The sequence below is a fragment of the Nelumbo nucifera genome, chromosome 3, assembly GCF_055504915.1.
Source record: "Nelumbo nucifera cultivar China Antique chromosome 3, China Antique-T2T, whole genome shotgun sequence".
Lineage (NCBI taxonomy): Eukaryota > Viridiplantae > Streptophyta > Magnoliopsida > Proteales > Nelumbonaceae > Nelumbo > Nelumbo nucifera.
In genome coordinates this window covers 27979588-28040535 of record NC_142651.1, presented here as the reverse complement: position 1 = coordinate 28040535, position 60948 = coordinate 27979588, and the positions used below count along the sequence as shown (strand labels likewise).

The 60948-nt window shown below is 36.6% G+C and overlaps 2 protein-coding genes, 1 long non-coding RNA gene and 1 pseudogene across 3 annotated transcripts; 2 read left to right on the top strand and 2 right to left on the bottom strand.

The window, feature by feature from the left end:
- The first annotated feature begins 5814 nt into the window (after positions 1 to 5814).
- Positions 5815 to 9105, top strand: LOC148801069 (uncharacterized). The gene is made up of 3 exons (XR_016083769.1): positions 5815 to 6497; positions 6689 to 6934; positions 8531 to 9105. It is a non-coding gene; the product is annotated as an uncharacterized LOC148801069 (long non-coding RNA).
- A 5361-nt stretch (positions 9106 to 14466) lies between these two features.
- Positions 14467 to 33822, bottom strand: LOC104603722 (phosphoglucomutase, cytoplasmic). Its single transcript, XM_010267858.3, has 19 exons — positions 33391 to 33822; positions 33175 to 33267; positions 31499 to 31580; positions 29154 to 29209; positions 26358 to 26471; positions 26163 to 26225; positions 22315 to 22434; positions 22118 to 22218; positions 18959 to 19018; positions 18749 to 18848; positions 18474 to 18631; positions 18309 to 18404; positions 17974 to 18037; positions 17783 to 17864; positions 17506 to 17681; positions 17340 to 17416; positions 15493 to 15625; positions 14814 to 14930; positions 14467 to 14722 (listed from the first exon to the last, which is right to left on the bottom strand). Exons 2-19 carry the CDS (start codon positions 33250 to 33252, stop codon positions 14651 to 14653), a joined length of 1749 nt encoding a protein of 582 aa, XP_010266160.1. The 5' UTR covers positions 33253 to 33267; positions 33391 to 33822; the 3' UTR covers positions 14467 to 14650.
- A 2984-nt stretch (positions 33823 to 36806) lies between these two features.
- On the top strand, positions 36807 to 38801 carry LOC148801068 (calmodulin-binding protein 25-like; annotated as a pseudogene).
- An 18349-nt stretch (positions 38802 to 57150) lies between these two features.
- LOC104603639 (HMG-Y-related protein A-like) lies at positions 57151 to 58178 on the bottom strand. Its single transcript, XM_010267746.3, has 2 exons — positions 57999 to 58178; positions 57151 to 57846 (listed from the first exon to the last, which is right to left on the bottom strand). Exons 1-2 carry the CDS (start codon positions 58047 to 58049, stop codon positions 57373 to 57375), a joined length of 525 nt encoding a protein of 174 aa, XP_010266048.1. The 5' UTR covers positions 58050 to 58178; the 3' UTR covers positions 57151 to 57372.
- Between the last annotated feature and the right edge of the window lie 2770 nt (positions 58179 to 60948).

The window sequence follows — 60948 nt, the reverse complement described above, 5'->3', positions numbered from 1 at the left end:
TGAACTACACACAGAATCAAGACCAGATGGGCTGGAGAAAGTATCTGGGCTACCGATATCATGCATGAATGAACAGGCCAGTGTTTCTTACCCATAGGGCCCATCCATTATGGTCCCACTTTATGCACAGGGATGGTATATTCACTTGTTATAGTTAGGTTTGCCTAGCCTGTGTATCATTTTGTCTCTAGCCTATTTGAACTCCACAAAGTCGTGCACACCGGGCAAAAGGACCAAATCAAGAGTGAATATATATGCCAGTGTTTTGTACACATCACACTATATGGACAGAAACATAGAACGTTGATGTGTTTATTCTTGATAGGTGGTATAGCTGGGTGCGCACGACTTTGTGTGTAGTCCATCTGGATTTTAGAAGGCTATGCAAAAAAGGGGAATATAATTGCTTCAGTGAATTAAATAAATAAACAATTGAATGAGAAAAGATAAAAAAAAAAAAATTAAGTCTATTATTTTAGAAAATCTTGCTAATTTCCTGTAGCACTGTTATGATTGCCATCATGCTAATGGTTTGGGTTTGGCCTTAAAATTGGCATACTGTGACAACATTAAATTATATATATTCTTAGTCATGTCATTAGACTGTAAGGTTGAATGTGACTAATACTGTAGGGCCAATTGATAATGCTACAATGGTTGAACTGAACGACTTGTTGCTTTCTCTTTTAGTGAATAAATTATTGAGGTTGTGAGCTCCTAACTAGAGCTGATGTTGTTGCCCGAATATTTTATTATCAACTAAAATACGAAGCAATTAAGTCACTCGATCAGTTCAGCCACCCCAGCTATTACTAAAATATTTCCTACCTTTCCTTTTTTTTTTTTTTTTTTCCTTCAAACCAAACATAGCCTAGTTAATACCAAGTTTTGCTAATAATTCCTGCTGCAACGATTTCTACTAATACTTGCAAGAATGTAACATAATATGGGTAGGTAGTAGACGCATGAATGAATGATACGAAATGTTTCTTTTTCACTGGGCCAATGGGCTAAGACAAATGGGTTAATATCTAGATTAGAACCAACCACAACCAGCCAGTTGAGACTTAACCCGTATGCTTTTCTTTTCATTTTCTGTTTCTTTAGTATATCATAGTTAGGGCATTTTCAAATGTTCACTTATCTCTAAGTATGTTTAATACGCTACTCTGTGAAGAGATTTCAATAATATTGTAAGAATTTTGATTAATTGTCAAGAGATTTATCTATTTATTTTTTATACTAGACTAAAGAACTGAATACATTTTGCAATTATGCATGACAACTCCAGAAGACCTAGGTGCTGGCGTGAAAAGTTGGTCACTTGGTTTGTCTATTCACTTTGTAATATAAGGGAATAGATTTTGGATATATATACATATATATACAATGCATGGGATGGGGCCACGAGGTGCATAGATAGATGGGACAGGGGCTCTTATCACTCAGCACTTTCTCTATCTGATTTAGACCCATTACCAAATGCATGTCAGGCAAGAGATTGCTTGTATGAAAAATTTGCTTTTTATTATATATATATATATATATTGACTTTTAAGTTTTATCAATCTCATAAAGCTTGCGTAAAAATTTAATTAATATGAGATTTAACAGACTACAGGGGATTGATCGATCAAGATAATTACTCGTTCCGGGACTCCTGCCACTCACTCTATTGCATTTGTTCATACCGCAAGCTTTTGAAAATTGATAAACTATGTACCTCTGGTTAATTTCTTTTCTTTTTCTGATGAGATAAGCTACTGCTGTGTTGCCAAGTTCTAGATGGATTACCCAGGAATTTCAACACAGTTGCAGATTCGTTGGCAAAATTGGGTGTATTTAGAGAATTTTTGTACATCAACATTAATATGCCTTTAAGTTTTTTTTTTTTTTTTCTTTGACGGGCTCTGATCTCTGTCTGGGGTGTTCCTTGTCCATATATTTTTACTTTTGATTGGTTCCATAGTCCATTAATTGTACGTACACACCTTTGTTTGTAGTTCATATATCCTGTTCGAAAGATCCATGACCGTTTTCGGCAAGGGATGGAACATAGAACTGTTTTGGTAACTGCGTCATTGGTTGGACAGTTCGACTATCTAGTTCAAGTAGTCTTTTAATTTATATTAATAAAAAAATTATTAAAAACAAAAAAAAAATGGAAATATACACATGGTTTTTAAAACGGGATTGAATCAGATGGTCCGATCGGAAAACCAGAAATCGATCAGGTAATTGGTTTCATTTCATCATAAATTTGTTTTTTGACAAAAAACTATTGATTTAGTCAGTGACTCGCTGACCAATGTCGTCGAACCGTTGGCTCGGACAGCAGTTTTTGACCATTTATTATTATTATTTTTTATTTTTTAAGTCAAAATGGACCATCAGTTCAAACTGGACAATATATCAGCCCATTCAACCTAGGAACCACCCCATAACGGTTCCCTGTCTGATTCGGCTTTAAAAACCTTGGATATACAAGCCTTTTATTATACAAAGCTTGTCTCAAAGAAAAAAACCAATTCAACCAGTCCCAACAAAACTAGGCCATCAAAGATATAATACAATACGCCTACACTTGTCAAACCACCTAAATACCACATATAACACAACACAAGCCAACTGCTAACCTGACCTTGTAAATCCAAGAGAATTACATGCAAGAGAATGAGAGAGATGCCAACCTAACAAAACAATTAATAGAATTTGTTAGAGAACAAAAACCTATTCAGAGACCTCACCTAATATCTAGCTAACTCAATTAATACTTTTATTTTGAACAGATTATATTGAGATGGTATCAGAGCATATTTGACCAAGTGATTTAGTGTTTGATCCTCATTGTCCCATTATAATTAATTAAATTACACCACAAGGTATGGATGGGTGTGCTTGTCCATGCTTCAAGCTCAATAAACTTTCACATGAGGGGGCATGAACTTTTAGGTTGAACTACTCCTTGCATAATGACTTGTATATTTGCTTATGATTCAATTAAATATACAAATCATGTAAAACAAGGAAGAAAACAAATTTCTTTTTATAGAAAATAATATTTTAATTGTAATAATATAAAAATCTTGCAAGTATGCATAACATTCACGTTTACATATCTTTCAAGGTTGAGATTATAACATTTGCCATGTGGACATACACATATTATCTTAGAATAAGAAAGGCCTAATAGCCATAATTAATTATAGACCATCTGGTTCCTGAGTCGAACAGTCTAACCGTCCAATCTGAATGGATGACCCGTTCTGACAAAAAAAATAAAAAAATTATAAAAAAAACGACCAAAAACTATTGTTCGGGTTGATGGTTCGACCCCCTTGTTAGTGAACTGTCGACTAAATCAACAGTTTTTGGCTAAAAAGTAGTTTTGGGGTGAAACGGAATTGGTCAGATGACCGGTTCCCAGTTTTTCTGGTCCGATTATCCAGTCCGGTCCGATTTTGAAAACACTGGATAAAACCAATGACAGATTAACTACACCAATGGCATGGTGGATCTATAGGAATTTGGTAGTTGTAGCAGAGACTTGGAACAAAAAAATGCATGGTTCTGAAGCATCACTATTAGTTCAGCGGTCATCTTTGATGAATCATTTGTGCCAATACACCTAGAGATGTTTATTATCAAATATATTCCAAAGATGCCACTTTAGTCAATCACGACTTTTCATCCCTTTGAAGTTTCAGCAGAAAATTTGTTGTTCAAAATTTCCTCTCAGTGCGTGTTTTGGTTTTTTGGATTTTGAGATGGGAAAAATTGGTCAATAGGATTTTGGATTTGAGTAAGATATAGATATTCCTTTTTTCAGATTATGAGGGGTCTATGGAAGATTTATTTTTCCTAGGTAGGTAAGTAACTTTCCCACATGGAGGAAAAAATTACTAACACTTGAATGGGATAAATTGTCTTATTTACGTGGGAAATAAAAAAACATGGGTAAATACACTTATGTCAATAAATATTTCTCAAGAATCACTTACCCAGGAAAGAACATTTACCCAGATAAATAACTTCCTAAAAAGCAAACAGGGCCTCAAATCCTTATACTCAAGGGAGAAATTTGGCTTAGAACCCTCGATATGGCTGAATTAAGCCCCTTTTGATCATATTTTAAGTTAACGTAAAAATTTACAACCCTTGGTAGATTATGATCTTCCAATTAAATATATATAACTGACATTCAATTAGGCTCTAGAACTATTTTCTAGAGTTATATAGCCTATGAAAAGTTCAACTTTTTAAATATTTTGAAAAGAAAAAGGATTTCTTTCGTAATATGAAAACATCAATTCTATGGTACAGAAAACATGTATTATACTTATAGTACCGTTATCATGAAATGCACCTCAGGCTATAGCGTATAAGGCTAGATTAATCTTGCACTCACGACTTTAAAGCAATGACAATAGATTAATCTTGAACACAGCCAAACAAAAAAGGCTAGGAGTACAACATTACAAAGCTGGGAATACAATATTCACAGCCCAAGGTGCAATTTCTCTATACCATGCATTAGAGATCTCGTTTAGTAATTGATGCCAAAACAGGGATTTATTTGAAAGCATGAGATTTGGCATTTCAAACCGAAAAAAAAAAAAATGTACATGAATACATGATGACACCCCTTAGGGTCCCCAATAACCATATTACCACTTGGAAGATTTATGGGTCTTAATTAAACCACTTCATTGACTAACCTATCTCCTATAATAAGGTGAAATAGAGAAACTACATGGTTCGTTTGGCTGATTTGGCAGTTGTTTTTGTTTCACACCCCCTTATTTAATTTGTTTTGGTCATATTTATTTTCACTTACAATCTTCTACCACATTACATTGTAGATTGTAGTTTCCCCTATATATGTCTAGAATCCATCTAAAGTTTTGGTATTTATTAATACAAACGATGTATGTCCCCTACTTTAGGGCTTGTCTTGGCCAGGTGGTAAAGAGTTTTAAACTAAAAAGTGGCCCTCAATAAGGCCTAGACTAGGCTTTTCTTGGGGGTGCAACTCTTACAGTTTGGCTTGGGTTGGCCTTAACCAATCCTGGCCTGCTCAAGTTGCACCACTAGCTAGGGTCCATAATACTCTTAATTAAGTTTAAAAAAGAAAGGTTTAACATATACTTCCTACTTTGGAGTTTATTGTGGCTCACATGAATAGATTTAATATGAGTAATTAGATTTCCATTCTTGTACATGACCAATTAATCTCCTCCACACAAATAGAGTTTGACATAGTCTGGTTGTTCTACAAGATTATTCATGTATGCTTTCAACCAAAAAAACAAAGAATTATGCTTCTAAAGCAAGCAAACGTTGTGGTCCACCAAATACTTAACCGTATTTGATGTCTCAGGTTTAACAAACCAACCTTTCAAAAAGTCATACTTACGAAACATTGAGTGTTTAGAGAATTCTAAGCCATGAGGACCCCCAAATTTCAGATTATGTACTACAGATCACCTCCACATGTAGGATGGAGGAAAAGGCCAATAAACAAGAGAGACAAAGGAAAATGCCCACATTCTGAAACATTTTAAAGTAATATTTGTCAACTAAGTAATGGATTGTGACTCTTGATGAATCTTTGTCTATTCCATCATGTACTTGTTGTATCCTCCTCATTCCTCAAGCCAATTTCATTGAACCCTAATAGATTGGAAACCTCTGCCCTGCTAGATCACTGGCTGGCAATAAATATTACCAGTCCAGCTGACGTGGGTTTTATATATAACCAATTGGGTTACATTAGTGGTTTTAACAAACCCTGGTTTGAATATTCTTTTTTTGATAGATAAACCCTAGTTTGAATTCAGAAACAACACTTTATCAAGATTGTCTTTGGCATACATCATGCATGACCCAGCTTATTTTTCTAAAAATCCTATCCGTGTTCAAATATCTATACTGCATTTGGTTTTTCATTGGGCCAAAGTTTTGCCTATATATATATATATATATGTTTCTCTTTCTTGCATTCTTGAATCGCTGAAAGTTAAGGCTTAGCAAGTTTAGATCCCCATTGATAAGCTAGTCTTAGTTGTTCTGAGTGCTTTCTTTCTGTCTTTCATGTTGGTGGGGGAATGGTGACACTTAAGGGCGGCATCATGGAAATTGATTTGGATTTCGTCTAAGGTGACAAGGGTATTTCTAATGAAAGACTCACATATTTCAGTACGTATATATGTGGTTTGCCTACAGGATCGGATGGTACTGTATGACCACTATTCACCAATCAATACACAATTAATCCTCATATATATAGCCTGGAATATGTCTGTCTTTCATTACTTTTATCCCTCTTGTTACCTCAGACGAGACTCAGTTCAGTTTCAGTGGTGGTGCCCCCATCAGCATGGACCAAGATTGGGTTAATCCATTTCTGCTGTGTGCTTCAGTTTGTTTAACAGAAGGCCATGGGCTGACGGTTTGGTGTTTTATTCTGCATGTTGCCCTTTGTTGATAATACACTCGTACGTTTCTCTTATTAGTTACTTTTTGTTCATATTTTAAAATTTGAAACTAGTTGATGGATTACTTGATTAGCGCTTACCCAAAAATTTGCCATGCATTTATCATTTATTGCACATATTTTAGATGTTGCATTTTTCTTCCAAATTATCTTTGATCATTAGCTAGCTTATCATTAAAAAAAAAAAAACAGAAGACAAACTGTTTTGTGAAGAAGAAGAAGAAGAAGAAGAAGAAGAAGAAGAAGAAGAAGAAGAAGAAGAAGAAGAAGAAGAAGAAGAAGAAGAAGAAGGAGAAGGAGAGAGAGAGAGAGAGAGAGAGGGTATAAAAACGTTTCCATGGATTAAGAGTACAAGTATCTGGTTCATCCCATATCTCTCTTGGTATCTTTGTCAACTTGGCATCCTGGTCGATCTCCTAGCTACTGTACACCAAATAGGTAAGATGCTCACTTTTATTTGGTATAACATATTGTCTATGTGATCTTGTTTTTTAAAATTTTTATTTATGAGGAACTTAGTTTTACAGGTTTATAATTTTAATCTCTTTATTCACATTGCGCTTAGTGTTATAAGCCTAAAGTAGAACTTTTTATAGATTTTATACTAGTTTTATTCAATATATATCTTTGTTCTTCACAAGCTCCCTCTCACTAGTTAATAGCCCATGTCTAATTGAATGCATAAATGTACATCATGTTAGTATACAAAATTTATAGTCTGATTAATATATAGACTTTTATTTACAGAATATCAAGATGGAAATCAACAAAACATTTGTGTTGTATGGAGGGAGTGAAATTGCTTTTAGCATTTCTGTTGGGTACATATTTTCTTTTTCTTTTGTTTCTGGGAAAGTTCTTGATCTTGTAGATTTCTTTAATAGAATCATTACCAGCTTTCTTCTTTTCCCAGATATATAATACCTTAACAGTTTTACTAAAAAGTGGTCATCATCATAAGTTTATTTAGAAACCAGTTGTTATTGTTCTTATGTTCTTTTTATCATGGTTGAAGGCATGGTTTTTCTTGTTGTAATTTTACATCTTCCTCATATTGAGAGGATTTTTCTTTATTTATTAATGAGAAAGGACATGGTTAAATCAATTGAGTTTTCAATTGAATTGGGTAGCTTATCCATAAAAAAAAAAAAAAAAATTGAATTAGGTAGTTTGTTATATTTTTGTTCAACTTAGGAAGGGAGAGATGAACTACTACTTTTATGATAAGGAACTTGTATTTGGGAAGTTGATTATATTAGGAAGTTGCTTGTTTGATAAGAGCAATTTAATTGTGTGATGTGGCATTAATTGGTTGTATCATGTCTTCTCCACATGGCAAAATTTAAAAGCTCTCTCTTTCTAAGCTATGAGGTTAGCCATATTTGAGAATTAATGTAACTAAACTGAATTTTACAAAGAACAATTCAAATAAGTGATTAATTAACTGAGTAATTTAAACAAATGAATTAACATATCTGAGCAATGGGACTAACCCTTATAATTTTAATTAAAAATGTTTTAGTTTATTTTCTTTACTTATCATTTTCTCCCTCTAAAGAGAATTTTCAGTTTTGGTCCAAAGAACACCTTCAGTGATACTTATTTTTAGTTGCTTTTAATTGAAGAAAAATCTTGTTGATGCATAATGGTCGATCTCTAATGTTCCTCTAGCCATCCCTAAGGCCATTTCTATAATTATGTTCTTTTAATTGATGAAGTAGGTGAAGCTAATTGCCTCTATAGCTTTTAGAGCTAGTTTATATAATATATATATATATATATATATATATATATATATATATATATATATATATATATATATATCTCTTCAACAACAAAAGGAAAGGAAAAAAAAAGACAAAGGCAATGTCAGAAAATTTTGATACAAGAACTTCAATTAATCAGAACATCCTGATCGAATTAGTTACCAATTTTATGATACCAGCTGATTGGGTACAAGCTTTTTCAGTATTATGGTTAAACTCCCAAAAGTTTCTTGACTCTAAAAATGTATTTTCTTATGGTTCAACGCAGCAGGAGGGGGGTGTTCCATCATCACTCTTAGGCATGACGAACAATTGCTGCATCCCTAGCTAATACGAACACACCTTCAAATGCGTATATAATATTGTATTACAGGCTAACTCGAAAGCGTGTTCCTGAGGGATCCAGCAATGAATCCTGTTAATGGGTGATCAGCAGTCAGCAGATACCAATGCTTCCAACATAGGTGTCTATAGCCAATAAGCCAAAGAAGGCAAGGTCAGGGAGAGCTAGCCACACTAGCTTTGGAATAGGATTGATGTTTGCTGCTTGCAAAGCTGTGTAAAAAAAACTACATAATTGGCAAAGGGGAACCTTGCCTTACATAAAATTCCCCACAATCCCATATTTATATTCAATTTGTATTTTAGCCAAGGTTTAAAGTATCGATATACATCGGCTGATATGTATCATGTCGGGAGCTTCTCGATACGCCCCCTACAGAGGGTGTATCAGGGTTTTGACAGGTTCAGGGTGTAGACTGACCTTAGACTGACTCCTCTGAATCAGATTTGAAAAAAAAAAAAAAACTGCTGATACAGCCCGATATGCCTCTACCGACTTATTGGGCATATCAATATTTTGAAGCTTGATTTTAGCCATCCATCATTGTTTATGAAAAAATCTAGCCCTGTCACTGATCACAAGACACATGATTGTGAGTCCTATGCATACAAAACAGTGGTGTATTGTTTATAATTGGTTACGTGGATTTTATACATAGGGTGGCAAGCAGTAGATCCCAAGTGTGCAGAAACAAACAAGATGTATTCATGCTCAATCCTTAATTTCTAGATCAGGTTAATATATTTGTATCTTACATATGTATTAAGGGGCCATTTGGCAACTCTTTTTTGTGAAGGTCTTCTCGTAGCTCTGATAATACTCAAAAGATGAATTTAACTTTTGCATTAAGACCTGAGCAGCCTGAAGCCCATTTAGTTAAGGTGTGTCTTTTTATACAAAGATGAATATAAAAAAACGCAGAAGCTCCATTTGGATCTTTCAAAAAATCATCTATTTTAGAATTCTTGCGTCTTTTTAGTGCATCAACTTTTGACAGTTAGATCCATTGCAAACTAAACGGGAAAAGATTGAATCGTGGTTTGCCAAACTTGTAAATAATTGAGAGACCTCATTAAATTAAGCTGCTGTATATAACTAGAAGAAAAGAAGAGAAGAAAACTCCACGTATATATTAAAAAATATTAGAAAAAATCAACATCTCCCCTTTGTGGAACACGCTATATGTGAAAAGTCCTTTGGCCATTATATATGCTTTTGATCAACAACATTATTAGATTATTTTGACTTATTAGCTTATGTACATATTTTCTTCTCTACATTAATGAAACTACCCACAAGACTTTGAGCCCTACCCCTACTAATCCTGTCATAAATACATGAATTCTTTCATTACAAGCCTTCCCTTAGTTTTTTTTTTTTTGACTTGGGAATGCAGTTTATTAATAAACTGAAGAAATAAGTAAGAAAGAAAGAGAGACGAAGAGACAAAACAAAAAGAAATAAAAAAGTAATTAAGTATGACGGATATTCTTAAGAGTAGGTGAACCCAAAAGGCCAAAACAAGGTGAAGTACTGACAAAACATATCTTCAATTTCCATTTGGCTATCATCAGCCAAGAGCCTATTGGTTACTGACCAAATTAAATGACATTAGGCTCGATCGACCCACTCAATAGATTGCCAAGAAATTGAGAGAAAGTGATAGAAAATGGATGGGTTTTCTCATGAAAGTAACGTTGGGGGTAGGATTAGGATTAGGAACGACTCAACGATCGAGAGGTTAACTTCAAAATTTTCTAAATTCCAATATTATTTCTTCGTCCGGGAATTGTGCTTTCTCTAATTACTCATGATGTTGACGCCCCCTCTTTTGATAACCAAACCTTCCACTTCCTATTTGTCAATTTAAATATACCCAAGTAGGCAAGTATAGTTCATGACTTCAATATATGGAAATAGAGATCGAGGTCCAAGAAAGCTAGCAATATTTTGAACGTCTTACATGAAAAATTAATTTATTAGCAGATTCACATAACTATTTCGAGGGTCATTTATCGAAGCGAGATCAGATTGGTGCCCCACAAACGCCATACTGCACCTCCCACCCCACCCGTGTATTGAGAATATCTCCATATGACAAGTATGGGAGTTGTTTCTAATATGTATATGGTGCCTTCATAGGAGGGAGGCCGTGCATGCATGCATGGTTTATTGGTTTATCAGAAAAGGGGTGTTCAAATCATCATTATCATCATCTAAGCTTTATCCTATCAATATATTTTCGTCATACTGTTCTACTCGAAGCGAGATCAGATTGATGCCCCACAAACGCCATACTGCACCTCCCACCCCACCCGTGTATTGAGAATATCTCCATATGACAAGTATGGGAGTTGTTTCTAATATGTATACGGTGCCTTCATAGGAGGGAGGCCGTGCATGCATGCATGGTTTATTGGTTTATCAGAAAAGGGGTGTTCAAATCATCATTATCATCATCTAAGCTTTATCCTATCAATATATTTTCGTCATACTGTTCTACTCGGTGTTATCACTTCCACCGCCCCTTTTATAGCCATCACATTTAGTTAATCTGAATTATGTTAAATTATTAGTGTCTAAATCATAACATGAAAATTATTTAATGTACAAAATTTAATGAGGGGCAAAACAGTTAGAATTATATGAATTCCAACTACTGACAGCTTTTCTGTCATTTTCACTTGTGAATTTTGATAACCAAACCGACTTTGATTTTGTAAAGTCCTAACAAATTATAGGTCAAATGAGGAACGATTTATTGGTAATAAGTTCTGAATATAGAAAAATTAATAAATTAAACTGGTTAGGTACGGGTAAGAATACTAGGAAAAAAATGAAAGTTTCGTGCAAGCGTCAGATTGTTAATTGGTCCCTTCAATATTTCAGATCGAGACGACTTAAAAAAGATCATTCTAGAACGCTGGGTTACAAGTGGGAAAAATCTCGCGCGCTTATCTGTTTTAATTCTCTGTTATATCTTATATGAGACTGAGAGGAATCCCGCTCTGCTCTTTAATTTACACCAACGTCAGTAGTAGTGTATTAGGAATAGAAATCTTCCCATGAATGTCAATATACAATATAAGAGATGTTTTTGATGTATGGCTGCAAGTGCTGTGAGGTTGATGCAACCTTAAGAAAAGCAGATCGGACTGAGACTGAGAAAGACCGAGAGGGTCTTGATCTGTTGGATATGGGCCACAACATTCATATATTGGAGAAATAGGCTGCCCCCCCCCCTAAAAAAAAAATTCAGTAAGACAAACTTCAAAATTAAAACCAATTTTACAAGACTGGTTTCAGATGGATGCAACTCGGGTTGGCCCACTGTTTCGGTCTCATGCTTTGGGTGGGTTCATTCAAATTTTTACAAAATCCGAATCTTAATCCGCTCAAGTTGCACCCCTCATAGCCATAGGACAAAAGCTCAGGCATAGGCTTGGAAAAAAGTGGAAGAAAAAAATATACCTAGGATTCAAAGAACTCCAGACTAATAATGTTGATATACTGATTCATGCAACTTTATTTCTTTTATTACGTACCTGAATTCTCAAGGCTGATTTATTTTAGCCTAATACTCAATAACTTCAATCTTGACATTGGCTATACCATTAAAAGGGGTTGTCATGAGAAATTCCCCCAAACAGATGCTTTTTACCACATAAGCATTCAAACAATTATAATTTCTGGTGCAAATTTAAGTAACACCAAAAAGGCTGATTTATTTTTGGCGTTACTTAAATTTGCATCAGTTGCAGAGATTTCTCAAATCGTTTTTTCTCTCAGTGCTTCTGGTTACTTATTTTTGTCTTAGCACACTTAACATGCTTTTTTTATTGTATTTTTCATTGCTGTTAATTTTTCTACTTTATAACCTAAGCATTTATGAATGAACTTAAGGCGTAAAAAAATTATGTATTAAGCTTTGCGAGTATTTTTCTTGTATTTGACATTGAGCTGTTGGAGGGTGAATTTATTATTGTCATCTAGTAGTCAAACCCATGTCTCTATGTCAATAATGTCATGGACCAAGCTCAACGGGCCCATGGGCTTACATATATGAACTTGTGCTCATTTTTTAGAGACGGCCAAGATGGCATGGGCTGATTGTGTGGAGCTTTATGATGGCACGGTTGGACAGCTAAGGCCTCTTTGGGGTCCAATCCCTTGAGCTGGTCAGATGCTTAAGCATTGGAAAAAGTAAATATGTACAGTACAAATATATACAAAATACAAGATTGTGCATTCTACATATTTGCATTTGTACTCCTTCCAAACGGAGCTATTAGTTACCTTCTCTGTGCACATTCTGGTAGCTGATCGAAATGTCTGCATCCTCCCTAATCTTCGTGCATTCCTTTTGGATGATGTAACACTTCCATGCAGCTTTACTGGAACCCTTCAACACTTCAATAGCAGCCTTGGAGTCTCCTGTTATAACATGAGGATACCTTAGCACCTTTGCCAATTTGTGGGCCTCCGAACTAACCCTCATTTCAGCTACCATGATCAAAGCTTTGCAAATCGGGCCAGCTACTATTTTTGTCATTTCTCCTTTGTAGTTTCTTGCAATACACCCAAAAGCACAATTCTCATTTTCCTTTTTTGTTTTTGAAGCATCAAAGTTTATTTTCATTGTTGATGGATTTGGGGGCACCACTTGATCCACATAATATATATTTTAATTACCTCTTGAGGTCTATAAAATTTATTATTTATAACCAAGGTTCAAAATATTGATATGCCCGATATGCTTTTTTTTTAGATTTTATTTATTTATTTTTTTAAAATCGATTCAGAGAGATCGGTTTAAGGCCCAGCTACCCTCTGAATCAGTGGCTGATATGATACAATCCTTGGAGGAGCGTATCGATACTTTTAACCTTGTTTAACCTTCTCATTCCCGTCCTTCCACAGGTACGAAAGGAGATAGCTGATTTCTTCTCACAAGTAAAGATATGTTTTGTCATTCTTGGAGTTTATTAGATCTATCCACCAGCCAACTAATGACTGGTTCAGTTCAAACTTCGTCCTTGGGATTTGGTCTTCTACGAGGGACCAAACTTGGGTTTCCATTTGACAGGAGATAAATATACCACATAGTTGACAGTCTGGGTCGTACTTAATAATTCCTCTCCTGATTAAGTTTACCAGGGTTGGTAGTTTATTCCTAGATAGCAACCAAAGGAAAACCTTTATTTTCGAAGGGCAAATTACTTTGTTTAATTTCTTACTTATTTTTCTATAATTTCATTTTGCTCCCCTTCATCATTTAGGGTGGCATAAGCTGATTTAACCGAGGATAAGCCCTCCGTGCTCACTCCCCATACCATCTCATCTTCTTTGTTCTCTGATGGAAGAACAATAGCTTTAATTTTTTGAACTATTTCTTCTCTAAACAGTAAACATAGTATTTATCTTTGTTAAATCCCAACTATTTGAGGTTGGGTTGATGACATCCTCCACTTTTTTATTTTGAATCTTTACTTCATTTAGATCCGGGACCATATTATCAAGGGTGCATCCAGCATCCAACTACCAAGCCATAATTTGCATGATTTACCACTCCCAATTCTCCAACTTCTGCATTTTTTCAACTTTTCCTTTGATTACATATTCCTTTCCAAGCCCACGACGCATTTTTTATTTTCGAGATTTGAAAAAAAAATCCTTTCAAATATTTTGCCTTCACGTTTAGGATATTTGTGAAGTTGGTAAGCTCCATTTTCTTAATACCCAGCGGCCAGCCCACCATTAGATTTTAGCATGGCCATATTCATAAATCATAATTCAGGAAGACTGCGTATCCTTGAACTGCACCAAGATGATAATGGATTAACTGCTGCACCAGATTAAAATTGATGACGACAAAGCTAAGTTCCTCTTTTTTTGCTTTTTGTGGAATGAAAAAGTACTTATTCAGGTTGTCTCGATTGAGTGATGGATAGTAATAGTATCATGGCTCAGAAAGTTTTAACATATGCGGACATCGCGTACTCCTGAAATTTGGAAATCAAAATCTTACTGCTGCATGCAAGCAGTTTATGTAATAACTGTGGGTGCAGATCGACCAGTGAATTCCTGCATCTTTGAAAGACTTAGAGCAACTTCCACCTGTGTTCAACATGCAAGCGTAGTCAAATTCAACGATAACTAGAATGCATAGGAGAAAGTTGACAGAGATGAAGCAAATAAAGATTCTTACAAGAGGAGCGAGTGCTTCTTGAGAATCCCTGCCAGTCTTCGAGGAATCCTTTTCATACTGCTCAATGTAAAGTCGGATAGTTGCTCCTTCAGAACCAGTTCCAGAGAGTCGGAAAACCTGGAAATACATTAAGGGATATGAGGTAGAAGAACCAGAGGGGAGAATGGAAAAGAAAATAAAGAAAGAAAAGATCTTAGAAGAAATCTCATTATCAACTGAGACGGTTGGCACCTTCTGCATCCTACAACTATATTCAATAACTAACTCGACATAAGTCGCTTATTAATACCATTTCAATGCTTCATAAACATCAAAAAGCATTAGGACTATGACATGTTAATCGCTGGAACTATAAATATAAAATAGCAGTTCCTTGAAAGATTATATGTTATAAAAAATATCACAAGTTCTTTTTGTTTCTCTATTTAATGTTGGATATCCTAAACCAGGTTAATCCACAGTCAATAAGCTTTGAATCACTTTATCCCAGTTGAGGATAAGGCTACTAGTCTGGTTGTCTGATTTGAAGAATTTCAACCACATTGGGCTCAGGATAGGATTCAGGCCCATTGAAAAATTAAAAATTCCCAACCCGAGTTGCACCCGTTGTTCAGGAGATGGTTTTTAACTGAATATTCAATAATAAAGGACATGGAGGACATGGATGGAAATCCATTACCAATCTTGACCCATCTTCAAACAGATATCGGATACCCTGGTGCTTTGAAATGGAACCATCAACAGGATCCTTGTATTCAAATTCATCAGCTTGGACAACATCTGACACATCTGATCTTATACCCTTAATAATCCTGAAAAGAGAAACATCAAACCACTCAGAAAAGAAAGCCACAAACTTGTAAATTACACTGCTACTGGAATTCCATGATGGCATAAAATGAAATTGGTTGGACAGTTTTAAGAAATCAACTTTACGTGGCCTGTGAAATACACTACACTACAATTGCAAAAAAAAAAAAAAAAGAAAATAGAGGAGAGAGGGGGAGAGAGAGAGAGAAGAAGAAGAAGAAGAAGAAGATCAAATGCTTTTTGGTACATTTCCCAATGTTTTCATATCATGTCTTTTTTTTTTTGATAGATTTTCATATCATATCATTTTAGCCAAACATTGCATTCTTATCACAAAAACATTGGTACAAGACCAAAATGATAACAACATCATACTACTCAAGTTCAAAAAAAAAAAAAAGTGTGAACATGGATTTGGTTCTGAGCAAGGTTCAAAGTATTGATACTCTTGATACGCAGAATATAGAGTTTTCTTCTCATTTCTTGTCAGTAGACAAGTATTATCATGTAAAACAAATAAAATATGCAAACTATTATCATATAAAACAAATAAAATATGCAAACTACTAAAATAATAGCTTTTCTGTCACCAAAATATTTGATATGATACACCTGATACAAGGTATATCGTATCAATATTTTGAATCCTGGAAGAAAAGTATTTGGGAATGGTTTACTTCTTTGTTTGGGTGCAGATGGAATTTCCCTCTGAATGTGCAAAGCTTATTTTACCTCTTCTTCCTTCAGCTGGCCAACGAAAAGAGAAGCCTAGAAAGTGTATGCTGGTCTATTTGGGAGGAAAGGAACTCAAGAATATTTTCTGACAAGGAGAGAAGCCTAGAAAGTGTGATGGAAGTGATCCACATAACGGTAGTACATTGGCTGAAATCATTGGAGTTGTTTGCAGACTGCTCAGTGGATGATTTGCTAAGAAACTGGAAGAAAATTGCGAAGTCAGTCCCAACTAAGATGACTTCAAGTCCATTATGGAATCCTTCTCCTCATGGCTTCATCAAGCTGAATTTCGAAGGTAGCAGTTTGGGAAATCCAGGGCCTTTTGGCATTGGGGGAGTTCTAAGGAATGAACTAGGGACCTGAATATCAATAAGCTGGTCATAGAAGGAGATTCTGAGGTAGTGGGTTGGTTAAAGGAAGATAAGATTGGGCTCTGGAACTACAGAAATGAGAAGAGGAAGTTTAAGTGGTTGACCAATGACATTGATATAAGTTGTATTAGGGTAAAGAGAAATGACAATTCCCTCACCGATGGACTAGCTAGGCAAGGGGTGCATAGGGATTCTATTTTTTGGGCTCAATTGTAACCGTTCTTCTCTTTCTTTTGAATGTTTTTCTGATCCCTTGGGGAGTTAAGATATTTTATCTCCCCTTCTTTGTATTTTAACCTCTTGTATTAATGCAATGCTTCCTGTTATTGATAAAAAAAATAAAAAATAAAAATAATAATACAGATATTTTGAATCCTGGTTCTCAGAGCAGCTACTTTGTGGGGAAAAAAACTGAAGGTTAGGAATATATCCAGTCCACCCCTTCCAAGAGGCCAGATAGTTGGACTAGCATTAGGATAGTTTGATAGATCATTTAGATGAAAACATTATAAGCCGATGTATAATGTGATAAATACAGTGCCCTGTCCTAATTTCGTAAGTTATATGTTTTACAACAAAGCATAGCCTTTAGGAACAATAAGGAGCATACTTGTTAACATCAGGAAGGGAAGACTGCAGTTTGACCAAATAGGCCATTAGCTCCTTTGCTGCACCTGCATCAACATTCTAGAAGAACAATTTGAACAGGTTAAGAAAGATGATCTGTGATTTGTACTGCTAGGAATGGCCAAAATATGGAACAGTAGAAATCATACTTCATAGTCATAGCGAGTATAATAGTGGCGGCCATAAGTAGTCCAATGTTGACGAACTATTTCTTCAACAGTTACTAGATTTCCCCCATTGAGATTTCCACTATTCCTGTATGCAAGAATAGATAACCAGGCTAAAACTGCCCAAATTCCATCTTTCTCACGTATATGATCTGAACCTGTAAGCACACGAGACAAGGAAATACAAATATACTCTTTGCTTTGCATCTTAAAATATACTAAAAAATTAAAAAGATGTTCCTACAATTGAGAAGTATACCTGTTCCAAAACTTTCTTCACCGCAAATTGAGCACAATTCAGCATCCATTAAGTTCCCAAAAAATTTCCAGCCAGTGGGTACCTGATAGAACAGAAAGGATTGACCAGATCAAATCTCTCAAACTAAGGGAAGAAGACTGACCGTCTGACACTTCTATCTAAGCCTCTTCATTGTTTGTATCAAAAGATACCTCAAAGAACTTCAGATTTAAATGTTTTGCAACAACATCCAGTGCAGCTGAAGTAGGCATGCTCCTGAAAACCACAATACCAAAACAATAATAACAAAAAAATGGTATCACAAAAGAACCATGTTATGAGCCTATGATCCTAAAAAGCAATACAAACTGCATCCAACTTGAAAAAGTGGCAGGATAGTAGGTAGTATATAGAGTAATCCAAGTGAAAGGATTCTCCTATATAAAACAGTGAAACTTGTATTCAAACAGGACAAAAATGGAAGTGTACTAAATAAGTGACAGTCAAGAAAACACAAAAAAGTGAAACACTAATTCATAATACATACCTGGCAACACCCTTTAAACCAGCAGAAAAATAAGGGATGGCCTGAACTGCATTTGCAGCAATGATGGCAACAGAATCCGATGGAGTAACAAAAAATCTGGATTATAAGAGAATTCAGCATATTTTAAAGATGTCAATTCTCATCAAACGTCAAGAGTGATCTTACCTTTTACCAAGGATCATATTGCGATCTGCATCACCATCAGCAGCAGCACCAAATTCTGGTGGTTCACTCTCAGGGTTTGTTTTACCCAATCCCATGCGTGTGACCAACTCCTTTGCATATGTCAGGTTTGGATCTGGATGCCCTCCTCCAAAGTCTTCCTGTTAGCCCAAAAGGAAAAGTAGCCTTGTATACAAATCAGAAAGAAAAAAGGTAAACTTAGAAAGCCAAAAAGCACAACCCAATACACAAGATACCTATACTAAATTCAGTAATACCTTGGGTGTGCAATTAAGCAATGAACTTTCACTTGCACCAAGCTCTTCCACAAAAATACGTTTGGCATAAGCTCCAGCTACTCCATGAAGAGCATCATAACTATATGAAAACAATCAACTGAATTTAAGCAACCCTATGGAGTTCATTTGAATAATGGCAGATCAAGTATAGTCTGCAAATATAGATCCAAGCCCATCCCATCTGCTTACCAGAACGTGAAGTTTGGAGATGCAAGCAGCTTCCGGATTGATTCAAAATAAAAAATTGACCTGGAAAATTAGTACAGAAGGATTCAATGACTTCTCAAAGAAATCCCATGAAAAGAAAAAAGAAAGGAGAAAGAAAGTACAAGCTTAAGGTTGTGATGTTATCCAGAATATAGAGAAAATTTTACCGTCCTAGTTGCACGCAAATCCTTAACTGAATCAAACAGTTCAATGAATGAGATGCAACCAAATGCCAGAAAAGAAAAGTGTTATTTTGAAACTTTGAGGATTTATAAAAGTGTAATATATTTTTACCTTATTTGTTTAAGAAAATTAGGACATAAACCATGGAAAACAAACTTGTGAAGAAAGCATAAGATATCATTCATCAAATAGTTAGATCAATTTTGTGAAGTGAAAAAAAAAGCCCCAGTCCTGATTATTGAATAAGAATTTTACTATGCATCTAATAGAGGGCATCAGATAACCCTACAGAATGGATGATGCTATACACCTTTCCCTCAATTAGACCAACTTTTCATAAATAAGATGCCTCTAGAATATATTCGGAGCACCATATAAGTCTAAGCTTATCAACTGAATAGAATCTTCCACATTAACCAGTACATAAGAGCTTCCAAACATGGAAGATGACATGAGCTTTGGTTTCTTCCCCACCAATCACTCCTACGTAAATAGCATAAGATGAAGTTTTTTTTTTTTTTGATAAATAAAATCATTCCATTAAAATAATGATTAGATACAAGAAAATCCCCTTAGAGGCGCGAGGTGCAGCCTCTCCAAACAGCAAATACACAAACTACAACAGGGAATACATGAATGTTGATGCTTAAAACAAGAGTTATAGTTGTGCCCAGAACAATGTTTCCCCATTTATCCCTTGTTTTGCCAAGACATCGGCAAAAGCATTAGCTGATCTCTCAACCCACTGTACTGTTATAGACATATTTCTTGTCAGCCATTTGAATTTCTTTAGCTCATTTTTGTAGCCCCAAGTGACATCCTCCGGATTATTTAACCAGTCCACCACTATCTTAGAATCTCCTTCAATCAGAAGCTGCTCCACACCCACTTATTTTGCAAGAAGTATTCCTTGTATTGCAGCTAACAGTTCTGCCCGGATAGAGTTCCCAACACCTAAAGGGCCAGAGTAGAGTAAGATAACCTCTCCAGCCTCATTCCTCAATACACCTCCCATCCCAAAGGGACCCAGGTTACCCTGGCTACTCCCATCAAAATTCAGCTTCAAAGAACCAAGAGGAGGGGGGACCCAGCTAGTCAATACCCTTACCTTGTAGGAGGAACAGCTTGCTACCAACTTCCAATCCTTCCAACAATCAGTAAAAGAGAAATGGTTAAATAATTCTAGTCTTTAACCAATGTATTGACCTGGACATAATGCAGTCCTTTAAGGCTTGACTGTTTCTTCCTTTTTCTTGGAAGATCCTGGCATTCCTTTCTTCCCATACTGTCCATAACAATGCTGCTCACGAGCATCTCCACATTTTCCTTCATCTTTTATAGGGCCAAGAGAATAAAGAAGGGTTAAAAATTGTGCTTACTTCTGCTAGCATATCCCAACTATACCCAAACAAAGATAGAAGCCAAACCCAGAGCTCTGTAGTTACACTACAAGATAAAAATAGATGATTACAATTCTCACCATGAGATCTGCAAAGAATGCACCAGTTTGGTGAAATACAAAGGACGGGCCTTCTCTTTTGTAGGTTATCCATCGTGTTTACTTTATCATGCCACACTTCCCAACACAAAGCCATAACCTTGGGGGGGACCGACCTACACCAGACTTCTTTGGAAGGGAAACTTTGTTGAGAGGAAGTTTGGCAAAGGAACTTGAAAAAGGAGCCACAAGAAAAAGACCCATTGGGGTGAATGGCCCAAATCCTTTTACCAGGTTTCGAAGAATCCAGCCAAACCTTATCAAGGAGACACAGAAGAGTAGACAAACAAGCATAAGATAAAGTTCTATCCTCCAAAATAGAACAACAGAAACATGGGGGAAGCCCAAATACAAGGAAATAAACAAATAATACAATAACCCTCTAGCATCAGAAAGGGGGTGGAGCAACCTAAATGTGGAAGGTGATTGTCAGATTGTGATTCGTTGGTTTCAAGGCAATGGCTGAAGGTCCCTGGACTCTAAGAAATCAAATAAGAAAAGCTATGACATTGGCAACCAATCTGAAATGCTCATTCAGCTGGATACCAAGGAGTGCCAATAGCCTACCCAACAGTCCTATGCAGATCACAAGTATTTATTAATCTCCTGCAGAGAAGAAGGCCTAATGTGTGCCTCTCCCATCATATGTGCTCTCTGTCCAAGGCTAGTAGTGAATCCTTACCCCATTTATTAATCTTCTATTCTTTTGTTTCAGCAGTCATGTTTCGTGGACTTTCAGGCATGCCTTTAGTGAAGTGGAAAATATTGTCAAGATTTTAAATGCAGATTTCAAGTGGGTTAAAAGGACTGCAAATGGGATGGCTGATACTCTTGCTAGATAGGGGGTCATGAGACAGCAATTGTTTTGGTCTTCATTGTAATTGTTTTTTGTTTGGGCTGGCAGCCATTTCACCACTGTACTTTTTTCTCTCTTTAACTTAATGAATTAAATTTTCTTGCCAATCAAAAAAAAAGATCAGGCATTGTAGAGAACACTGATGTGGGCCCCACAGCAGTGGTCCCCACTGTGTTCGTAGGACAGCATGTGTAGTTATTTGTTTCAGTTATAGTAGTGTCAGTTTGGGTCAGTTTGTTAATTCAGTTGTTATTTATTTCAGTTTTTTATTTACTTTATTTATCATGTAAGTACTAAGGGCAGATCTGTCCTTTCCTTTATGTACTAAACATAACCTATAAATACTAAGAGAGTGGCAGCGGCAGATGTGTTAGAATCTGTCCCTCCTTTCAACCCCTTGTTCTCCTGTTTCTCTTCCTTCTCCTTTCTCTCACTTTTCTTCTGCTTTTGTAAACCTAAAATCTATTAGGATTCAAGACTGATTACAGTCTTGATCTTCTACTGGCATTATTTGTTAATTAAAAAAACAATCAAGCATGATTATTAGGGAACAAGCAAATATAGCAAGTTCAGTATAATGAAACTTAAGGAATAGATTGCTTACTTCATCAGTTTCACATAATCACTAGCTGAATCGAAAACTTCGATGTCAAATTGTCCCTCAGGCCCCCCAAAGCTTGTAGCACCTATGCTAGAAATATCAACCTACAGTATTTGTTGAAAATAGCAGTATAAAAACATGATTAGGAAACTGCAGTGAAGAAACTTAAGGAATAGAAAAAATCTTCCTTTGGTTAATACATCTGGTAAGTCTTCTGCAATGAAGTACTCCTTTATTGTTTTTGTATTCTCATAGATCTTATCTGTGATTGCCTCAGGAGCAGGCCCACCATTCTCCATGTTGTATTTGATTCCAAAATCCTGTGATAAAGAGAAAGAATTATAAATGTCATAAGAAACCTTATAAATGTGTGACATACTAGCAAAGCTAAAGTGTTGGAATGGTAACCCACATCATTTTTAAACAGAAACCTTCTACTTGTCAAAACAAAATAGGAGATTTGTATATATCAGCTAAAGGACCTATTACTTGGTTTTTCAAGAACATTGTAAGTAGATAAAAAATCCAATTCTATTTTGTAGGAGATTTTTTCTTGATTACAAAAACTTTATGATGTGGGAGCCAAGTGGTCAGACATGGGATTTACTAAACTTTTCATGTGTTGTTACAACAAGCCACCCCATTAACCATAACTGAAAATTGAGTGGTAGTAATAGTACACACCTTAATCAAGTTTTTCCACTTCAAACTAAAATTCGTTCTTCTTAAAATGTAGTCTAAAATGCCAGTTTACATGATCATAGACCTTTTCCAAGTCTACTTTTGCATAGTAAACCCGCCTTACCACTTCTCTTCCTTGTATCTATGAGCTCATTCGCCACCAATACACCTACCATCAGCAAGAGCACCTTGGTTTTCTAAAATATCAATAGACAACACTATTTTCAATCTTTTTAGCTAGGGCCTTCGAAATGATTTTTTACAAGCTCCCAATAAGGCTGATTACATGGTTATTACAGACATGTATATAGTCAATTACATGGTTATTCAGTCCATTCCATCCCAGTGTGTTTTTTTTTTCTTTTTTTTGGAAGGTTACTTGCACTTTTATTAAGAAAATGCTACCTCAACTTTTCACCATGGAGAAATCTCAGAAATGTTACAAGGTAACCCCCAAAACAATTTTTCTTTCTTAACAACTTGTCTAGACTCTAGACAAAGTATCAGCCACATTGTTTGCTGCCCTATGTGTCCATAACCATGCCACTCCTAATAATCTTGCTTGAGTTAGACATGTCTTAGAGTTTATCAATGTTGCCATGTTCCTTTTGAATTTCTCCTCATCTAGCTTGTAACTACTGTAGAATCCCCTTCTACCTCCAAATTGAATATCTATATCTATACTACTATTAATGTACGAATTATGTGAAAATTTTATCCTTGACTAAGATACCCCTTTCTTTGAATTTGGTCCCCCTCTAATTTTGAGGACATTTGAACTTATACTTTTCACCTAATTCAATTCCCTCTCATTAAGTACGCATTTAAGGTTATGTAATTTTATTAAGAGGAGGCAAAGATTACAAAGCGCCCTATTCAGGAGCAATAGACCCGAACCAGGGCCTAGGAACAGAATTACAACTCAAATAAACTACAAGAACCCAGTTGCAACCCAAGCACCCTACTTTGGAGACCTTTTACAGCAGCTGTCCAAGAGACTAGCCTTCCATAGGATATGGTGATTAAACTATAGACTTCCTTGGAGCAGTTTTGAAAAATTCTTTTGTTTCTTTCCTCCCCCAAATGGTATTAATTATAGCAGCCGGGATTGTCTTCCAAACATCTTTAGCCAATCTTGACATGCCTTGAATCTCCCAGCACCACAATAAGTCCTTCAAAAAAAAGATGATGGCATGGTCCAGCTCATTCCCACAGAAGAGAGATAATGACTCCACAATTCCGCAGCAACTGGGCAATGGAGGAATAAGTGTGTTGAATATGTTAGTCTTTTCTTTAGTTTAGTGCTGCAGGGGCACATATGTAATTTTATCTTCTTTTATTATTAGAGGGGTTCACCCTAATATAAATAACAAAAAGGATCTATGTTTTTGACTCCAAAACTTTTTCCCCTCCTCTCTTTTCTCATCTCTCTTCTCTCACTGTTCTGATATTCTGCTGTGTTTACCAAGAAAATAGGAGCAGTGAGATCAGTCCTTTTCTTCCTCCAGTTTTTTCTTTTGTCTATTGTGGATCAAATCCAAAGAAAAGGTACATCTAGTTGATGTGAGGAGACTTGCTGTGTAGTTCTTCCTTTTCCCTCTTGGTCGTGGGCCCAGAAAACACCAAGGAAAGGGAAGCTAAATGCTGTGAAGGGTGTTCCCGATTGTTTTTTTCTTCTCAACTTAGTGGATCGATTGATCCTTCTGTACCCAGGTGAGTGGATTATGTAGGTCTAATGACTTGTGGCTGCTGTGGAAGTGTTTCTTCTCAGCCTATATGGATCGAGTGATCTTTTTATTTTTTTTTTTTGAGCCCTGAAAGGTGGGCTGTTCAGGTCTGCATGTTCTGTAACTGCTGTGACAGCAGTTTTTTTCCCCTTAGTTCCTATTAAAACTACAGTGATCGTGTGGCAAAAATTGGTGAATTATTGCTTGAAGGGATTGGTCAGACCTGATACCGATATGTTTTTATCTGAACTGATTCAGTAGTGTGGTAATCTGAGAACAAGTGATGTTGTGTGATCAGATTTGACTATGCTGTGTGAGAACAAGAACTAATTTGTGCCTAGAACTGTGACTGGACTAAATTTTAATATCTTGACTGAACTGTGAGCTGTGACTGAACTGAGAGCTAGTACCTTGACTGAATTGTGACTGAACTGCGAACAAGTACCATGTCTTCTGAGGATTCTGGTAGAGGTGTCAATTGGACTGGATTTGGTCCAACCCGATCCAGTCCAATGTGAGTCCACTTACAAATGGACTAGACCCAATCCAGTCCAAATCTAATACAAATGGACTGGATTGGATCCAATCAAAACATCAAAAATTATATAAAAAAACAGGACATATAAAAAATTACAAAAATATATCAAAATGAAGAAAATCTGAAAATTACAAAAATATACCCTTTTGGCATTGAAAAGACACTTTTGTAAAAGTACTTTCATAAAAGTGCTTTCGTATAAGTACTTTCATACAAGTGTTTTTGTACTTTTATAAAACTATAAAAGTACTTTCATAGAAGTGCTAAAGTGCTTTCATAAAAGTGCTTTTGTAAAAATGCTTTTGTAAAAGTGCTTTTATAAAAGTACTTTTGTAAAAGTGCTTTTGTAAAAGTTCTTTCATAAAAGTGATTTTATAAAAGTACTTCCATAAAAATGCTTTTGTAGAAGTGCTTTTATAAAAGTACTTCCATAAAAGTGCTTTTGTAAAAGTGATTTCATAAAAGTGCTTTCGTGTAAAAGTACTTTTATAAAAGTGCTTTCGTGTAAAAGTACTTTTATAAAAGTGCTTTCGTAATTACTTTTGTAAGTGCTTTTATTAAAGTGCTTTCGTAAAAGTGGTTTTATAAAACTGCTTCTGTAAAAGTGCTTTCATAAAAGTACTTTTGTAAAAGTGTTTTCGTAGTACTTTTCATAAAATTACTTTTATAAAAGTGCTTTTGTAAAAGTGTTTTTGTAAAAGTGCTTTCATAAAAGTACTTTCATAAAAGTGATTTTATGCTGGCTTCAGTTTTGATTGGTTTCAAATTGGACAAGAATTTGACCTCATGATCGGATTATTGGAAATTTGGTTTAGGTCCAATTCAGACCAATAAGAATATGGACCAATTTATTTTGAATTGGCCCAATCCAATAATTATAATGGACTGCCCAAATCTGATTTGATAAGGTTTGGATCGGATTGGATCTAATCCAGGATGGTTATACTGCCTTTATTTTGCAAAATCCAGGATGCAAGATGATCCATGCTAATTTCTCATTTTGACCACAAAGCTTTCAAGAGAAAAAGGAAATATGGTGGGTTCCATTTGCTCCCTTTCAAGAGCAAAAACTTATGGTCAGTAGTGATCACCCAACACATACCTCATGTGGCCCACCAGGATTGTGACTTGCTGTCAATATAAAAGCTCCCGATGCCCTGGACCCCTGAAATTAAAAATTTATTGATGAATAGTCAAAATAATATATATTTGTTTAGAAAAATTGGCAAGATTGCAACTCCAAAAGTCAACACCATTTACAAAACAAAACCAAATGAACACAGATAGGTCAACTTACATCTACCCCAACTCGTTCACGGATTACAGCTGATACAGCAGGAGTTGACAGTAATCCATTTTGTCCCACCCACACACGTCTTACTCCATTTGCAGCTGCCATCTTAATAATAATCTGCGAATTTCAAAAAACAGGAAAGAAAGAAAAAACAAATTCATAGTTAAAACATGGCATGGAGTTCCTATAAGCATTCTAGGATATGCATGATGCATAGAGAGACTAGATAGCATGAAAATAGATACTCAGGCCAGGCATAGCATTTGGTATAGAGGATATATTGAGTTGGTCAAACCCCAGCCATGAAGCCTGAGCAGAATACCAGGCCTGCAAACCACTGCCTGGGCCACAGATAATTATTTAGTTATAAAGTTATATGGTAGTTAATATAATTACAATTTTATATACACTGTTAAATTTTACTTATATCTATAATAACACAGTATTTGCTTGCAATTATCTCATTTGTTTCATCATAGAAGGGGCAGAAAAGTTTTTAATGTGAAATATCTCACCTATAATTTCACCCCATTTGCAGTGAAAACTAAATTTTGTTTCCCAGTATTTGTTTTCTACCATAAATTACCACAACCTCAAGAAAAAAAAATTAAATGAATGTGGCATTGGATGGCTAAATCTGCTTCAGTGGATCCCTGAATATGCCAGCAGTCTAGCTGATTCTTTAGCAATAGAAGGTCTGAAGGGATAAGTAGAGATGAGCTGGTTTGGCGGCACCAGGCCTGGGGTTGAACATGTAATCCTGCTTTATATTATGATTTGTTTGATTTGTGTAAGTTTTGGCTGTTCATGTACTGATCCACCTCATTCCAATCTCTTTGGATGGTAGGGAGATTTCTCTCCTGCATGAACAAACTCTGATTGATGTTCCTAATAAAATAAAGTGGACTTCAACCCAAGTCAAAATTGTGAAAACCTAAAACAAAGACAAACTAGACTACAGGACAACTTTGTACAAGTATAAAAAGCAGTCTGACATATCAGTGCAACATATATAGAAGCAGGCTCATCTGGGCCCATGTGGGCCCCAACATCTCTGAAGCAACCCATCCTGGACTTCATTCAGACCTCTGGTGGATCAGGCTGGACCTGACCATGGCATAAAATGCCAAGCCCTCAGGGCTTAGTGTGCGGGGAAGACAGCCCAATATCCACCCCTACAATAAAGCACACCATCTAGAACTACAAGCATATACAAGCACCTATTCTTTTCTAGTAGCAGGTGAGAAAAGATGTAGTCAAGGGAAACAAAGATACATGTTTCCAGAAATATTTTAACCAGAACAAGTAGTGGCAGAAAATGTCACCAGTTCAGTTCAACCTAGTTTGCCACTTTGCCTATGATCCAACCAAACACAAAATCGTTTAGCATTCAAGAGTAGGATATAAAATAAAACAAAATTAAACTTTGAAATCAAAATACCACTGAGTCATGCAGTTTACATTGTTATTATGTTGAAACTGATTGATGCAGCCAGTTGGCTATTGATTACTAGTCCAGGATGAACCTATAAAGAAGTCCAAGTTAAAGAATTAAATGACTTTTACTTTATATTATCCTTTTGTTTCTTTTCTTAGTGTCCCAATAGGGTCATTTGTCTTTAAAATTGAGGTGTCATGTGACTTTGATGTTCTCACTCAGGGCTACGTTTGGTTTGCAGGAAGATTCTGGTTGGACTTGGAAAGGATGGAATGGAATGGAATGAGAAAGGAAAACTGGGTGCACAAATTTTATATTCCATTGCTTGGTTGTACAAGGGAAAACAGTTGGAACATCAGCCCCAATAATAAAAGAAAGTGCTATTCTTTTTTGTGTCAGACAAGCCTCCCCCAAAACAAATTATCCCTATTCACCCCTTGCTTAGCCAATGCGTCTGCCATCCCGTTTTCTGATCTCCTCAACCATTGTATCCTGATATTCATGTTTCTAGTGAGCCACTCAAACTTCTTCATTTCATTCCTGTAGCACCAAATTACAGAGTATGGATCATTTAGCCACCCCACCACCATTTTTCAATCCCCTTCTATTACCACATTTGCTAGCTGTAGCTCATTTGCAATCTGCACTCCTTGTACTGCTGCAAGCAACTCTGCTTTCAGAGAGTCACCCAAACCCACGGGACCTGAGAATAGAGCTACAATTTGACCTTCTGAATCTCTCAATACCCCTCCAATACCTGAGGGGCCTAGATTACCTTGACTTCTCCTGTCAAAGTTCAGTTTCACAAAACCTTCAGTTGGAGGTATCCAATACAGTTCCCAGACTATGATACTATTTTTCAACTTAGTTTGATCAAATAGCCAAACCAAACTCGTACACTCTGATCCACACCAACTGTCAGTGCATCTCATTTTAGAAAACCTATCTCCACAAAATTTAACAAGTTCACCATATAACAAGGAAATAAATTAAAACTGTGACAAAAACCACACCCCACCACCAACAAAGCAAGGATATTATGGTGATACCTAATGTTAACCAACAAATTTTATCTACACAAAAATGTAAATCAACAAAAGAAACCTTGGGAGAAGATGCTTAAGAATACTGAAATTTTGCATGATTAAGCTACAAAATTAGATATAAGATTGACAATCAGTTCATTCTACAATAAATCACTTGCTTCAGCTAGAGTTACCTAGCTCAAAAATGGAGGAAGAGGATAGAGGTAATAACAATAGTTGAAGGGCATGACATCAAGTCATGCAGAAAAATATTAGATAATCAACAAATAGCAAGGAAGCATATGAAAATCTGCTTCTCTTTAACGAGAAACATACCTGAATGGCATCTTTTGAGAAATAGCGACCATCACCAGAAACAACAATGGTAGCATCTGGGATGCAGAAACAAGCGGTTATGAATTATAAGAAATGAATAAGAGCCTACCCCATGATGATTAAATTTCATCAAACCAAGAAAAAAAAGATTAAATTTGATTAAACTCAAAAAATAACAGAACAAGAGAAAGAAAGCTTAGCTATAAAAAGCTCTAATAAAAAAAAAAAAAAATGTCAAATGAATACATTACATTGGAGAAATCAAAAAGTTGTAAAGCCCCTAAATTTAAAACTGGTTGCAAGTTATAAGGATCAGTTCGTCCACAAAATCATAAGCTGCCCATTATACTATAAACATAAATACAATTTACAATCTTGAACCCAAGAGAAATGGGGTTTCATCCAATTGAAGCTCAGCTATATATATTCTGACCTTTAATTTATAACGTCAACAGATATCTACCAAAATAGTGTATGACAAGTGTACAAACTGAAATTTTCTCCACCTACCTACCAAAATAGTGTATCACAAGTGTACAAACAAGTAAAAAACTGTATCAATGAGAAAAAAGCATATGGCATGACTGATTAAGGAACTCATTTTCTTAGGGGATTAATTCAAAGGATCAACTTCCCCAAAGGAGGGGGAATTCCAAAGTATTCTCCTCTTGTTGTCAAAATTTCTAGAATCGTCTCCCTTTCATATGAATAACCACGTAAGGCATCAAATTCATCTTCCACTTTGCACAAGCTTCAAGAATAAGCAAGCGAACATCAGAAATGCACAAAGGATTTAAAGAACTAATTCTGTATATTGCTGAATATTGTAGATGCCCATCACCAATAAAAATCAAGAAAAAAATGTAGACGCCCATCAACAAGTACCTCCAGTCATGGTAATCAAAAGGTGTGGTCAGAATATCATCAACGAGTACCTCCAGTCATAGGAAGTCTTCCAAAATGGGAATATCACACTGTTTGCACTGCTACGAGCTCATAATATGTGCTTACTAATGCATATTTGTTTTCTGCCACTCAATATAAGTTATGAAATTCTTCAAAGAAAGCTTGTCAAGTCACACCATGAAATTCTAGAACTTCTCACAATTCTCAATTGTGCCTTTTCAGACAGAAATCCCTTGAACTGCCAATTACTTCTCTGCTGTCCAAGCCCAGGTGCCTGCAACCCTACCTGCTGTCCACCATCTGATGCAACTGAACATAGCCTGATAGCCAAGCCAATCAACCAAGGTGTCATTTTTCATTAGATTCCTTGCAGAAGTAGATGCAATCATTTGAACTTGGGGAAGTAAATAGAAGGCATCTCCCACTAGCCATAAAACCATCTAATATTTTGCCACCATGCACCAGTTCACCACCATCCTGCTAAGCACTTTTGTAATGGCAATCAATAAAAATGGTGAAAAAGTTCCCTTGCCTTAATTCTCTAAATATTGCAAGTAAAGCTGCCAGACATCCAATTGTCAACACTTCAAAGAAAGAGGTGAAGATTCAAATATTGATTCGTTCCATCTTTACTCCCAATTCTGTTCCTATCAGCATGTATAATATGAACTATGAAGTTCCAGTTCATGTAATCCAATGTCTTTTCCAAATCCACTTCATCCACTACACTTAGAATACTTATTGTCAATGTTGGCTTAGTGAACTCTTTTTCGACCAATGAACCATCAAAGATTTTTTTTCCTTTACCATTCAAGCTTAAATTATATGCAATTACTACACAGCTAGAGAAAATTTGAAGAGCTAGAAGAAAATATGATATGTTACATATTTGCTTTAACAAGACACACGTCACACACCAGCTGAAGATATTTCATTATGTAAACCTACCATAGTACCATATCTGCACTAAGAAGATATTCTTTCATATTTATGCAATAGCTGTCTTCTTTGATAGATCTGTTATTTTTTTTCAATCAATAGCTAAACATTTTATTATTGTATCTTCAATGATCTTGAATAGAACTGTTTATGCGGTAGCCATGCAGCTGAAGAAGCTCAAACCAGACCACGGTCTGACCCAATAGCCATGCGTATCAGCCTGTATCAAGGCTCGCTTCTCCATTTTTTTTAGTTTTTTTTCAATCTGGTTGAGGGGTCGATTTAAGGCCCGTCTACCCCCCGGACCACGGTCTGACCCAAAACACCCACTGTAGGGGCGTATCGAGAAGCCCCCAATACGGCCCAATAGGTATCGAAACTTTGAAGCCTGGCAGAAATTTGTCCCTGTTTGCTGCACAAGAAATGCAAATGTCTCCCACAACAAAATCATATTATCAGGCTGCATGTGGAAGATATCTCAAAAGGAATAAGGTATTCACCTTTCACTTTATCTGCTGATAGTGCATCGAATGTTGATTGAACGAAATTGTGCAAGTAATTAGGTTGCATAAACACCTTCACCTGAAATATATATCACCAATGTAAGTTTACAACTATGAGACACTAAATTAGAAGAAATAGGGAAAAAGCATGTCATCAGTTTTGTATTTTCTAAAGTAAAAGAATGCTGTTAAGTAGTTCTAATTGAGTCAAGTAAGGATCGGAAGTTCCTTGGATGACCAAACCCCTTTTGGCCTTTTCTGACAAATGGAGGAATCTTGTGACCAATCCAAACCATTCATCAGATAGAGGACATTCTGTACCGGCCGGCCATGTCTTCACTCCTGCAGTAAACATCAGTCCTATACCAGCCTTGTATTTTGTCTGACTAATAATGGCCCTTCAAATCTAATTTAAAATACCACTTACCAAAAGAAAACTAATTTAAAATACCCATAAAAAAGGACATAGGTTGAACATGTCACAAGGTCTTTTGGACCAAAATTTGTTCCATGCATTGGGGGTGGGAAAAGGACCAAACAAAAGCCTTTTGGGCTCCAAACGAATGCTGCAAACAGTATTAGTGTTCCCCACTAATGCTGCAATTGGTTTGAAGAAAATTGAAGAAATAAAATATTACAAGAAACTGCTTTTCCAAAGTTTCATTGACAAAAGGAAACCAAAATGGAAAAGAAAATAGGAAGAAAACAAAAGGTTAAATTTTCAATTTTTCACCTTTCTATTTTCTATTCTTAAAGTTAGAGAAAACAATGGAAAAGGGAAGAAGCATGAGAGGAAGCAAAATTAGGTCCTACTCATCCGCCTGTCTGTCAGGTCCACATCAAGGTTGTTAACCTTCGCTCTGAACCTACCCCAATGAGTACAAGATACCCAATTGTGAATTGATAGCCAGGGATCAGAGTCAGATTTCATTTATTGTAGAAGTTTTTCGACAGCCATGCCATATTACAGGCAATTCCACTATAGCTTCATTAGAAAGTCAGTCTGTGCTCTTTCGGACTGGTGAAGGCGGGGGTAGCCCATCCCCCAAACTATGGACGGAAGTCAATCCCGAGTCTCCGCGATAACCAACCAGAGACCTACCTTGTCAACTGAGTCAATTGGCACCTTCAAATGAATAACAACTTATGAAGCGAAACCACACAAATTATAAACTACATCTTGTCATTGTTCATCGGAAATAAGCAGTATCTTATTGAAAGAGAATATATTTATACTGCCGGTCAGAATATGTATCAAAACAAATCATAAAAAGAAAAGCTAATAAAGCCACCATAATTGGAAAAAAGAAACAGTACAAATGAAAATTGCAACAAGATAAGCTTCAACACTGATATGCAGCTGAGAGAACAATTAAACCGAGACCATCAGATTCCAAACAAAGTAACCATTGGATCAATAAAACATAAACATATGAATGAAATACAAAATCACGGATTTTCAAATGCAGAGGCTCGACCAGAAAGGACGAGATCAGCGTGTCTACTTCAACAAGCTGATAAAATGCACCCAAAAAAAGCATCTAAGACCAAAAATTGATGCCCATCCTAAAAGAGAAGAAGATCCAGAAGACAGATCTACCAGCAATCAAGAAAAGAATTAGAAAAACAAAAATGCTGAGAATAAGGATAGTGATTAACTCGACATAGATTACCTTCTTCCTTAAGCCAGAAGTCCCTGGTTTCTGCCCATCGAAAGGAGTAGTTTCTACACGATAAACTTTGAACACCATTTTTGCCTACCTCGCCTGTAAAAATTTGATTCAAATCAAAATTATCCATAAAAAAAAAACAAATGAATAAGAAAAAAAAAAAGAAAGGATTTGGATTGGAGTGAATGAATAGAAAGAGAATAGCCGAGCATAACTCACTGTGTCACCGGTAGCGGTGGAGAGTTTGCGTTCTCAGTGTCAGTGGGCTGGCGAGAATACTAACTTACCAAGGAAGATGATTTATCGGAGTCGGGACCTGATGCACTTGTGTGGTGCACTTCCGTTCAGTCTGGAATGTTGATCTATTAATGCCTGCCGTTGGTTTACATAGATTCCAATCTCAAAGCTTAAAGCATCTTCTCATGCTTACAAGATGATCCCTTCTTTCACCAGTCCAACGGTTAGATGATAGATCGTCCCAAAAATAAATGTACGGGACACACCACTTAGCAAACCAGAAGTATAGACCCTAAATCAGTGTTGCATTTGTTGCGGTGTGCTGTCTGGTTTTGTTGTGTGTACTGAGCTTTTACCATGTGATGCATTTTGAGTCCGGATCTACTACACTAAGTGGGTGAAAAAATCATATTTGGTGATAATGAGGATGATCTTTCACATATATAACCACAGAAATGCTTTACGGCACCTCAGCAATACATGTCTAACTTTTTCAAAAAACATATTTGGTAGCCAATTTTTTTTTCCTACGGTCCTACCATTAATCAACAACCGTGTATAACCACAACCGTGTAAGTTTTTCGATGGTTTTGGGAATCGGTCATCCATTTTCCTTCAAAACCGTTGACTTTGGTTAGCGAATCGTTGAATCAGGCAGTTAATCATTTTGACCATTTTTTATTTTTTTTTAATTTTTTGTCAAAACAAACCGAGCATTCGGTTCGAATGATTAGATCGTTCAACCCGATAATCGGACCCCTAACCGATCTGGTCTTAGGGTCGATTTTAAAAACCATGAGTTTTCCAAACACTGGCACAAAACTCGAATCTTGATGTAAAAATAAGACTGAATCCTCTAGGTAGACCGAAGACCTTATGACATTTTGGTTGTCTAAAATTAACAACCTGTAGGGCTGTTCATAACAAGACCCAGTCCGATCCAACCCGAATCAGCATGTTTTTCTTCAGCACCAGTCGGTTTCGAGTTACAAAAAAAACATAAAATAATTGTTTGGTTTGGGTTCGGTTTCGATTTCGGTTTTCATGTGTGAAAACCGAAACCGAACCAACTTAGATATATATTATATATATAATATATTTCAGATATTATATATATATATACAACTTTATTTCGGAAATATACATATTATATATAAAATTTCAACTTTAATCCATCAAATCATTTTTAATTTCTAAGCATCCAACCTTTGCTTTTTAGACTTGAATCCTTTACCATTCACATGAAAGAATTATTTACAAAACCGACTCAAACCAACCAAATCGATTTTAATTAATCATTTCGATTTCAATTCTAGGTAAACTAACCAGATTGAATTGATTGGAAAAAACATCAATAAACCAACCCAACCCAACCCGTAAACAGCCCTAACAACCTAGGCCATCAACAAGACTCTCTGTATCTGCATGATGGCGTACTTCAAACAAACTCTTTGTAACTGGTGCTGGATGCATTGCTGGGTGAATTAATACCAATCATGACAAGCCACGCGTGATCTTAATACATCAAACTAATATTGTATACAAATATGACATGCTACATTATGATTGGCCTACTACTATATATCATGAATACATAGAATTTAAAAAAGAAAAACTAATGTCAGAATAACGGCAAGGACTTGGGCATCAATGTATCCAGACTTATTATGACATGGCAATTTAACATATATAAGTGCGTGCAGAAGATATTCTGGATGCTATATGGATATTAGAGCATATTCGCATGCATTTTTGCTTTTCAAGAGATGCAGCTAGCCCTAATGTATCACCAGTAGACATCATTGAGACCACAAGCACCCTTATCCCAATATGTGGAGGGAACTAGGAATGACCAGCAAACTGCCAATGCAGTCGGCATCTTCTCAATTTGTTTGCGTTGTATTTGCATTCAATTTATGACGAGTCTCTTATGCATGAATATTTATATAAATATAATGTGACACCTGGGCGAATACATGACGGTATCGGTATTTAAGGAAATCTTACCTTGCCACGTGGCCCTGATAGACACCATTTGTCTATAATCTACCTTATGTCACAAAGGGTGGTGCCCTAGACTCTATACTCGACCCAATTCCAATTCCGTCCTTTTCTGTAAGCTCCAAAAAAGAGTTTAAAAGAATGTGCCTAGTGTTTATCTAATTGTAAGAGAGGTGTGAAGTGAATCTCATCTTTCATTGGAGTTTGAGGGCTCTCTGGAGGACCTTTCTGTTTTGTTAGGGATGAAGCAATTTGAGTTTTTTTTTTTATTATTAAATTCGTAATGGACATATGGATCCCTATATATATATATATATGGTTTTTTAATGGTTTTCTTTGTTTAATTTGTTCGATAGACGCATTCCAAACCCTAATAAAGGTTGCATAATCCTGCATAGAATATTAGAATCTACTCGCTTTATCAACTGCTTTGGGACGTCGTTGCAACTGGAAGACAGCACTCTCAGTTCTCTCTCACTTTGGTCTTCTTTCTCTATTATCGTCGTTACTTTAATTTCAGTCATTGAAATCAATCGTTTTTTCTCCACAACACTCCATGGTATACTGAATAAAGAAAATTTCAGTCACTTTGGGACGTCGCTGCAGCTGGAGGACGGCACTCCAGCGGACCTCACCACAGCTACAGTGCTGACTTGTAGCTCCTCAAATATGTTAGAAACACTCCTTTAGTAGTCTCTGTGCCTGTTACGCCGGCCACCTGAAAATAGGCTTCAACCGCCGAAACCCAATGCCCTCCGGGATCCCCTTATTTACTACCAAGCTGCTCAGTTCCGTTTTGACTTCTTTGCATTGTCACAGCCATACATTATTTTCTTTTGATTTGAAAAAGAATGTAAAAAATGGTGAATGTGTTGTTTCTCGAATGAGGATAATTTTGATTTTTAAAAATATTTTAAATGACAAATGTCAGGGGTAACTTTGTATATTTTTCGTCTGGGTTAGTGATAGAAGGGAAGATTTTGTTGGATTTTTTAAAAGTTTAGGGAAGGTATTTATTAAAATGAAATTAAAGGGGAGATTTTTCTTATTATCAAAAACTTTAGGAGAGGTTTCTATATTTTACCCTAAGTTTTTTAAGATAAATTATAAAAATCCCCCTTGTAAATCAGTGACAAAATCTCCCTGATACTTTTTTTTTTGCAGTAAAGACCTTCTGAACATTAACCGTTAGACAAAAACCCTTTGACGGTTAAACCAAATGAAAATGTTAAATTACTAAAATGCTTCATTAAACTTTTTCTATTTTCTTTTTTTTTGCTCTTTTTTTCTTATGGATACGAAGAAATTGCTTCTAGAGAAAACAAAAGTGCATTGTAAAGATAATTATAGAAGAAAATGGATCTATGGTCTGGAAAAATAATAAAACAGTAAGGGAAATGACCCTTACTCTCCACGACTCCAGAGTTGGGAAGGCGTCAAAATCTAAACCTGTGTTATCGTTTGCCACCGGCGCAAACGAGACGTGGGCCTGGGGCATGGAGGTTGGACCCACCATCTGGTTCTGCTGCTGGTGATGGTCTAACGGGAACGCCGACGTGTCAAGAGTCAGCAAGCAGCCCTGCAACCGGGTACCGAGACATTGGGGTTTTGGTTTAAGGATGGAACCGGGGACGGGCGGCCTCCTCGATTTAATGCTCATTTCTCCTCTCTCTCTCTCTTATCTTTCTGTGCTTCTTCTCTTATTTATTCCCTCCCCCCCCTCTCTCTCTCTCAATATATACTGTCACATACACTTCCCTGGTTCTCATCTTTTGTGGTTAGTTCTCTTCGGAGGGTGGAGTGGTTTCCTCCGACTCTTCGTCGTTCATTGAGCTTTGTTCTGAAGTTTCCTCATGTAAATTCTCCTTAGTCGTTCATTGAGCTTTGTTCTGAAGTTTCCTCATGCAAATTCTCCTTAGATTCGCTTTGATTTGAGGTATTTCCTCTAGGTTTTACATTGCTTTCAGAACTGTTCTTAGGCTCTGTAATTCATCTCAGCTTCATCGAATTATGAACTACTTTCTATTCTCTCTATTTTCCGCGCTTCATATTTTCCCTGGATTTCTGGCTTTACTTGTACCCTCCTTTAGATCTACGTGTTCCAGGTGTCTAACCAGTTCGAGTACAACTAGCTTCCCGCCATAATCAGCAAATTCATTGATTTTCTGGTGAATTTCATCCAAATAACGAAACTATGTAGTGAGAGGTTTTGTTATTTCTGTCATTTCTATTTTCGCTTGGAATTGCACTCGAATTGCGACTAGGCGAGAAAGATAAAGGGAGTATGTGGCATCTTCTGATAACTTGGCGAGCCTCGAGTCGTGGATTTTCCGGACCTTCACCGACTCGTGGGTCTCCAACGCTTTCCTCCGTGACACCGAAACCCTAACCAAGTCTCTGCAGAAGTCTCTCTCCAACGACTCTGACACGCTAACAATAGCAGCAGATACCAACTCGGCCGCTTCCATCTTCAACCTCATCAAGCCCGAAACCATGCCAACACCAACGGGCTCATGATCGGAGCCCGAAATGGCCACGAAGTGTCGGAACACTGCCCCCGCCGCCACTGGAAAGATCTCAAAGCGCAAGTCCTAGGCATTGAAGCTGTCTCCCACCACCTTCATCATGGCCGACCCCGCCAACTTCCGCCAGATGGTGCAACAGGTCACCGGCGTCCAGTTTGGCAACTCGCCCGTCCCCGGTCCCATCTTTAAACCAGAACCTCAACGTCCCGGTACTCCGTTGCAGGGCTGCTTGCCGACTCTCAACACGTCGGCGTTCCTGTTAGACAATCACCAGCAACAGAACCAAATGGTGGGTCCAACCTCCATGCCCCAGGCCCACGTCTTGTTTTGCTCCAGTGGCAAACGGTAGCACAGGTTTAGATTTCGATGCCTTCCAGAGCTTCCCGACTCTGTACATCTCCTTGCAACTGAAACTCATGAGGTAGAAATCTCATGCGATAGAAATTCGTGAGGGAGATGACCCTTGCTACTGTAAATGGAGCTTGCGGCTGAAACTCGTGAAGGAAAAATTCCGTGCAGTTGAAACTCGTGAGGGAGATGTCCTTGCTACTTTGCCATTGTAATTCGAGAAAATCCCTTTATTGCAGGAGAGAAATAAGGTGATAAAATGTATAAAAAACGAGAAGAGGGTTAAAGTTGTTCGAATAATTATTATAAGGATAGTATGGGAATTAAAAAATATGGACTCTCCTCTCATCTTTTTGGACGGAAGGCTTAAGGGAAAGGGTCTTTGTCTCACGGTCAGTACAGAGGGTGTCTGTGGCAAAACAAAATATAAAGGGTCTTTGTGTCACAGAACCCATATTACAGGGGGTCTTTGTAATTTATCCTTTTTTTTAATTTAAAGCATGAAGTTTGAACATGTAATGAAATGTACACAAGCAACCTGGCCTGGTGAAGTGGTGATGAAGACTAGTCTCGAGCGAAATGACATGTTCACGTTTGGCTTGCTTTGATAGTAAGCAACATTAAAGCACATGCTACTTTCTACTTTTGCTTTGTCCAAGGAGTCAAGGACCAATACTCGTTAAAGAGTAACGGTTATAATTAGAGCCTCTTACAAGGAGGAATTACACCTGATGGGAGAAATTGAATCCTCTGCGTCAAACCAACAAAGTAAAAGAGAGGTCGATACGCCTAACTTAATTGGGTGAAACAATGTTTTAAAAACCGATATGAAGGTTGAACAAAAAAAAAATTATCCCAATTAGACATTGGAGAGCAAAGTTATGATTTCCGAAAGTTTTATATGCATTGAGTGTGTAACCTGTGACCCGATCATCGAGTCGAATAGACTAACAGATGAACCGGCTAAGTTGAATAGTTATTGATTAAAAATCAACAGTTTTTTACCACCTGATGGATCTTGATTAAATTAGACCCAAAATTCTGACCAAATGACAGTTCGAACGATTTAACTGGCCAAATCAACGGCGGATTGAAAGCATTGGGTTGAAACACTGTGACCCAACACCAGACAAAGTAGTTTATTAAACAAGGCTTTCATTATGAAAACTCTTGGCCTGTGGGTAGACTTCTAATTCAACCCAACTCCATGTGGTCCACCATTTTATTCACCAAATATCAGAGAAGTAAGCCCATTCCATGATTGCAAAGCCCACAGATTCGTGGGCCTAGAAAAGTCTTGGGCTTAAACACCTACCTCAAAGTCGGTTTGACCGAGCAAATAGGGGATGGACTTACTACAAAAGGAGGATTAACCATTAATATTGGGCAAACCACCAACGATGTGGCAGAAACCAAGGCCATAAGGACTATTACATGCATGGCACAAGAACAGACACATCATAATCGAATCGAATCAGACTCACGTACCACCATCCAAGCGATCCAACGAGCTCACTGTCTGAACTGGTAAAACAAGCATGTCTAGAACAGCATCATCGAAACGCAAAGCAGGCCGTGGACAATCATCTTTCCACACTGCTACAGGTAAGTAAACCTGTATAGCTACTCTCCAGTCTACTAGATTCTTATATTTAGATAGCTGTGATAGTATGCTTAATTTACGTAGGCCTTGTGCGTTTTTTTGTAAGTTATTTATCCGGTAAATGAAAACATTTATACATTTATTTATTATTAAAAGGGATATTTTTGTTGCATTCAAGTGTTGGTAATTTTCTTTCAGGTGAGAAAATTATTTATTCACGTAGGAGATGGGTACTACTAGGAAAATAAATTATTTATTTACTCTAAAAAATAAATAATTTTATCAAATTTCCCATACCATCCCCTAAATATCCCCTTTAGAGCTCATGATACCGGGAGAAGAACTGCTCATCATCTTCTTCCTCCCAACAACCAAACTAAGGGTATCCCCTTCCTTCCAACAACCGAACTAAGAATAGAAAAAGCATTTTTTACTAAATAGGAGGCATGCCAATCATCACCATCATCATCCATGCCTTGTCCTAAGTATATGGGGTCGACTACATGAATCTTGTTTTGCCAATCCACTCTATTCAAATCCATATCCAGTACTGTTAAATTATTAGTGCTTAAGTTGTTATGGTGGGTCACTTATGGGGACCATCCAAGTAAACTCTTACCCACCTAACACTACACTTGGGTTAGGGTGTAACACATTGTTTTTTGGAGAATGCCCAAGTATGAGTGAGTACAAAAAGACAAATTAAGATCCATATAATGAAAGTGATAAAAGTGTAAGTGTCTATTGCCAAGCTGCTATTGTAGAGAAGAGGATTGGAGGTGAAAGAGGGAAAAAAGTGAGAGGAAGAAAGAAAATGTGTGTGAAAGAGAGAGAGAGAGAGAGAGAGTGAGTGAGTAACCATTTAGGGGTAGTTTGGTCATATAAATTACTTAAATGGTTATTTATGTGGATGGATTATATCAATAAAACTCAATAACAAGTAGGGGTGTAAACTGATCGAATTCAAATTTGATTAAAATATTTGATATCCGAATTCCATTCGATACCCGACAGATGTTGAAAATTAATATGTGAATTCGAATCCGATTAAATATTCGAATATACGATTCAATTTGAATTTGACTAGTTAATTGTTTTAGGTAATTAATAAATATATAAAATAAATATTTTATTTATATAAAGTATATAAATTATTTATATAATTTAATTATTATATATATAAATTATATAAAAACATTTAAAAAATTTATATATTATATATAAGAATTAAATAATCGATCGAATTTGGATATTTATCGAATCGAATCAGGTCATACCCCAATTCAAATCCGATTAGCTATTTGGTTTGAATAGGATATCTGAATTTGACCGGTTAGATATTCGAATTATTTGAATTCGACTCGGTTATGTTGAATCTTGAATTTGAAATCGGATTTTTGAATATCATTGACACCCCTAATAACAAGGGGCTCTCTAAGGGTTTTGGAGGTTTTGAAAAGTCATGGTGAGTTTAAGAGAAATGTAAAAAAAATCATGGTAAGTTGTAAATGGAATTTAAATGTAACTTTACATTTCAAATATTATTTTATTGTTGAGTGAAGCAAATAGTATTTTTTTTTCAAATGCAATTAACTTGATTAATTAACTTAAAAAATAATTATCTTTTAAATGGAAGTTGAGTATTTAGCCTATAATAATGTACCATTAAATATTAAATGGGTTATAAGTAACAATTAAAAAGAAATTACTTTTTATTATGAAGTAAATAATAATTATGTTGAGGTATTTTAATTTAATATAAATTAATTTAATTATATTTTTATTGAATTAATTTTAATAATAACTATATTTAATTATAAATATATCTAATGGATATAAAATTATAATTGAATTACAATTGAAATAGATATAGATAGAGTTAATGAATTTTAGTCATGTAATGGAGTAATTAATAGGTGAGATAATTAATGGCATGAATTATTGGGGGGAGAGTTAATTGCATTATTAATGAGAGATAATTAGAGGAGTTAATGAGAAAGAGGAGCTCTCTCTCAAGTCTCTCCTCATTGATTGTTTACAAAAATGACATGAAATAAAAAAATCAAAAATTCAAAAAAAAAAGGAGGAAAAGGGAGACCCTTCCTTGCTTTGATACTTATCCCCTTGAGGGCTTAAACTTTATTTTTCGACAAAGACCCTTTCAACTTTCAAATTCCAACAAAGACCCTTTCCGATAGCATTCCATCAGTTAACTTTGAAGAAGAAGATTTTAATGATGTGACTGTTTACATATTTCTAAATCACTAAACTACCATTTTCTTGATTGTTATGAACCATTTTGCCCGTTCACTTATATATTTGTATAAACAATTAGTCCCTTTTTATTTCTTTCTCATAGCTGAGCAAGCAAGGCGCAGAGAAAAGAGTTTACACGTGCACAAAGGCAAGAGGTGTAGAAGATGAGTGGGTTGGCGTTCTGAGCGGGCTGAAGTCTGAGGAGGTGAGCATAACTCACTCGGGTCATCGTGGCCTGATGATGCAATTGTAGTGCACCTCCGTTCAGTCTGTGATGTTGATTATTTTAGTGTTAGCTGTAGGTTTATGTAGATTCCAATCTCAGAACGTAAAGCATATTTTCATGCTTACAAGATGATCCCTTCTTACACCAGTCGAACGGTTAGATCGTTTCTAATGTATGGGACATATCACTAGCATCTCTTGAACTGGTAGAATCTAACCATTGCAACAAGTTAAAAGTGGAAATGGGCAGGGACGTTTTGGTTAACTAAGGCTGCGTTTGAATGTGGTGTAAATGTATTTTTACACCATTAGAGTTATACGCTGTTCGATTTTAAAATTATGTTCAATGTAAATGAAAACCAAGATTATTGATGTAGATGTATACATCATTTTTATCAAAGTTTATGTTTATATTGATTATGGATGTAAAACTCAATGTGAGTGGAGTTTTACATCAATTTTCAGTGTTTAATTACACTCCATCCAAATGGCTACAAAATCGGACTGGAGTGTAATATAACACTGGTCCAGTAGATCTCTTGCATGTGGGTCCCATGTATTTTCTGATTGGTATGGGCATTCTCATTAGTTCCACAGCCCCCCTGAACAGAATTGATATCTCCTGCCCACATGAATCTTATCCACGCCTACCCACATGATATTACAATTATACATTGGGAGTATCTCCCTGTGAATGATAACATGCAAATATGGGAGATGTTCTTAATGGCATGAACAGGGTTCTTGTGGGTAGGAGAGCCGCACTCCCCTGAACAGCTATTATGTTCAGCCAATTTTATTTTCATATGAACAGTTATAAACTGTTTGGTGAAAAATCCGAAGAGCTTAAATGAATGCTAGTACTTAGTAGCTCATATCCCAACTCCCATGCTTATAACCCGCAAGCAGTGGGAATTGATCCCAACTCTTTCTTACAACAAGCCAAAAATCCTGCCAACTGAATCACCATCAGTTCAAGGTAAGGAAAAATAAAAAATTATTTTAAAACCAAAATGCTTTTTGAAAGCACCAACACGCAACACCAACTGATAATGGCTCACTTGGTAGCTTCTCTGGCTGTTTGGAACAGAGACCTGCAATGAAATTCCAGTACTGCCAACAGAGTTGGGGGAACGGATTTTACCCCGTTATATATAACTCCTTGAAAAAAAAGGAAGAAAATGCTTTTGAAAGCGTATTAACCATACTTCAAATCTGTACAGATGGCACAATATGGTTCAAGAGTAGCCAATGGAACGGCGACTTCACACGGGAACGCAGAAAGGTTTGGATGGAGAAAGGATATCCAAGTGAATGCAGGAAACCTGCTTCGCTTTTCCATGTCTCTGGTCTATAATTCGGATAGATTTGAATGAATAGGAGTCTATTCTCATCCTATTCTTGATGCTTTTACTTTTCCATTTGCTGAATATGGTGAGGCATCGCCAAGAGGGAAGGTGATGTTGTAGCTCACAACCTGGCTGCAGAGAGTGGGGATGGGGAGTGGAGTTTTCTTCATTGTTTGCCCGCTGGACAAACTTGTAGGTTTGTTGTGTTTGTTTGCATCTCAAAATGTCATTTGTGGTAAATAAGGGTAGACATCACTTTGGTAAGGTAAATTTATGTCTCAACAAATAATATATTAAAGGATGGTGTGAATGTATATATTACTGATGGGAATGGCCTTGTGTTGGTTTTTAATATATAAGGACTTGCCTTTGTCGACTTTGACTTTGGGTTTATTTATTCAATTCTTAGAATATATATTGTTACATACTTAAGAGGGGTTGCATCTCATAGAAATTTTACCCTTTAAGGGACAGTCCGTTTTACAGATTTTGAGAAAGGTAAAATTGGTCAATAGGATTTTGGTTCTTATTGATTGAGATACCCATGCTCTTTTTTTATAGGAAAAATTCTCGATCATTATCTTGTACTTTGGGTTGAGTGATAATATGGTCCTCAAATTTTAAAATGCGACAATCTAGTACTGAAACTTTCGAAACGCGACAATCTAATACTTACCATTAACGAACCGTCAACCAACACATAAAAGACATAATAACCCATTGCATTTTCAATAGTCGAGTTTGATTCATTTTCGAAATGATGAAAATGAGCTCCACTATAATAACCTTTCCCTACAAGTGGGAACCACTGTTCACTGCTCTAACGTTCCTAAGAGATCAATTCTCCCCATCGGTGCTGATAAGTGAAATACGCATTTGGAAAAGCTGAAATCAATGGGAAAACATCACTGGAAGCATCATACGAAGATATTCACCATTCTATTGGGAAAATATAGCTAGAATAGAGTGCATTTACTACAACTAGAAATGTTTTTTAATCCCACCATTGTCGGAGAAGACGAACGCTTGTTGCAGTGCTAGTGAAGACTGTTGGAAAATGGGTCACTGTAACTTTGGAGGAGAAGCTCTAAGGCGCGTCTGAAGACACTGTCTTTAGAATGTTATTTTCCCCCACTCAGTTTCACCGAGTTTGTTGTTGGGTTACAAGCAAATCTGTTCCCAGGATACAACAAAGCCTTGGGCAAGAATCTACAACCAGCAAAGTTGAAGAATCTCCGAAGAAACCTTCTGTGAGACTGTAGCAGACCGGACTGAGAAAGAGAAAGAAAGTGATTTCGAAAATGTGTGTTTTTTAAGTCTGATTCATGCTCCTTAAATAGTTTATGAAGAGGTATGAATAAAAGGTAGGTGCTGGTTCAAAGAAGGTACATTGAACAATCGCAATTTCAAACATTGTGACTATTTAAAAAGTGATTAATAGTTAATGACTGTTAACTTTGAATTATGCCTCTTGATCACACCCGATCGAATCGTGACCGTTGATCTCATCAACGGCGATCAACGGTCAGCATCGCACCAAAACCAAAACTGCCCTTCACGAGCCACGCGAAGTGCGAGCAAAGTGTGCCTCTAAAGCGCCTCATTGCGCCGCACACATGCGCTCTTACGCGTATGCGCGGTATCAAACCCCCATACTCTCTTCTACTAATTCTAAGGAGTGTAAATCAGCTCCTATTAAAATACTGAAAACAAAGCTTATAATTTTCCAATGTAGGACAAGTTCAAAAATAGGTTTTGTAAGAGAAAAATTAATTTTTCAATCAAGTGTACAGGTGCAATTTCTCATGTAATTGACCAATCAAACCCATTGGATTTAATCTCTTATGAGATTAAAATCCAACAAAGACAAACAAGGTTTTTTTTTTTTTGCTATTTTGTTTCTATTCAATTTCTATGTAACTTATTACAGGGGTTAGCCTTTACTAGGGGTGGAGGAGATGCGTAGGATACCCCTGTAATAGGTGGGAGGGGTCTATTGTCATGGCTGTGGTAATGTCATTGGTGGAGGAGATGAATGGGTGTAGTGATTTGGTGGTGGTGGATAGCTTTGAGGATGCAATGGTAGGGCTGCTGCCAATGTTGTGTTAGGGGAGGTGGTGGAGGCAACTAGTGGTGGTGATGGTGGTTGGGAAGCATGACTTGGTGGTGGAGGAGGTGATTCTATGATGCGCTTATGGAAGTAGGGGTGAGCATTGTTCGATTAAAACCAAAAAACCAAACCAAAATTTTTTGTTTCAGTTTGTTTGGTTTGGTTTTTTCGGTTTTCGTTTTTTTTTGTTCAATTAATTCAATTTTAAAAATTACAGTTTTGGATTTGGTTTTTGGGATTAGAAATTCGGTTAACTGAATTAACTAAAATTTATTATATACATAATATAATATATATTATTAATATGTAAAACATAATATATTATAATATGTATATAATATATTATATATAATATACATAAATATATTAATATATATAATATGTATTAGTATAATATTAAAAAATTCAGTTTCGTTTTTTTGTTTTTTTAATAATTCGGTTTCAGTTTGGTTTTATATTTTATAAGTTCATTTTTAAAAATTCTATTTATTTGGTTTGGTTTTTAACCTAATAAACCAAATGCTCACCTCTAGATGGAGTGAGGGAGAGACCGAAGCTTGCGGTGGTGGAGCACTGGTTGGAAGTGGGTAGAAGTCTTCTCGGGTGGAGGAGTTGTATAATGATGGATTGGTGGTGGTACCCTAATATGTGGTGGAGGTAGCGACAGTGGTGTATAGAGGTGATGGGTTGGAGAAGGGAGATGGGGAGGAGGTGAGACATAACCAGAATGATGACTTGGTGGTGGTGGTGATGCATAAGGATAATGATGGGTTGGTGGTGATGGTGGGGTGGGTAATGTCTAATAGGAGGCTTATGCTTAGTCTGGTTAGCTAGATGCGGAGGTGGAGGTTGTGGTATAATAGGCCGCTTTGTCTTTGGTGGTGCTCCTTTTGACATAGTTGACTAGGGCGGAAGAGGTATGAAGAATCTAGGTGAGTGGGCCGAACTCAGTGGTGAGGGTTGTGGCATGGGCGTCATTGCTCTCAGTGCAGGGAAAGGAGCAGAACCACCCTTGTTGCCGTTGTTGTTGCATTTCAATTTGTTGTAGTCGATAGGTCGTGAAGCATTGGAAGAGCACTCCCTCTAATTTCATTGATTTGTTTTACCAAGAATGTAGTCGATCATCCAACAAAATCCTTCCAGCATTGCCATAGATCAGTGCAGCTTCATCGGTGAAGTAGTTAAACGAGTACATAAAGTTCTCCAATCTCAGCAGTTAACACACCACCGCCTGTACAGCCCTAATAAACATATTGTGAGCCACATCGAGCTGCTCCAAGAAGCTGATGTTGAACACCATGACATTCTTAAGCAGGGCGATCTCGGAGGGCAGACAGTCGGTGAGGTACCCAGCAATGTCAGTGTAGCTAAGATTGATGCCAGAGGCTTATAGTTTATGGTGTAAGTTGCTAAGGCAACAGGGAGCCATTCGTGTGCTCAGCAATGGAGATTGGACATCCTCCTTCGTCAGTCTTCCAACCCAGGATTGAAGGTGAAAGAGCCTTTTTCCCTTCTTTTATTTGTTTAAAGAGAAAGGATAAAATGCTCAAAAAATTATCAACAAGGGTAATTTTGGCATTTTTAACTATTTAATTAGCATATGGTGTCACGTGATAGCGGATGGTTGATGGTTCGTTAATGGCAAGTATCGGATTGTCGCATTTCAAATGTTCAGGTACTGGATTGTCGCATTTTATAGTTCAGGGACCAAATTGTCACTCGAACCAAAGTATAGGGTATTGATTAGGAATTTTCCCATTTTTTATATTTATGCCGGGTCTATGAAAAGTTCATTTTCCTAGGGTATCACTTACGGGTCCGGATGTAGTAGGCACGTTAGATAAGCACAATGAGTGAGCACATAATAGCTGTGTAACACATGTCATAGTTAATGTGCCTTTCATCCAAACATTTTTGTTCCGTTAGACAGAAATTATCCATTATTTTCTTATTTTTGTCAAAATAATTAAAAATAAAAAACAATAAAAAAGAAAACTTAAATGAGTCCAAACTCCCAACACGTTTAGGTTTTCCTTTTTCATTGTTTTTATTTTTATTTATTTTGACAGAAATAATAAAATAATAGATAATTTCTGTCTAACTGAGCAAAAACATTTGGATGAAAGGCACATTAACTGGGACATGTGTCACACAACTATTATGTACTCACTCATTGTGCTTACCTAACATGTCTACTACATCTATACTACATCACTTACTTGGGTACGTGAGTAAATGATACCCATCTCCCAAGTGGGTAAATAAATTTTTCACCATTAAGGTGGGTGGGGGGGAGTTACCAACACTTTGATGTGACAAAATTGCCTCTTATTGTAAGTGCTTATTTTAACAACTACTTAATGTTGTTTGGTGACCCATTTGCCAAATCACTTATTGGGTATTTTAAGCACTTAATGGGGTGGGGATATTTGGTGAGCTATTTTTCCCACAAACGTTTATTTTAGCACAAATGACAATTTTAACCCCCATTTTACCCATACATATAAAAAATGGTTTTCAATATTTATAACTAAACATTTGAAGGCAGTTAGTTACATCACCACGCCTTGACACATGAGAATCCATGTGGGCCTATGCATTGAGTTCCATGTGAACCCACACATGCCATTAATAGAAAAAGGAAACAATTATAATGATGACAATAACAATAATAGTGATAAAATTAATAAATAATGATAATAATAATAATGAATATTAGTGATTAATAAAAAATGAGTTACATAACAAATATTGAAAAAATACTTTCGGAAAGTACTTTGAAAGAACAATTTTCACAAATTGCTTTCAAAAAGTATTTCCAATGATTAGTTTTCACAAAATACTTCTACAAGTACTTTCAAAGAGAAATTTAAAACAAAGTAGGATAGTAATTTTAATTCATATTAATAACAAAAATTAAATGAAGTTTGGGTTTAATAAAAAAATGTAAAAACGCATCACAGAAATGCAAAGAGAAATTAAAAAAAAAAGTAGGATCATAATTATTCTTCATGTTAATAATAAATAAAATAAATGAAATTTCAGTTTAATAAAAAAACATGTAAAAACATCACAAAATTGCAATGAGAAATTTAAAAACAAGTAGGATAATAATTTGTATTCATATTAATAATAAAAAACAAATGAAATTTTGGTTTAATAAAAAAATGTAGAAAACATCACAAATATGCAAAGAGATGGATACAACAAAAAAAATCAACAAGAATGTAATCACAAATATTCATATTAAAAATCAGCAAACACCAAAATGTAATCACATATCCAGCATATTATTATTCATGCTAAAAATCAAGAAAAAAATCAACATTCAGCATATTATTAACATAAACTACAAGAATGCAATATGGATTTTAAAAAAAAAAAAGATAACACCAATTATTCACATTAAAGTTCCAGAAAAAATGAATCAAAATTCGGAATATGCAAGAACATAACAAAATAAATTCAAATAATTACCTATTATTTGTGTAATATTCAACAAGAATGAGAAAAAAAATCGTAGTTGTTCATACAAACTGTTGTAAAACCAAACACACATACAACATTGCATCATTTTTTAATTCATATTACTGAAAAATCAAAAAGAAAATTTGACTTTCACTAAAATATACAAGAAAAAAGGTAAAAACTCGAAACGACCAAAGTAGAAGGATTAGGGAGCCTTAGCTTTTGTCTCACGCGAGTTTCAGGTAAGGTTTCCATCCAAAATTTCAGATATGAGACAAATCACGCAAGCAATAATTCAGAAAACAAAGAAAAATCGAACTGGGAATGAAAATGAATGCCTAGAAATACAAAACGACCCACCCACTGGTTGATTTTATGCTGGTAAAATCGTCGGTCGCCCTCTACACTCTAGCCGTTGTTGCCCTATTCGAACTAGGTGAATGGAGAAGACAAGGGTTTTATCCATTCATGGGGGTACTTTGGGCATTACGAAAAATTTTAAGGGACTGGACCGTCCCAGAATTTTTGAATATACAAATGCTTAAAAAAGCCACCTTGAACATACTTATTTGTTAAGTGCTTTTTTTTTAATATAACCACCCATACCTAATTTATTTACCAAACAGGTGTAAGTGCTTTTTTTCCGTTAATGTGTGGTCCCAATTCTTCTTTTAAGTACTTATAAAAATAAATATTTCTTGCAAGTGAAATGAAACAAGGCCTAAAATTCCAACTTCTTTTCAAGTGCTAATAGCACTTATTCAATTTATTTTTTCCCAGAATTGTCCCCAGTTAATTTTTAGAATACTGGTTATATTTTTTCAATGTAAAAAACGTTGTGCAACAAATGCAATAAATATAATCCATCATTGGCAACCAGCTCCCACATCTGACGAAGCAAGAATAACACAGTTACAGGCTTTTTTGTAGTAACTACTTCTACATTCCCTCCAGGCATGATCGATTGAAGAAACCTGAAGGTGACTATATGACATTCTCTTTGGCTTTAGTAAAACCAGACCAGTCAAGCGTCGTCGTTGAGTTAATAGCTAGAGGTAGCAAGTGAGACCCAAAGCTTCAACGGAGGCCAAGATGAGGAAGGAGTAGTTGGCTTACCACCACTCTTGGCTACAGATGGCACAACTGGTGGCACTGCCAGTGACTTCCTGGACCAAAACAACGATATGCTGCTTAACGATCTTTGAGACCTTGAGCTAGTCCTAGAGAGCGATGAAATGGTCAATTAGAGCTGATCAAGATTCGATAGGAGGAAGAAAATGAATAAAAATCAAAATAAGTGGGAAGTAGAAGAAACCTAGTGAAGAAAGAGAGTGAGTGAGTGAGAGAGAGGAGCACCCATCACCCACATAAGTTTTAAAAACTTAGAGTATATTTTGAAAATTTGAAAGAAAATGAAGGACAAAAGAGTCACAAATGCTTATTGGAAAAAAAAACCACAAAACACCCAATATGAAATAAGTGTTTATTTTTTAGGACAAAAGACTTAAACCTCCCTTCAGATTTCTCTTAAGGGGCATTCTTTTTTTTGGATTTTGAAAGGGGGGATAAAATCCCATTGACCAAGAAACCTAGGTTTATTTTTAGATTTATGTGAGGACCAATGGAAGTTTATTTTCCTGGATACCCATCTCCTATGTGGGTAAATTAACTTTCCCATAGAGGAGAAAGTTGCCAATACTTTGATAGGATAAAAATGCCCCTTTTAATAATGAAATTTTTATGGCTAAAATGATCATTACCTTATTTACATGGGAAATAAAAGAACATGGGTAAATGCACTTATTCGGATAATTTTTTCTTGGGGAACACTTACGGAAAAGCAATTTGTAAAGAACCTCCCCTTTGTAAGCAATTTGTAAAGAACTCTTTGCATGACATCATCGGTGGGTGAAGTTTTTTTAAAATCCCCAATTTGCCCCGTCAGGTTATATTGGTTTTTATCTCTTGAGTTTTTTCCTTCTGGGATACCAATCTCCATATTTGGTTTCTCATTTGCCTTCTCTACTAAAATTCCAATATGAGAGAAATTTTCATTCACGTTTTTTGTAGTTGGAGTTACCTCGCTTGAAGGTTGGAGAACCAGTGTTCTTACTGGTCAATTTGGTAGCAGGGTCGAAGAAGTTCTCACCCCAGAGTCTCTCCATCATCTTTGCCTCATATTCACCAAACTTGGAAGCATACATCTTGGCAAAGTTGGTAAGTGTAACTGTGTAAAAGCCCAACCGTGCAGACCAGCAGAAAATGCAATTGCTCCTTTCTCTGGATAAAGCTAAACATCACCAAGCAGAGGATCTTATAATCACATTGGCATTCTCAATCACTCTTTGAAAAGTCTGATAAGCCTCTTCCACATCAACCTGGAGCTCAAGGAAGCACCTGTCCATCTTGTTTACCTGTCGGAGGACAGTTTCGGTCGAGTTCGGATGAGCTGGAGACAAAATCATACACACTCAGCTGAATTACCAATCACAGTTGAACACGCCAATACTTATTGTGGGCCCATGTATAACTCAGTTATACTGAACACTGGCATGTTCAAGTTCAGCAGAGTGTGTATGTTTTTGTCTCTAGCTAATCCGCTCCCGTTTCGGTCTGGACACATACACCCTCAACACAATTAACCACCACCACCATCAGTAATACGGAGAGCAGCCGTGACCTCAGATGAGAAATCAACATGCCCAAGGGAATCAATCAGGCTTATAAGGTACACATTCCCTTGTCTTTCACCCTTGCAGTTCTTCAGAGATTCATTAGTCATCTCATAATACAGAGAAATGCCAATAGATTTAATAGTAATGATACGCTCTGCTTCATCTTGGTGTGTATCTGTCATCCGAGCATCTCCTACAACTTCCTGAGCAATGATACTGGCTGTAGCCAGTCAGCCACAAGTGAATCGGTGAGTATAGACTTCCCCTGATGAACATAGCAATCACAGACATATTACGGAGGTTGTGTTTCAGGTTCATAATCCTGCAAAGCTCCTCTACTGTAAACGTCACCATCTTGATGGATTTTTGTTATCACCTTTTGAAGAACCTGGAAGGAGGAAGAAAGGAGCGAAAAGCAGACGAGGAGGAGCTCTTGTGGTTGGAGTTACCCAACGTCCCTATTTGGATCATTTGAATTGGGGTTTTCGGAGTTTTCATGGAAAACACGGAGACGGTAATTGAAGTGGGGCTTGGGAATTTCCATGGAAAATAGGAACATAGTAATTGAAGTGGAGTTTCCTGAACAACCAAAAACTGGGTTTACCTAATACTCAGGACTTAACTTCTTTTTTATTGGGGTTTTGATGGTTTTCTTGCATTTATTCTTGTCTTTTCTATGGAAGACAGATTCTATTGTTTTGTTTTTTTAGAAGTGGGAGGTCTGAACTTTGAATGGAGTCTTCGGTCTGAAGCAAACACTTGACGTACGTCTGGTTTTCCCAAGTGGTTAACTGTAGTTGAATTTGATTCAATATGGGTGGTTCTCTTTGAAAATTTGAAGGGTGTAGAAGGGTAAAATAGTCTTTGTATTAATTCTGTCAAGCATAACAGAATATTATTCTAGCTAGCAGGTTTAAACCCTCTGAGGGGAGGTGTAATTATTTATCCGGGAGGTTTAAGTCTTTTATTCAATTTTTTAAAATAAATAGTTAAATACTTAAAAAAACTAGGTGTAAACACTCCCAACAAGTTGGCTACAGATATCTGCTGCTGGGCCCATTCAGGCCTAAATTAACCTAGACATGTAACCATGTAAAAGATTCCTTGATCATTCAGGCTTCCTAGCTGAACCACTTAGAGAGCAGTATTCATCAAGCTTCTCTAAAGATATAATTCTACACGTGGCAAACCACTTTAAAGCTCGACAGGAATCTGAGTTCCATTCCCATCCTCCATTTTAAACACTTTACCACGTGTGCAAAATAAGCCCACTTTTATAAGAAAATTTTATGTTAAGAATTGAATATTTTGTTCGAACTTGTAAGGAAAAAGCAACCAATACAAGGTGAGGCATATGGCTGATATTGAATGTGGGATTGAATTATGTGGGCAATCCAGTTGATCCACTGTCTAATGGACGCCCCCTAATGTTAATGGACAGAACTTTCCCACGTGGCAAAAATAGTTACACCTTTTCAACCAAGCCATATAGCAAAAAAACAGCTTTTTGGCTCTCAACCACTCTGACCATCGACTTATTCAACAATTGGGCAATCCTTTAACCCGTCGGGAACATTTTCTTTCAAATTTCGAGATCGCACCGAATGCGTGAATCTACAAATAAAAATTGAACATCTTACTTTAATAAATTTGGAGAAATACGGACAGGTTTAATGCAGATTTTTAATTTTCACTACAAAATTATAAACGGTCAAAAATCAAAAAACCATACTTTATACAACTATACCCACCTGTGAATTAGCATTTAATTGGCACCTACCCAAAATGTACTTTGAAACTGAACCATCATTCTCCCTAATAAATTCAGCCGGGATTTAATGGGGTTGTAGTGTTAACAGTGGTCGAATTAGTTAAATCGGATCAACCGGCCACTAAAAGATAAGGTAAAAAACAGGTAGAAGAAAAGTGATGAAATAGGAGGAAATAAAGTGAGACGACACCGGAGAAACTGAGAAAGTAAGGTGTGACAGCTTTTATCTATAAATGCACCACTGAATGTAAGGCAGACGAGAGATTGAGGAAACAAATTGGTATCAAAACGTAGATCAACAAGTGATCTAACAACTTAAATAGAAAAACTTCAAAACAAAGAACTAGATCTAAGGTTAAACTAATCAATAACCATTGATTGAAGAATAGATTGAAATAACAGAACGAACACAAATGACAGAGTGGTGAATTGGTTGTCCCCATTGCTTGAAATTGTGGGGAGGCCAACACGTGGGCGAGGCTGGATGTGGGCAGAACTGTGTTCGATGTTACTCAGATTGAAAGAAAGATTGGTGTTAACTAAACAAGCAGAGCTCAATTTGAGGCTATTCTTGGTATCAATAAGGGGTGGAGCAGCAAGGTCTAAGGTGTTGGAAATATTTCGGAGTTGAGACAGATTTCAATCTAGGTCTGCAAATTGCAGAGTATTTGCTCCGGGCTGTTTCACGCAAGAGAAGGCGTAACAGCTCCAGATGATGACAATGGAGACCGCCAACTTCCAAGACATCATGTACCACTTGGCGATCAAGTCCCGGCTGGCTTCGGATGTTGGATGCTTATGGGTGAGGGAGATCGAACATCCAGGTTAATTAAAGATGTGTTTTAAGTTTTTTTGTCCAGAGACGAACGATACCTTCAACTAACGGGTAAAGGACTATTAACGTTAAGCATTTTTTAATAAGCCTTCAATTAGCCGGTAAACAACTGTTAACGTTAAGCATTTTATAATACGCTGGCGTGGTCGCCTGTGATTGGTAGATTCACGCGTCCGTTGCACAGAACGCCACTCTCAAATTTCAAAGAAGGGCGACATTGCTCTTTAGGCACCCACTACAGAAGTCAGAAGGATAAATAAAGCAACTTATAAAGTAAAAGAAATAGTAAACTGCCTATTCATATAATCTCCCCCTTGATCAAATCAGATATCCCCTTAAAAGTAGATTTATATTAGGATAAATAGAAGTCAATTGATTCTGCCCCAAACCAAAGTATGGAGCTTTTGAATTCTTATGTAAAAGTTAAAGCAAGTCTGTTCTTTTTTTAAATTTAAAGGGTAAATTTTTTAAACTATCCTTATGGTTTAACTAATTGATTAAGTGTAAAATTGATTAATGCTATCCTTATTGTTTTTGACAATTGATCAATTCTACCCTTATCGTTAATATCCATAAATATTCCATCAAAATACATAAACATGTGATACTACATGATGTTTAAAATTTTTTTAAAATCCAATGCTACCCTTATCCCCTCCCTCTCGCTGGCACACCCTTCCTCCTTCGACCTCTCTCTCTCTCTCTTCCCTCTATCTTCCTCCCAGAGTCTCCATCAACACCAGATCACCTTTCTCCTCTGAACTCTCTCTCTTCCCTCTATCTTCCTCCCAGTCTCCATCAATATTAGATCACTGGAGAGAATGCACCATATCCACACTATATAAAAGAACTAAAACAAAAAAACAAAAAAAAAAGCAAAGCATTTGTCTCTAAATAGTCAATAACAAAAAATAGTAGACAACGAGCGAACTCCATCCTCTTTCTTCTTCAACAGTGGGGGTGCTCTGTTGAAGAAGCAAAGAATGAGTGAACTAAAGAGGGGCAGCAACAAACTGAAGTCCGATCTCTCTTTCTTCTTCCTCTAGACGACAACAACGGTGGTGGCAACCCCTCTGAACTCCCATCTCTTTCTCTCTCTCTTCTTCCACAACGGCAAGAGGATCTGAATTCCATTCTCTCCTCTTCCTCTGGGCAATGGCAACAACATTTGAACTCCAATCTCTTTCTCTTCTTCCTTTGGGCGACGGTGACATCTGAACTTCGATCTCTCTTCTTCCTCTAGGCGACGACAACAATATCTAAACTCCGATCTCCTCTTTTCTTCCTTTGGGCGACGAGGACAACATCTAAACTTCGATTTCCCTCTCTTCTTCCTGCATCTGAACTCCGAACTCTTATCTCTCTTCTTCCTCTAGCAACAACAACATTTGAACTCCGATCTCTCTCTTCTTCCTCTGGGCAAGCGACACGAAAGAGGTAGAGTAAAATTTACCCATTCTAATTCCACCAGCAACAAAAGCATCTAAACTCTGTAAGAATAGTTTAGACATTTTGCATTGTTTTTTTACAGAGGTTTACGATAAGAATAGAGTTAGTCAATTGTTAGAAAAATAAGGATAGTATTAGTCAATTTTCAAACAAGTTACACTTAATCAATTAACTAAGCCATAAGGGTAATTTAAGAAACTTAACCAAATTTAAATTGATATAGTAGAAATGGCAAAGATTTCAAAAGGCAACCTAATAAACTCAAGAACAATTAGACAAGTCTTTTTGAGAAGATCTTGTAACTCTAACAATCAATAAACGATTGAGCTTTTGACAAAAGATCTGAACAGCCCAAAGACCATTTGGCAAATACACATCTTTCCATGTATCACTTCGGTCTTTCCGCAAAAGATTAAAACCCAATAGACACAAGAAACTTCATTTAGAGCTTCCCAAAATTAGCCCAAAATAGGCTTCCCATATCTTTTTGGCACCGCATCTTTTGATGACGAAATCTTCTACATGCCAAAGAGGAATAAACCAATTTTCAGTCTTCCCAACAAAAGACCACGCATAAAGACGCACCAAACAAAGCCTCAATCTTTTATAGCGTTTTTTTCTTAAATCGTTCTCATTCCCTTGCACATCCAGATAAGATTTTTTTAGGTTTCAATAACATGTCACATGCCTATAGACCTGGGTCTCAGACAGTAAAATTGATTAAGACAGGAGTCACCCTCCAAACCCAATAAATTGCAGAGCAGACTCAATCAGAAAGAGGGCTTCACCAATTGCTCAATTACACGCAAATCCTTAATTATCCTAGCTCTTAAATCGTCCATCAAACCCCAAGTCTGGCTATCCTGAAGATGGCGACCAAGAAACAAACATGTTGTGGGGGCCAAAGAGGACTCCCACAAAGACCAAATATAGCTGTCAACAGATATCTATCGTACAAATGTTTGCCAATTTGTCGCACACAGGAGCTGACTTGTTCATAGGACTCTCTGTTTAACCAGTACACTGAACCCGTATCTGTTTGGAACTGGACAGAACTCAACAACCAGCCTCAGTGATGTATGGAAAGAGAACTCATTTCCTCACATAATTAACCTAAGCTCAAGAAATGAAACAACAATAGACCCTAGATAATAATAGACTTCTCTTTGTTAAGGAAATACAACAAGCTTCAACAGCTGCGCTGCATAATGTACATGGAATTACAGATACACTCAGACATGCTAGGAACACTCAACAAAGGAAAAAAAAAAAACAAAAAAGAAAAATGGGAAGAGAGTGTGAAAGAACAAGTAATAATTAGATGAATTCTCACTACAGCTCAGTGTTAATCAAACAGATACTGCTGCAAATGGAGGCTTCGCCTTAGGTGGTCTACCGCGTGGCCTTGGAGGTCCACTAGCCGCCGTTGCTGCTCCTGCAGGTCTAGCCTTCTTGGGAGGGCGCCCACGGGGCCTCCCTGTACCTGAAGACACCTTAGGCACTACTGGTGCGGAAGGGTCTTTGGGCTTGGGGGGGCGACCTCTCGGCCTTGGTGGTGCAACAACAGTTCCGGGCGGAAGAGGAATCTTCGGCTTGGGCGGACGGCCACGGCCTCGCTTCGGTGGGTCATTGGGGTTAGGCTTTATGTAGTTGTTCTTCACCATGATGAGCTCTCCACTTTCTTTCAACCTATTCAGGTGGTGGGACAGCAACTGTGAGTGCCCAGCCGGCAGATTTCCATACTGTGACTCGATGTACTTGGATATGGCGGACTTGCTCGAGCCATTCTTGTCGTCCAAAGCTGCGATCGCAGCAAATATCATCTGAAACAAGAAAAAATCAAACAAGCCCAGGTGAAATTAAGACCGATATTTTCCAACTCGACACCGAAATGTAAAGTGAAAGACGGAGAGAAGGAAAGAAGAAACAAAAATGTAGGTAGGTGGGTAGTTGGATTCTGGGAAAACTCATTTACCTCTGAGTACTGAGGAAGCGAGGGAGGCTTATTAACCTCTTCGGTCGCCATGAAAGTTACAGAGAAAACCCACTAAGCAGCTGCAATTACCAGAACAACAACGAAAGTAGAGAGAGACAGATGATGCCCGATAGGGATTACACAGAGAGAGAGAGAGAAAGAACAGTTGCTGGAAAAATGAGGAAAGGTTCGAGTGGATTTAAAAAGGTGGTCTAGGATCGCATCGAGTAAAAAAGATGGTGGGTTAAGCCGAAGATCGACGGATGAAAATGGCTTCCGGGGTTGGCATCGGAGGGCTGGAACTGAGAAATAGGAGGTTCACACAGATCGCTGGCGTGGACGGTGAAAACCATATTTTACTTTTACTGATAATTACCAAATTACCCTTAACATTGAGGTAAATACCGTCGTGTGTCCAAGAGGTTTGTCTTTTCAGGTTCAGCCGTTCCTTCAGGTAGGCCTTGGCAGTGTGTGCCGTTCTATCATTGATGGGACCCATTTTTTTCGTCTTGGGTCCCACTTAAAAGGACATCTGATCCCACGAAGCTCCGATCTACCACTCATTTGGATGACTCCCTAATCCAAGGTCAATCCAAATGACTAGATCCAATCAGGTGGATTTCTGACCACGGCCTCTTTGTTGGTGAACGTGGGAACCGGAATCCACGATGGTGGGTCCCACCTAAATCTGCGTGTGCCACCTCTGTCCCACCATGTCCTTTCAAACGAATTACGAACGTCCTCGTACTTCTTCATATGACCAAAATGCCCTCAACATAGAATTGATCATGGCTGTTCTCCGATCTCCAGACTCCAGTCCAGTGCCCGACAGGCCAGACTCCTAAGTCCTAACTCTGTCTCTGCATCCAAGATATTCGTACACGGTCATTATAGTTACTAGAACTCCAAGGGCATATTGGTCATTAAGGTTCTGTTTTCTTAATGCAATTTGGTGGAATGATTGGAGTTATCTTGTGAGGGAAATAGCGAATGAGGGAAGGTGCGACTTTTGTTTGGTTGGTGGGTTTTCAAAAGCTGGATTAGATATAGCCCGGACTGAAAGGGTGTAAGTTTGGCCGAGCCCGATCTGCAGTAAGGGCCAGCAGGGACAATCAGGCCCATCGGTTTCAACCAGTTAAGCAACTTAACCAATCAAAGAGCTATAACCCGATCAGCCTTTTAGGTAACCAGTTCACCATCCCCACCAATAACGGTTTGAGAATAATGATATGTTTGAAAGTAGACCAAATGTGCTCAGCCCCCGTCTCCCCGAAGCAAAAACTCGAGAGCATATGGCAGCCAAGAGCACATATGGAAAATCTCGATGGAGAGATATTCCCAACGTATGACCGCAGTAGACCTGTTCATGGGCAGCCCATTGGACTCAGCTTTGCAGTGCTTCGGGCTTGGGCTTTGGATCAAGCCCATTCAAATAGTGAAAAAAACTTAGAAACTAAGCCTGATTCTTGAATAGGTCTAGACTCGAGGGTTATACTTTCAGAGTGTTTGCAAAGTTTTACTTTCAATATATAAATTCTGTCTATGTTTGGTTACATGGGCGTTTATTGGAAAAATGCTGTCACATTAGAGCAACATAGACATTGGCATTTATTGTGCATGAAACTACTATTTGGTCTCAACGTTTATCAAATAAACACTAAATAACAATTGCTTACACATGTATTTTGGGAAAATTTGAAAAAGCCAGCATTATCAGCCATGCATTCCGAAAAAAAAAAAAAAACCATTTGGGGCAAATGAGCACTTAATCAAATTCATAAATGGAGACCGAATCACCTGCCAACAAAACACATTCCAACCCTCTACCAACAGCTTCTCACACCACACATCTCATACATGGTGGGTCCCTGCCTCAAGTTAAAATGTGTGGTGTGAGACGATGTTGGTAGAGGTTTGGAACGTGTTGTGTTGGCAAAAGATCCCAATTCTTCATAAATGTATAAAATTACAAATTTATAGTACTTTAAAAAGTACTAATAGCACTAATAATATTTTTGATATTTTTTGAGGACAAAATTTATCCCTCCATATTTAAATTTATTGATAAAAAAAGAAAGGCAAATAGGGTAATTGGTTATTAATATTAAATGACTTCAAAAGAGGTAATTTTAAGATATCCAATGCATTCACCTTCATTGAATCATATATTTAGGGCATTTTTGTTTCTTCTCATCATTAAATTCTATTAATGAAATCCATGTATGATAAATTAATAATTACAATAGCACAAAAACTTGTACTTTTAAAATATATATTGAAAAAAGTGTTTTCATCTAGGTGGTGGTAAGAAATTAACATTTTGGGTCAAATGAGACAATCCATGTTGTCTAAATTAAATAATAAAATTCAAAAATAGATAAAATGCAAAAAAATATATAGAAATTAAAAAAAATTGGAACATTTTTAACATCATATATTCAGCACATTAAACAAGAATAAGTATGATAAATAATAAATGATTTTATTAATAATGGAAATGGAATATAAATTTTAAAACTAATTGGAAATAAAACTATTTTCCTATTTTCACTCATTAAATCTCTTATCTAAGGTATATTTTCTCATTAAATCCTATATTTAAGATACATTCTTCTCATCATTAAATTATACTAATTAAATCCATAACATTAATTTTAATAGTATAAAAATAAATATTTTAAAACAGGAATTTAAAAACAAAATCATTTTCTTCCATCCCGATGCTGGGTAAGCAATTCTACCATATGGGGTCAATGGATTAATAAATAATGTTATAATTAAGTAATAAAATAAATTAAATATATAATACAAATAAAGTAAAAAGAATTAGCCACATCTCTAATATTATATATTCATTATACTAAAAAAAATAAGTATGAAATGTAAGATGTATTCTTATTAATGTTAAAAATGGAATGCCGAATTTAAAATCAACTTAGAAATGAAGTGA

What these genes read in the sequence shown, in the direction of transcription:
- LOC104603639 (XM_010267746.3), bottom strand. Translation starts at nt 58,049, where the DNA reads ATGGCGACCGAAGAGGTTAATAAGCCTCCCTCGCTTCCTCAGTACTCA. An exon ending in CGCTTCCTCAGTACTCAGAG is followed by an intron (nt 57,847 to 57,998) that starts GTAAATGAGTTT and finishes TTCTTGTTTCAG; the next exon opens with ATGATATTTGCTGCGATCGC.
- LOC104603722 (XM_010267858.3), bottom strand. Translation starts at nt 33,252, where the DNA reads ATGGTGTTCAAAGTTTATCGTGTAGAAACTACTCCTTTCGATGGGCAG. An exon ending in GTGAACGAGTTGGGGTAGAT is followed by an intron (nt 26,226 to 26,357) that starts GTAAGTTGACCT and finishes TTTTAATTTCAG; the next exon opens with GGGTCCAGGGCATCGGGAGC. An exon ending in ATCCTGGTGGGCCACATGAG is followed by an intron (nt 22,435 to 26,162) that starts GTATGTGTTGGG and finishes TCTTTATCACAG; the next exon opens with GATTTTGGAATCAAATACAA.